Source organism: Ochotona curzoniae, unplaced genomic scaffold (assembly GCF_017591425.1).
Source record: "Ochotona curzoniae isolate NIBS_2020 unplaced genomic scaffold, NIBS_Ocur_1.0 contig_4838, whole genome shotgun sequence".
Lineage (NCBI taxonomy): Eukaryota > Metazoa > Chordata > Mammalia > Lagomorpha > Ochotonidae > Ochotona > Ochotona curzoniae.
In genome coordinates this window covers 1,406,244-1,476,456 of record NW_024466399.1, presented here as the reverse complement: position 1 = coordinate 1,476,456, position 70,213 = coordinate 1,406,244, and the positions used below count along the sequence as shown (strand labels likewise).

The following is a 70,213-nucleotide window of genomic DNA, read 5'->3' as shown; positions in this document are numbered from 1 at the left end:
CTTTACTTTTACTGGAAAAGCAGACTTGCAGAGTGAAGAAGCAGTAGAAAAGAAAGATCCTTCATTCATTGGTTCACTCCCCAAAGGATCCAAAGTAGAGCCAGGAGCCTCTTCCGGGTCTCCTACACGGGTGCAGGGTCCCAAGGCTTTGGGCCGTCCTCCACTGCTTTCCCAGGCTGCAAGCAGGGAGCTGGATGGGAAGTGAAGCAACCAGAACAGGAACCAGAGCCCATATAGTATCCCGGCACATGCAAGGATAGGACTTAACCACTGGGTTATTGTGTTGGGACCAAAACATTTCTGATTACCCATCTACCACTTAGAGATTACTCTCTTTAAAATCGCAATACTCTTCTATTCATCTCACACCCAATAATGTGACCTCTACAGAAATGGCCAGGAACTGAGGGAGCCAAAACACTTGAGCAGTCGAAACAGCCATGACCAAGTTCCAGTTCTTCTTGGTAGAGGAGGAAAAATTTCTATTAGCTCTTTATTTACATACAGTTTCCAACAGGCAGCCTATGATACTTACAACAGATTCCAAGCTGGAAATCTGGTAAGACATACCAGATTACTAAAAGTTGGACCCTAGAGAGCAGAACAACCCACAAAGCAAAATAAAACCATGCCTGGCTACCTGGCAGAGGCAAAGCAAGTGTCGAGAAGAAGGCCAAGGGAACATTCACATTCAACATTCCACCACGAGGTCATTAAAACAGGTGCCTGCTTCTCCCCCACACACTTAGTAATCCTCTGTCTGGGTGTCCCTGTAGTCGCTCAATTCTGAGAGTGACCACCCAGGGTTATAGTCAGATCCTGCTGGCCAAGGGCTCAGTTCCGCAAGACTGCTCCCCACTTTAGATTCAGATCACACAGGGTCAGTTATCACATTCCAACTGGCTATGAATCAGAGCCTTCCCCACAACTCCTTGGGTTCTGCAGATACACTCGTTTAGCTCACAGAAACACATTTAGGAGATGATGATCACATTCCTGAAGGACGCAGGTGAACAGTCAGATGGAGAGATCCAAATCCTGGGGCCAGATCTGGAGGAACCTCAAGTTCAGTAACTTGTCTCCTAGGAGCTGGAGTGTGCCACCCTTCCGGCGTGCAGGTGTGTTTGCCAGCCTGGCAGCCTAGGAATTTTTATGGCAGTTTCATTATGTTAGCATGACGGATGGCTCACCTCCACCCCTCCACTCCTTCAGGAGGATGGGGGTGGGGCTGAGAGCTATTAGTCATGGTTTGGTTTTTTTTTTCTGCTGACCAGTCCCCATTCTGGAATCCACGAAGTGTGAGGAGCCCTGGCCCAAGAACTGGGATCAAAGACCAAACAGGACAACAAAAGATTTCCCTTGGCTCCTGTCTTCAAGAATTGGGGAAGAGGCGGTGCTTAGGTGTCGTGTGTCCGTCACGTACATGTATGTATCTATATGTACATATGTCTACATAAATACACATACATATATATGTATACACATACACAAATATAATTTCACAATGACAACAGAAACATTTCTCAAAACAAACAGAAAAAGATCCGAGTTGGGGGGGGAGGGGTGGGAAGTGATTATTTCACGGGCAATTTCTGTTGAATGGGTACACTCTGGGATGACAGCACAATTTATCATCTGCTCAGGGCATGGAACCGCCTCGAAGCAAATGCAGGTAGCATGCATTCCTGTGACTCCCTAAGCCTTCCACCGTCTGCCCCTGCTTTCTCGTGGCTGCCTGGGGCGGTGGGGGGATGGCACACATTCTTCAGCAGGCAGGCCGATTGGCTGCACCTCCTCCACATTGATAACAAGCAAGCAGGCTGCAGCTCTGCAGAAGCCAAAATGTAAAGAGCAGGTACGAATACCTAAGACTGTAATCAGGTTGCTTGCATGCTGAGCTGAAGGACAACGGGTCTTAAGGCCCCTGGGAGAAGCCCGGAGCTGGTCTGGCTCTGCAGAGCAGGACCCCCAGCAACAGGCGGATGCCCTGTGTGCCCCAGGCTGGCAACCCCTCGCCACCCTGGGTGCTGGAGCTCTGCTCTTCTTCATGCTCCCAAGTTGGTTCCTCTTCCCTCAAAGCATAAACACTTAATCCTGACGCAGATTTCTCACTTCAAGGACACTGCACTCCTCTCGAGACTACTGGAAGGGAGGAGCCCTGTGGTTCAGCGTTTCCCAGTTCTGGAGCCAGATGCAGCATGAATCAAAGCCCAGGGCTTTGATCCTGGGCAGACTCTAGGCCTGGCCCTTCTGGGCTTCAGGAATCTCTTCTGGCCCTGAGTTAATGACATGGTTGTTTTGACGGCTCAGTGAGATCACATGCAGGTTTGGAGTAGCACCTGGTGTGAAGTAAGGACACAGATACAAAATATATACTCAAGCACACACGTCCGGTGGGTTCTTGAAAAGTTCACGAAAAATGAAAAACGTACCTTGTGAAAAAAAATCATCAATTTGAAATGATTTTGCAACAGAACAAGCTTACTTTCAATACAATTTTCTTATAAACTTAAATTTTTTTTTTCTTAATTTGAAAGGCGGAGTTGAGAGAGAGAGGAGAGAAAGGTCTTTCATGTGGTTCATTCTCCAAATGACCACAACAGCTGGAGCCAGGAGCTTCTTCCAGGTCTCCCATGTGGGTTCAGGGGTGTAGCACTTGGACCATCTTCTCCTGCTTTCCCAGGCCATAGGCAGGGAGCTGGATCCGAAGTGGAGCAGCCAGGACACAAACTGAACCGATATGGGATGCTGGTACTCCAGGCGACAGCTTAACCCCATGGGCCACAATGCTGGCCCCCTATAAACATCCTGAAGTGCTCTCACACCCTATGAATCAACTTTCATACAACTTGCTACTAGGATAGGTTTGGTACCCAGTCGGCCTTGAGCTACCCTCCCAGTTGGAAACATTGTATGGGTGTACTCATACAGGTGATTATTTAAGGGTCCCAACAACTTGGTGCCATCCTCTGCTGTTTTCCCTGGCCACAAGTAGAGAGCTGGACTGAAAAGTGTTACAGAGGTCCCTGCGTGACAGCCTAGTGGCTGAATCCTTGTCCTGCATCTGGGACGCCAGTTTGTGTCCCAGCTATTCCACTTCCCATCCAGCTCCCTGCTTGTGGCCTGACAGAGCAATAGAGGACGGCCCAGGTCCTTGTGGCCCTGCACCCACATGGGAGAACTGGCTCCCAGCTCCTGGCTTTGGGTCAGCTCAGTTTGGGTTGTTGCTGCAGTTGGAGGATTTGCCTGTCGAAGCACCATGCTGCCCTCCCCCGCCCCCCCACCTCCCAGGGTCAGATCACTAGGGACAAATCCCATGATTTGGCTCAATGTACTGTCTCCAAACGACAAACAAAACCAGAAGCAAGGATTGACTGCTAGCGGTAAACGGGTACGCCCAAAGTCGTCCCCCGCAGCTCCCTGCTCTGCAGGCATATGCCAATCTCCCCTACAAGCCCCTGGCTCAGAAACGGACTCGTTTCCATTCCAAATTATTGGGGGTTGGGAGGACAGGGACGAAGAGGTTAATCAGAAGTTAATCAGAAATGGGTATTCCTGGGCATAGTGGGATTAACTTCCACCTGCAGCGCAGCGTCCCACACGGGCCCAGTTTGTGTCCAGGCTGCTCCACTTATGATTCAGCAAGTGGTTGGACCACTGCACCCACCCATGGGGAAGACCCAGAAGCTCCTGGCTCCTGGCTTCAAACTGGTGGAGCTCTGGTCATTACAGTCATTTGGGGAGTGACCCAATGGTTGGAAGGTCACTTTCTCTCCTTCTCTCTTTGTAACTCTACCTTTCAAACGAAAACAAATATTTATTACACAAGCATATTAAAATGCATATTATATATTTTTACGAGAGAACACTTGATAGATTCCCAATTTTTCTTCACCAAAGCTAAATGTTTATTTCAATTTCACTTCCCAGACTTTCTGAAATATTCCTGGTCGCAAAAATGTTAAAAAAAAATATTTTTGAAAATGTTGCAAATAACATATCATATTATCAAATCCAGACAGCATGAATCAACAACTTAGAAGATATCGACAGATCTGCTTTTGGGTTCTTTAGATAAAACAAAGGAAGTGTTGTAGATAACGTTGACGTCCTCATTTTTCTCTCCTCGGAGAAATTTTTCTCCTTCCCCTCCGCAGACGACAGCTGTCCCGAGCTGCTGTGTTCGCCTGCAGTTCAGGCCTATACTTACATAACGTATGTGACTCGTGTAAGTTCCGTGGCTTTCTCTTTATTTATAAGCAGGGCATCAGAGCGTATAAATAGCTCGGCAGTTCGCCTTTCTGCAAGTTCCTCATTGGTTTTCAGTTCTATTCGCGAACATCTACCTTTCATACATAAATTGTCCAGTCCATCCATCCATCCCTAGAATAATCGTGAGTTGACAGAAGTGTGCTAAAAAGTTAGGTTGATAGTTTTGAAAGCGGAGCAGGCACAGAGCCTGAAAGCACAAGCCTACACCGAGGAGGGGGGATAAGCCACCCTCTGGCATGGGCCGCGAGGTGAGGTGATGCAGTCGCTGTGCCCGCAGAAAATGCCACGGTGAATGCCCCAGGCGGCTCGAGAGACCCACCCTGCACGCAACACGAACAGAGGCAGCAGTGCCAGACTGAGCTCCAAGCCGCAAGCTCGCGGAAGGCAGGAAGGAGCAGGGTCTGCAAAGCCACGCTGCAGGAGGCAGGCAGGGCGACCTAGGCGCCGAGGGCTGCACAGGCCGCTCAGGAGTCTCCAGACACGGGCTCGTTCCTCACTGCGCTCAGGCTGAAAAGTTACAATTCCAGGAGGAGGAAGTCGGGGTCACTTCTAAGACTGAGATCTCAGCCTCTCTCCAGGCAGAGCCCGGAGGTCGTCCCAAGCACCGTGAAGCAGCTTTCCAGAACACTGTTTGTACTCAGCATCTCTGCGCGCAGTCCCCGCGTGGGTCCTTGGCACCAAGGTCACAGCCCTCGGAAAGAAGGCTGCTGGGGAGACGCGCAAGCACGGGGCCACAAAGCCCGGGGGTCAGGCGGTCACACCCCATGGCACTGGCCGGGCTTCTGGGGACCGGATTCCAGGAGCCCAGCTGCGGTGTGCACTCAACTTTTCCCACCAAGAGACCGGAGGCTGCCACGAGAAGGAGCAAGTTTCGGCTCCGCGTACGGGACACGGCGGAGGAGGGGGCGAGGGACTGGCCAGGCCGCGGCCAGCAGGGCCGGCTAGGCAGCCAGGGCCGGGGGCAGGCAGGGCAGGGGGCAGGCAGGGCAGGGGGCAGCCAGGGCAGGGGGCAGCTAGGGCAGGGCCGGCTGGGCAGGGGGCAGCCGGGGCCCGGGGCAGGCAGGGCAGGGCAGCTAGGGCAGGACCGGGGACAGGCAGGGCCGGGCAGCCAGGGCAGGGCAGCCAGGGCAGGGCCGGCCGGGCAGCCGGGGCCGGGGCAGGTGGCGCCCGGCAGCAGGAAGCCGGGCCCGGTCGGGGCGGAGCGCGCCGGCCGCCGAGGAGCCAGGGCCGCAGGCGCCCCGCCCGGGCTGGTATGCGGCCGAGAGTGACGCGGGAGGCGGGTCACGTGACGCCCGTGGAATGCCAACAATGTAGCGAATGTCCCACTTGGGTCTGCGCGTCGGAGCCGCGGCGTGAGCGCCCCGGGAAGATGGAGCAGCCGCCGCCCGCGCCGCCGCCGCCCCCGCCGCCGCCGCCCGGGGCTCCCCGGTCCCCGCGGGGCCAGCAGCAGCTCCAGCCTCCCGCGCCGGGTCTCCTGCCGCGCGAGACCCCAGAGCGGCGGCCCAGGACGGCCCGGAGGGTGTAGACCGCGCCCCAGGAGGTGAGGGGGGTCGGGGGCGGGTGCTGCTGGGGGTGGGTGCCGGTGGTGGCGGGGGGCAGGCGCGAGCCGAGGCGGAGGAGGAACGGGGTGCGGGCGCGTCGAGTCCGGAGAAAGTTGGCGCGGGCTCCGGCGCGCCCACGTCGCGCGGCCCGCGGCTCCGGGAAGGGCGCCCGGCGGCCGCGGAAGTTGGTCGGGACGGGGACCCGTGCGCCCTGGCCTGTCCCCCGCGGGCCGCCCCCCGTCAGGCCGCCGCCCGGAGCCCGCCCGGAGCCCGGGGAGTCGCGCGCGAGGGTCGGCGGGCCGCCCCGCTTTGTTGTGCGGCCGGCTGGGCCGTGGGGCGGCGGCGGGCGCGACGCGCGGGGTCACCCCGCAGGCCGCCCCTCGAGGGGGCGCCTCCATCTCCACGGTCCCGCCGCCCCCGCCACCTCAGGCGCGGCCGGCGCTGCCCTGTCAGCCCCGGGACCACCCCGCATCCGGCCGCCCCGCGGAGCCCGGGTCGCGTCGTCCCCACCGGCCGCCCTCGCCACCGCGGAGCTGCGCCCTGTGCCCGCGCGCCCGCCGGCTCCTGGCGCCCCGTGCCCGGCGGGCTGCGCTCCGGTGGCGGCCACACGCGCGTGGTGCGCTCCGGACAGCACAGGAGTGCGCTGGGGGCCTGTCGTTCCCTTCTGATGCAGCCTCACCTGCAGCTCGAGCCTCGCCGGCGTCCGAGCGCGCGGTTCCCCAGAGGCCGGCCGCTTTTTTCTCCTCCTGCTCGGCTCGGCCGGTTGGAGAGCGCGGCCTCGGGGCCGAAGTCCGGTCGCCGGCTTGGGCAGGAGCGCCCGCCTGGAGCAAAGCGTCGGTCGCTGGAGCCGGAGCTCCCGGGCGGCGGGTGCCACGGTCCGTTCTGAGGCCCCCGCGTGCAAAGGCTGCGTGGGGGGAGAACTGTTTGGGTAGGGTTTCTTCACAGAAAAATGTGAACGGGAACTGATGCAAGTTCGCGCCTGGCTAACGTGTTAAGGCGGTGTAAGTGAGCGTGCTCGTAAAGTGGGAATTAGGGCTTTGGAAAATTGTCTGACCTCAACGGTTAAAAGCCTGCGAGTATTGGAAGATTTCTAAAGTCGTTTTAACAGCCGGAATAATTTTTCTTTGCGAAGGGCACAGCATATATATATATATATATATATTTTTTTTTAAGGAAAGTTTGGCTACATTCTAATAAGGGAGTTAAATATATTTGAGTGGGAGGTCACAAAATATGTTATGATGTTACACAGATGTTGTGTTGGAGTTTGATAGATGAGGCCCTCTCCTTTCCCGAATGGAAAAACTAACTGGTGACTGTTGGGTAGGAAATTTGAAGTAAGTGGGTCTTGTTCCGGATTTTGGCTTCCTCGGCTTGGGACCTCTGGGTGATGCGGATCATTCTTGAGTTGTTTTTTGTTTTTTTTTTTTTTAATTCAAGTGAGGAGGCTGCCTAACATTTTTTAAAAGTCCGTAGCGACATTAGAGATAAGATAGACTCTAAGAAGTCTTCTGAAAATAAGAATGCCTGAACTGTTTAGGAATACTACTTGTTTGACATTAACCGGAATTAACAAGATACTAATATTTTTTTTTAAAGATACTGTGTTCTTTTGCCCCGTGACAAGTTTTGCCTCGTTATCCAGGTGTAGGAAGCACCCGTTAATAAAAAATACCAGCATTCCTTTGAAATCCCCTAAGTTTCAGACCGTCCAAGCTAGTGAAACTTGCGTCCAGGCAGAGACGAAATTTGTCAGGATTTGTGCAGTAAGTTACCGGAATTACGGAACTCTGCCGAATTCCCTGCAGCTCGTTGGAAACCCTGCAGAGCGGAGCTTTACATATTTCTTTCCTTAGCAAATCACAGGGCTGATGGGAGGGACTTGGGTGGGAGGGGAGTGCTTCTACAATAAGACGCCTTGTTATTTTAAATGCGGTGTTGTAAATACGCAGCCCGGGCTCCCAAATCCCACCGGGGGGCTGGGCGGGGCGGCTGATAAATTCACCGCCGCCCGGGGGGAGGGCCGCGACTGCGGAGGCGGAGGGGCTTTCTGTTTTGCATTGGGAAGAACAGAGCAGCGTGAAGTATGAAAAGCTGCTTTTTATATTTTATTCCATGGTTATGGTAACGCGAAACTTGTCAACAGTATTCCTTACTGAGTTTTGTAAAAGCAGTGCGCTGGGGAAAGCGCAGGAAATAAACAGTGCGTCTGCTCCGCCTTGTCTGTAGGTGGGTTTCTGTCCGGACGTGGACTGTCCGCGGAATGGAGGGGTCGGGCTGAACTGAAGTGACTGGCAGCACGCCGCAGTATCTAGATCTCTTCTTTTTTCCCTTTTTAAGTGCCTTTTGCGTAGTAATCTTTGTGGATTACTAGGCCTCCGAGTTGCACGAGTCCAGGGCGCGGATCCCGCTGCTGCCTAGGCCTGTGCTGGTTTACCCACCCGGAGAGTTCCCTGCCGGGGCCTCCTGGGGCTTGAAAAGCAGCCCTGCCCGGGCGGTTGGGTTCAGCCAGTGTTCTGCCAGCTATTGTCTCTGGGTGTTTAAGGGCAGTGTCCTTTGATTTATAGTTTCAACGTTTTAATACAACCAGTTAGTGTTAGGAATACAGATAATTGGATATGCTGCTAAAATTAGGATGGAAATTTGGCGTTGCTTCTGGTTCGCCATTCCTGCTGTGAAGTTGCTCACCATTCAGGCCAGATCAGCTTAATTGTGACAAGTGGGTGTCTTTCTTCCTTTTTACAAGCTAATTAATAAATGCCTTCTGTGCTTGGAGGAATATTTGGCGAACGCAGGCTCTTTTTCTTCCGGAAAAGCATCACATTCTGTAGCAGTGGCTTATAGCTGTCAGGGTTGTAGTTGTTGTCCCAGGGGACAGGATCCTGTGAGATCCTAAAGCAATCCGGGCAGTAAGGATCTGGGCTCCCAACTTCTAGGCAGTTATCTTGAGCAGGCATGCCAAGAGCCACCTTGTCCTGTTACTAATGCATCGCACCCGGGGGGCCTTGTCATTAGGACCGCCCCAGACAGCACCTTCCCCCTTCTCGGCATTGTCTCACTGTTTGTCTTACTCTCCTGTTGGAGCCTTTGGGCAGGAAACTCCAGGCTCCAAGAATAGCTTCACACTTCCTGCAGCGAGTCAGAGCGCTCCAGCCTTTTCCATTTGGGTGAAACGCTCCTTTCTCGCCCCTTGAAGAGCTGTGCCCGTGCACGCAGCCCTAGGCCGTGCGTGGCAGTTCCCTGGGCACTGCCATGAAGTCTTGAGTTTGTCCCTAGCAGTGCTTCTCAGTGAGGACAGGCAGTCTGCCTCCTAGCTGGGCTATACATGAGGGTACATCTGAAGGCACACGGAAAGTGGAATCAACAGATACATTTATTTTGGTGCAAAAAAAAAAAAAAATGAAGTGGTACATATCAGGGCACTACCAAAAGTTCATGGAAGGAGCTACGCCTAGTTCTGCCATTGTTTTGCTCCAACGTATATTTCTAATTCTGTTTGCCTCCAGCTTTATGTGGTCCTGGAGGGTGTGCAAAGCTTGGATGTGGGCCTTCTGAAAGGCGGAGAGGCCGCCCGTAGTGCATGATGGTGTAGCCGACCCTGTTCACTGCAGTGCCCTCCGGTTCACCCACTGATTACTCCAGCCAAGGGGTCATACCTCGCCCTGCCCGAGCAACATCTCAGCAACGTGCCGCTCTGGGTGGGACCTGGTGTGTCCTGCTCTCCCATAGGACCCTCGTGACGAGGGGGTACCCCTGGCCTCTGGCTTCCGGGGCTGCCTGGAACACGAGCTGTGGACGCCCTGGGACGGTGTGCGCTGTGCTTTCTCGTTCTGTCACTCTGCGTCTGACTGGAGGCCTGGCCCACCTGCCTGATTTAGTTTTGGCTTTGCAAGTTACTTATAGTAGGGATATGATTTAAAGAATAACTGGAATTTCAGGCCCAATAAATCCTATTTTTAAAAATGCCCATGTGTGTCATTAGTCTGCGTCCCACAAGCTGTTGATTTGGTTGGCTCCTTGGTTGGTGCTTGATGTGTGTTTGGCAGCCAGGGAGAGTTTGAGAAGCACTGGGAGAAATTCGAATACAAAATCGGAAACATCTGATAGAGTTTCCAAGGACTGGGCCGAGGATAGGACCAAATTTAAGCAATCTCTCTTTTTAAAATTTTTTACTATTTTTGTAAAGATTTATTTATTTTATTGGAAAGGCAGATGTACAGAGAGGAGGAGAGACAGAGAGGAAGATCTTTGATCCAATGATTCACTCCCCAAGTGAGCGCAACGGCCGGTGCTGCGCCAATCCGAAGCCAGGAATTTTCCCGGGTCTCCCACAGGGGTGCAGGGTCCCAAGGCTTTGGGCCGTCCACTGCTTTCCCAGGCCAGAAACAGGGAGCTGGATGGGAAGTGGAGCTGCTGGGATTAGAACTGGTGCCCATATGGTATCCTGGTTCGTTCAAGGCGAGGACCTTAACTGTACGCTATAGCGCCGGACCCTTAAACGATCTCTTGAAGGCTTGTCTAGGTGAAGTGTCTGCACAGACCTCCTTACCATATCTGAGATTTGGTGTTACCAAGCTCCAGATCTGAGAAGAACGCCTTTTTGATTTGCATGTTGTTATGCTTGTCGACTCTCAGTGTATTGTAGCTTCTTTCTATTTTTAGTGAATCCGTCAAAATGTATTTTTCCTGAGTACCATGTAATATCTCGCTATTGGAAGCATTGTACCAAGTTCAGTGCAGAGGAAGTGTAGCTGTCAAAGTGTTATCTGTTTTGGGGGAAAACGTTGAAAATTCTCTCTTTGCACAGGGCATTGCTCTCTGCCATCATTTGCACACTCAGCATCAAAGCTTCTTTCTCCTGTACCTGCTGGCCAGTCTAAGTCCTCCACTCCCCCAGCCTCTGATAACCACCAGCTGCTCTTTTTTTTTTTTTAAAGATTTATTTATTTTTATTGGAAAGGCAGTTATACAAAGAGTAAGAGAGACACAGAGAAAAACCTTCCATCTGATGGCTCATTCCCCAAGCGGCCACAACGGCCAGAGCTATGCCAATCCAAAGCCAGGAGCCAGGAACCTCTTCAGAGTCTCCCACGCGGGTGCAGGGTCCCAAGGCGTTGGGCCGTCTTCGACTGCTTTCCCAGGCCACAAGCAGGGTGGGAAGCAGGGCTGCTGGGATTAGAACCGGCGCCCCTATGAGATCCTGATGCTGGTTCAAGGCGAGGACTTCAGCTGCTAGGTCACCACTGCTCTTAATTGTGTGTGATCAACTTTTCAAATTCACATTGGTATTGGTCTTTCTGTGCCGGGTGGCCTGGCCTCCGTGCAGCTGCCAGTGACGGGCACTTCAGCGGTTTCCAGTTGGTGATTGTACGCACCAGAGCGGGTCCAGAGCCGCAGTCAGCCAGGGCTGCAGCTGAGGGTCGTGGTGGTTTTGGTTTTCTGAGGAGCTGGCATACTGTTCTCCACAGTGACAGGGCATTGGATAATCCACTCTGCTGACCTGCATTTCCATCCAGATGTAGGGCTTTCTCTCCAGCCCCTGTCAGCTAGAATAGCCATTCCAACTGGTGATTTACACTCCCTAGCTTCCGGTGAGGCTGAGGGTTTTCTCAGATGTCCTTGGCCATTTGCGTGTCTCCTCTTGAAACATGTCCATTCGGATCTCTTACTGATTTTAATTGGATCTTTTGGTCAGGTCCTGTAGAAATTAGTTGCTTTTATATTCTGGTTAGCCAGAATACCTAACCTCCTTGTATAGTTTGCAAATAGTTATGGTTTCTTTGAAAGTTACTGCTAGTCACTTGGTCACCTTTCCACAGTTAGGATTACTTGCCTGACATCTCTGTTGGCTAAAAGTCTGCATGCATGAGGGCCATGTTTATGAGCCTCGTAATGAGATGAGTTCCCACATTTCCTGTCGTGTTGAAGTGCTAGCGAAGTGTCAGAGTTGCTGGTCCCAGCCGCAGTCCTCATTTGGCGAGTATTCACGTGAAAACTTGCATAAGAAATTCAACATTGGGCCATGAAATCAGCTGTGTTCCAGCCAGAGCTTCAAGTACAAGCTCTCCAGCTGGAACGGAAGGAAAGCTTTGTTGTGGTTTAGGGTTGGGTTTGATATTTGTTTCCTAGGTTCTTGTCTTAAAAAGCATTTTCAGCATGGGCTCTAACGTGGCTGAAGAAAATGGCAAGTCTTATTCAGAGGGTGAGGAATACGGACATACCTGGCCATGTTCAGGGAGAGAACGGGTGAAGGAACAAAGACCCTCTTTCAGCAGCGATGTGGAAAGGGCGTGGCTACGCAACGCTGCCCAGGTAGCATCCTCTGACCGGCAGGTGGAAGGTTTCCATAGGTCAGGGAAGTGTGGCAGCCAGGTGTGACCCAGCCTCCTGCCTGAGGCCATAGCAGTGTCATCCTTTCAAATCACAGACTTGAGTTTCAGGTGCTGCTCACCTTATTATTATTATTATTATTATTAACTTTTTGTTTTCAAGATTTATTTTTATTTTTTATTGCAAAGTCAAATATACAGAGAGGAAAAGAGACAGAGAGGAAGATCATTCCCCAGGTGACTGCAATGGCTGGAGCTGTGCCAAACTGAAGCCAGGAGCCAGGAGCCTCCTCCAGGTCTCCCACGCGGGTGCAGGAACCCAAGGCTTTGGACTGTCCTTGACTGCTTTCCCAGGCCACAAGCAGGGAGCTGGATGGGAAGCGGGGCTGCTGGGATTAGAACTGGCGTCCATGTGGGATCCCAGCACATTCAAGGCGAGGACTTTAGCCGCTAGGCCACTGCGCCGGGCCCAGGTGCTGTTCACCGCTGAATGCTCCTAGGACCAGCGCTACCTGGGAGGAATCAGAACACGGCTGCCCTCCGCCTCGATCCACACCGAAGGAAACCACCTGGACGGTCTCATTGCTGTCCCTGAACAACCTGTCAGCCTTCTTGTGTGCTTGCAATTTGTCATGTAAAACAAAAAAAAATAAAGTTGGCAGAAAAAGAAAACGCAGGACTCCTGATCTGGCTTCTTTAGGCTCAGCCCCTGGGTGGCTTTTGATTGGGACGTTGATGCGGCATGGGGGACTCCAGCACTTGACCCTGGCCGCTGCTCCCTGTTGTGCCTGGTCGGAGTAGGACCGAGGGGCAGGTAGGCTGCCACTGCCCCGCCCGTGGAGTTACAGTGCCTCCTCACAGGAACTTTGCCCTCCTAACAGGTGCAGTCTCTGGGTCCCTGGGTGCCGTCCCTTCGGTTGCACAGCCGCCTTTAGAAACGGAGCCCTGAGTCAAGTAGGAAATAACCAATCCGGAATAGTCAGGTGATTTTTGGCCCATCATATAATATTGGCCATTTTAGTCATTTCCTTGTGTCCATTCTTATCCTTGCTGGTGTGATGTGACGTCTTCCTGCACTGAAGATTTCTCATCACCCCAAACCTAAACCGTATCGCTTAAGGAACTGTTCCCCTTGCTCCAGAAACCTCTCTCCTGCTTTCTGTCTTAAGTTTCCTGACCCTGGGTAGCTTGTCGGTGGAATCATACATACTGTATCGATCTTTCTCGAATTTCACCAACATAAAACCCTCGTTGACAGGATCCCCTCCCTTCTTATGGCCAAATAGCGTTTAGTAGTCCCTTAATTTCTTTCTTAAATTCTGTCTTTTGAGAGGTATGGAGAGACATGTAAAGACAGAAACAGAGAGCTTCCATCCACTGGTTCATTCTCAGAATGCCCCCAGTGGCCCCCCCCATACGCCAAGTAGAAACCAGGAGCCCAGAACTCTCCCTTCTGAGTGGCCAGGGCGCAGAACAGCCCCTGCGTCATCTCCCGGGGTGCTGGAGGGAGCCAGACCAGGGAATTAAGACCTGTCACTCCTTGATGGCATGCAGGTGTCTTAACCCAGCGTCTTTGTTACTATGCCAAATGCCTGAGTCTCTTGTGGCCTTGTTTTTATTTCTTGGAGTGGCAGAATTATGGAGAGAAAAATTTATCTTCCATGCACAGGTTTGCTGTCCAGATGGCCACAGTGGTGTATGCAGGCCAGGCTGAAGCCAGGAACCAGCAGATTGTTGCTGGTCTCCCAGATCTGTGCAGAGGCCCAGCATGGGGCCACTTGGCTGCTTTCCCCAGGTGGTTTAACAGGGAGCTGGATCAGAATTGAAGCAGCCGAGACTCAGAGCAGCACCCATGTGGGATGTTGCAGCCAGTGGCTTCCCGCGCTATGCCACACTGCCAGGCCCTGTCCTGTGGCTTCTTGCACAAAGTCTGGATGGACCCGGCTGAGTTGTGTTTCTTGAAGACACCTCCTTAGATCACGGGGGCTGCTGACTCACACCCAGCATGGAGCTGAAGACTGTTGTCCACAGGCAGGGGGTGCCCAGACATCGGGCAGCAGGTGGGGGCACACCAAGCACAGAGCGCCCTTGCTTGCAGCTTGGGTCATTCGGGGCTCCTGCCGAGCCCTTGGTTTCGGCTCGGTCCCTCTCTGCTGATGAGATTCGGCCATAGTCCTTGCGTGACAGGTCGATGGTAATGCTGACATGGACACCCAGAGCCAGGCGCTGGGTCCTTGTTTCCTCGGGGAGCCCCGGCGGTAGGCGCCGGCTGGTGCCAGGCCCCACACCTGAGCGGCTGTGCCAGGCCTCTTGCCTCTGGCTGCTGCTGTCTGGGCACTGAGATCCTGAGGAGTTTCTCCTTCCTCACACCTCGCCCTCTTCGGAGACTGCCCTGCCAGTGCTGCCTTCCAGCCAAGGAAGTGAGGTGTGAGGATGGGCTCCACCTTGCGGTCCATCCTCTGTCAGCAAGCATCAACCGCCGATGGATCTCCCCGGGGCTGCTGACCCCAACCCCTCTCCCCATCCACAGCCGCTGATCTGTTTCACTCCCCCCTCATTCTCCTGGCAAATTCTCTCATACCCTGCCCCATGCACAAGTAACCCACGTTCTTGCCTGCCTCCCCGCCTGGGACTGGTCGTTCTTCGTGTCCCCGGGACTTGGTGGTGGCCTCGTTGTGCAGGAGAGCAGTTTGTGCGCTGGTTAGGGCCTCTTTGGGGTGAGATGACACACCTTGAAACACACAGGTGCCTGCTGCCTGGAGGGTGTGTTCAGCTTGCTTGCAGAAGAGCTGGGCCATGGTGCAGAGTCGCCTGCCATGTTAAAGTCACGGCATGGAGCCCTGCACGTTTCCTGGGGTCCGCACATGACCACCCTCCAACGCTGTCATGCCAAGACCCTTCGCTCAGAGATGAGGTGCCCAGCCTCTGTTTGAGGGCTGATTTCTCCCACCACCTGGTCTACCTGTGTGTGGGGTGCCGACACGTGGAACTGGGGTGTGACTTGAGGCTGTGCTGTGCGGTACTACGGTAACAGGAGCTGAGCAGAGGAAGGAATACCTGGTTGTCATCTTCAAGACATCAGAGGTGCCAACCAGGAGCTGTGCCAGGGCTGTGCGGAAAAGGGTTTGGCTTGGTGGGTGAGCTGGTGTTGGAGCAAAGCATCACCACTCAGCTTAGGGCAGGAGCCGCAGCAGCCTCAAGTGGAATAGCCCAAGCAAGGCTTTCAGCGTCAGAAGAAATGGATAAACTGTGGTATGTGCAAGCAGTGGGTTGGTGCCCAGGAAGGAAAAATGATGACTAAAGCCACACACTATGTGTTGCCCAGAGCAGAGAAACCCGAGGACTACAGAGTGCAGTGTTGCGTAGGTGTTAGATTCAGAACCTGCGTGCACTGGGGCAGCTGATCTGAGCTACGGTGGGATGCTGTCCCAGGACGGAGTGCCTGTCTCTGACCCTGGCCCTGCCCCAAACCTGCCACGTGGGAGGCCCACCCCGGGCATTGCAGACATAGGAGGTAGTTCCTTCTGTCTTGCTTCTCTGCCTTTTACATAAATTAATTTTTTGAAAGTGAGTCTGCGGCCTGGCGCAGTAGCCTAGTGGCTAAAGTCCACGCCTTGCACACACCGGAATACTATATCAGCTGCCAGCTCATGTCCCGGCAGTCCAGCTTCCCATCCAGCTCCCTGCTTGTGGCCTGGGAAAGCAGTCGAGGGGCCTTGGGACTCTACACCCGTGTGGGAGAGCCAGAGGAGGTTCTGGCTCCTGATCTCAGATTGATGCAGCAGTGGCTGTTGCAGTCACTTGGGGAGTGAATCAATGGATGGAATATCATCCTCTGTCTTTCCTCCTCTCTGCGTATCTGACTTTGCAATAAAAATAAATGAATCTTTAAAAAAATCTGACTTTCCGATAAAAATAATTTTTTTTAGTAAGTCTGTTTTGATTCAGAGACAGTGAAAGAGAGAAACGGATCCCAAAAAGAACATCTTTCTTTTGAAAGAAATGGGCCCGGCGCTGTGGCCTAGCAGCTAAAGTCCTCACCTTGAACGCACCAGGATCCCATATGGGCACTGGTTCTAATCCTGGCAGCTCCACTTCTCATTCAGCTCCCTGCTTGTGGCCTGGGAAAGCAGTCGAAGACGGCCCAAAGTCTTGGGTTCCTGCACCCACGTGGGAGACCTGGAAGAGGCTCCTGGCTTCAGCTTGGCGTAGCTCCAACCATTGTGGCCGCTTGGGGAGTGAATCATCACTCGAAGATCTTCCTCTCTGTCTCTCTGTAAATCTGACTTTCCAGTTTAAAAAAAAATAAATAAATCTTTAAAAAAAAAAAAAAAGGTAGGAATCAGGCTAAATAGCTGTCTCAGCTTCAAATCCCGCCTGCAACAGGCCACATGGGATACATTGAGGTCACGGAAACGTTTGAGTCTGCGCAGCCAGAGAGCCACGAGCCAGCCCTGTGACGGCAGAGCCTCCCTAAAGCCTGCACTGGCCGTGGCCCAGAAGCCCCAGGCCCTGCCTGATTGCTGTAAAATGGGGCAGCTTGCAGCCACACTCACTTTCAGCAGATTTGTGGTTCGAACATCTGTTTTAAAAGGCCTCACTTTCTACAACCTCGGTTCACATTCAAGCAAAGAAAATGATGGAAGGTCCCGGAGTCCCTCCATGGGCTGCGAAGAGGCAGAGTTCACACGCCTGCCTGTTTCCAAGCTCTCGTCTCCTGGAGTTTCTTTGAAAACTAGACTACCTCCACAGCCCTCACGCCAGGGGCTTGCCAGCGAGCAGGCAGGTGCCTCCTGGGCAGAGGGCATCCCTCCCTGGCCACTGCTACACCCCGGGCACTGCTGTTTGCTTGTAGCACGTGTGAGCGGTCTGCCGGGGTTCAGGCACTGAGACAAGATGAACAGTATTCCACCTCCAGCCAGAGTACAAGGTGAGGGTGAGGAAGAGAGGCCCAAAGCGGGGGTGGGGGAGGGTGAGTGCGTGAAAAATGCGGGAGAAGAAGGCAGAAAATACATACTAGCTTGGAAACGGAGAATTGAAATCCTGGCATGGGGATGCGCAAGGGCCAGCAGGGCAAAAGGAGCAGAGAAGGCAGAAGGCTGCAGGCTCCTCACACCACCTGGACGCTGAGGCAGGAGCGAACCCTGCAGCTGCACAGGTCTCGGTGGGGAGCAGGGGGACCCCAGCTGGGAGCACGTGCACAAGTGAGCTGGCCAGGACTCCTCTGCAGGAGTTGTCTACAGGGTGGCCTGAAGGACAGTGTGACCCTGGGGAGGTGGAGGGAGAGGAAGGGTCCCAGGAGCTGGTGACGCCACGTGGGGATCTGACTGAGAGGCAGAGGTGATGATTGTGGCCTGCCTGCTCACCTTGGACCAGTGAGTGCCCCCAGCTGACCGTCCTCAGGGACAGCATGTGGTGATGCTTGCCGCTCACCACCAGGTGACGCTGGCAGGCGGGACAGGCTGCGTGTCACACACCTCGGCAACAGGTGAGAGAGTGCCACGTTGTGGTCAGGACGCAGGGCCAGCCTCCGGGCAGTCCCGTCAGCACAGGTGCAGGTCCAGGAGCTGAAGAGGCAGGCCCTGGTCAGTGGCCCTCCCTGAAATGTGCGAAGCTGGTGCCAGCAGGAAGGAGCGGTCGGGCTCCTTTTGGGGTTGGATGGGTGCCATTTATCTATGTGTATTTTAAGTGTTAACACAGGTTGTTGAAAGTGAACACGTAACTTAGAAACACAGAAAGATCAAGCCAGATGAAGAGCCTGAAACCACAGCCCCAGAAGCCCCGCCTCCCACAGACCAACGCAAGGCTCAGATTCTGGTTTGAAGTGGCAGAGCCACTTGTGTGAATGTGGTCATGGTGATGATGGAGACACCACACACAGGCTTTTGCGAGTCCCCTGCCACATTCGTTTCCATTTTGGCAAGGAAGATGTTTTTATCTTGCTGGAAACGGCTTCCAGTTGCAATGTAGGATACCTTCGATGTGACAAGCTCTCTGGCATCTTTGAGGGAGTCTGGGAGGGCTTCGTAAGGCTAAGTCTGCAGAGCATGGACAGACGCCGGCCTCACATGGGTGCAGAGGCTGGATGAGAACAGGGGCTTCATTGGTGGTAGGGACAAGCTCGAGAGCCAGGAGTGCTGGTTAGAACACTGAGCCCTAAACACTCAAGGCGTAGATTTCTTTTTTTTTTTTTTAAAAGATTTATTTTTATTATTTTTTCATTGGAAAGGCGGATATACAGAGAGGAGAGACAGAGAGGAAGATCTTCCGTCCGATGATTCACTCCCCAAGTGAGCGCAACGGGCCGATACTATGCCGATCCGAAGCCAGGAGCCTCTTCTGGGTCTCCCACGCGGGTGCAGGTTCCCAAGGCTTTGGGCCGTCCTCGACTGCTTTCCCGGGCCACAGGCAGGGAGCTGGAAGGGAAGCGGGGCTGCCGGGATTAGAACCGGCGCCCATATGGGATCCCGGGCGTGCAAGGCGAGGACCTTTAACCACTTGCGCCACCGCGCCGGGCCCGGCGTAGATTTCTAAATGAAAGCATCTCACACCATCACTGGTGGGTGCTGCTGTTCTTGTCCTTGATAGAAGTTGTCTGTGTTACAACCTACAGAGCAGTGGCAGGCCAGCCTGGGTGACCCGGGTACCGTGAGCAGACGGCAGGGGCCCCGTGGGCCTGGCTGCGACGTGTTGGCTCTTGGCTGACTGTCTGAATGGCGTGATGCCAAGGTCAGGGTCCATTTCCGAAAAGGAACCTCGACATGCTGTGACAGCCACAGATAGTCACCCTTTTCTCATCTGTTTCTTTTCCAGGGAGTCATGAAGACTCTGTGAAACTTGGCTTCTCTCTGGGAACTACAAAAATTGAAGGAAAGAAAACTTTCAGAAAGAAAGTTCTCTTGGAAAATATGTTTACAACTGACTGATACTGTTGACAGCTTTTTTTAATTATTATTATTATTATTACTACTATTTTTAAAAATAACGAAACACCTTAAGCAGATTATATTTATGGTAAAAGGAAACTGGACTAACCATGAGGCCAAAGACTTTTCCTGCCACGACGTATTCTGGAAATGGCCGGCAGCGACTGCAGGAGATCCGCGAGGGCCTGAAGCAGCCGCCCAAGCCCTGCTCTCAGGGGCTGCCCGTGGGACCAAACGGTGATGCCGCCCTGGGGGGCAAGGATGCTGCCAGGCAGCAGCAGAGAGCCACCCCCAAGTTCGGACCTTATCAGAAAGCACTGCGGGAGATCAGGTATTCTCTGTTGCCCTTTGCCAACGAGTCGGGCACCTCGGCGGCAGCGGAAGTGAACCGGCAGATGCTACAGGAGCTGGTCAACGCCGGCTGCGACCAGGTGGGTACCCTGCACGCTCTGCTCTCTGCTTTTGCTTTGCAGGCGAGATGCAGACACGTGGAACTCCCCGGGAGCCCCCATCCTGTTGTGAACGTGAGAAAGGGCATCCGCGCGTTGCTCTTTCTCCGAACTTGGGGTTATCCGAGTTGCCATGAGGAAGAGGCTGGCACGTGTGTGCTTTTTTGTTTGTTTTGTTTGATTTTGTTTGACCTAGTTGAAGTGGAAGGTTTGATTGACATGCTTTGGCTATTCTCTGGCTGTTTACTCCTATTTTCAAAAGAAAATAGTGTGTGCTGTTACAGGAAATGTTTGTTTTTTTTAAAAAAAAAAATCCTAAGAAACCACCGGAATGGTGGCAGCACAAGCTGGTTTCCCACTGCTGAGGAGTAAGGGGCACACTGGGGGTCGCACCGTTAATGCCTAAATGCACGACCGTGATTCGACCTTCGGGATGCCCTCAGCAGTTGACATCCCGGAAGGCACCAGCTAAGGCACAGAGGGTGCCAGCCCAGTAGAAATGTGATTGCGTTGTGAGATGGTTTAGAAAAAGAAAAACATCTCAAAAACTCACAGGTTGTGTGAAGTAGAAATGAGCTGAGCCTTCTGCTGCCTCACAAAGACTAGATTCTATGCTCGGAGCACGTCCTGTTGGGGTGGCACTGTGAGTTCTTTGGCAATCAGTGGGTTCTGTCACAGGCAGAGGCTAACGAGGTCATCTCTAGTTTGCCAAGGACAGCTCAGTCCTCTTTCTGCAGGTTAGCTGATGTGGCTGAGCAGGCTGCTCGGACCGCTTGCACCAGGCCGGGTTTCCTGGTATGTGCGATGGGCGCTGTTGGCTGGAGTGCAGGATCATGAAGTGGGAGCCGCAAGGGGTGTCCACTGAGGGCACACCGCTGGCCACCCCTACCCCCCAAGACACATCCCGGAGATGCCGAGGGCAGGGGCGGGGCGGGCCTAGGGGAGCCTCCCTAGGTGTGACTACAGAGGCAGCTGTAGGAAAAAGGACTGCAGATCTCCTGTAAGTCACAGCCAAGAAAGGCCCCAAACCCGTGTTCCTTGCTTTTGTTTTTGCTGTGAGAAGAAGGAACAGTCAAGCAAATAATCCCTGTTCCAGTGGATTTTAACGTGTGACAGCGCATTGAAAATAATGCAGTTCTCGACACAGCAAAGCGGAAGCCCCCATCACTGTTGCATGCGGGCTGATTGCTAGCAGACAGCTCCGGTTCCAGGTGTCGTGCTCCGGAAATGGTTCTGCCTTCCGGTGGGTGGTGTTACTGTATAACTCACAACCACAGCCCCTCACCCGAGCCCTCCAACTCGGGCTTCTGGTGTGGATGAAAGGTGCGTTTGCTGTCAACGCATCATCAGGAAAGTCATTGTGGGGATTCAGAGATTCCAATAATGTGAGGGAAAATCTGAGTGGTCCCCTGGAGTGTCTGAGAGAGCAGGTTGTCAGGTTCCCCGCCAGCAGGTGAAGAGAATCCTGTTGTTGCATCTCCCCTTTGTCCCCTTGCTTTGTCTTTCATCGAGGTGCAGTCTTGCTGTGTATTGGCAGCCTCGTTGCTGTCTAACCCCTATTTTCATCAGAATGGCAGTAAATGCCCCGCTCTTCCACATTCTTAGGTGCACGTGTTGATATGCAACAAAATTTACGCTTAAAGCATGTCGGAGAGGGTGGGTTTGGGGCGAGCAGTGAAGATGCCGGTCAGGATGCCTGCCTCCCATATCAGCGTGTCCCAGGGCGAGTCCCTGCTTTGGCTGCCACTCTGGAGACGCTGGGAGGCAGTGGTACAGCAGAACTGACTGGATCTCTGCCACCTGCACTGGGGGCGTTTTGACTAAGTTATGGCCCAACCCCAACTACTGCAGGCATGTGAGAAGCGAACCGGGAGTCAGGGGCTCTCTGTTTCTCTGATTTTATATATAGATTCATATATAAAATTTAATATATATGAATTTTATAATATTTATAAATTAAATATATAAGTGTAATATAATACAAAATTTATTCATGCTATTTTTAAAATTATATTTTTGACAGTCTTTACATAATTAATTAGGATAAGAAGGTTCAAGGACTATTGGAAAGTGGGTAAGACTATTATTTCCATATTGTTTCCTTCATGTATCTGAAGTAAAGGGGAATGTTGAGGGAGAAGCCCCACCCAGTTTCCCACCCGCCCCAGGTCCCGGATGTGGGGCATGCTCTGAGATTCTTGCTCAAGTGGTTTTGATAGTTCACCGTTTATGAATCGCTGCCAATCTCGCCACTCCACGCACGATGAGGTCATTAAAGAATCCATTGATTGACACAGTCCATCACAGAGTCTCCGTTTGCCCGGTATTTCGCTGCCAACATACAGCTGAGGTGGTTGGTTGACCTGTTCTGTCCTCGGTCTTTTCTTGGTTAGGGTTCTGAGTCCAGCATTTTGAGTGGAGAGAACTCCAAAGAAACTTTGTCTGAGGTGTTCCCAGACCAGATTCTTGTATGTACTGGCAAGTACAGGGCCCGGCTCAGTCCATCACCCCATCAGCTGATGGTTGTAATTGCTGGGTTGGTTCTGTTTTCACTCCCGACTTCCTCTGGAACCAATGGGTGTTTGTTGGGTTTTATATATAGATAAACTTATCTATATATAAAATTAAAAAAAAAATACATGATCCCCAAGCAATCAGTTCAGTGAATTTTCAACTATTAAGCGTAGCCATACAGCTAGCATATTTGAGAATTTTAAAAAAAGATTTATTTTTGCTTGAACTGCTGGTTCGTTCCCCAAATGGCCACAGTGGCTGGAGTTGGGCCGTGTCTTGCTGCTTTGCCAGGGAACTGGCTCAGACGTGGGGTAGCTGGGACTTGCTCCGGTGTCCACGTGGGCTACGGATGCCAGAGTGGAGGCTCAACACGCACCAGTCCCCGAGGAATATGTTTAATTAAAATATTTTAAGTGGAAATTTCTGGTGAAAGTGAGACCTTAAGAGAAGTAATGTAAATGTCAAATTGCTGAAGACATAGAACATGATCCTATATTCAAAAAAGAAGCTGGCCAGGAACTTAGTATTTCATAAGCAAAGAACTGTTCTTTATAGCTAGGCCTTAAGGAGTTGGAAAAATAAGAAGCTTTTCGTTCTCAACATGTTTTGGGGCATTAGATGCTTACTGACATAGTAACCATTTAAAATTAGCTTTTATAAAAAGTTTAGCTCCATATTTACTTTAGTCTTTTGGTTGCAGACTAGAATTTGCCTTGGGGCTGCTATGTGGGATCCCCTTGTTGAGATGTGGTGGGCTGGCAGGTGGAGCACCGCCGTGCAGACCTAGGGCTGCTGGGGAGAGCGGAGCGCTGAGTCCTACTGTGTGCGTCCTCGGGTGAGGGGCTTCTGGCAGGTGTGATCCGAGCTCTGCATCCAGGCCGTGCGTGGATGCTGGCACCACAAGAGGAAGGTCGCGGAGGAGTGGCTTCCTGCTGGATGCACCGTGACGGCAGGGCACAGCACAGGAGCTGCCCTCTGTCCGGGTTAGGAGCGCCCTGTTCTATCCTCTGGAGGCATAAGGAGTGGCACCTGGGGTGGGGTTGATTAGGAAACTCATCGCGAACGCAGCTTAGGTCAGGACCTGAGCCCACTCATTTCCTTGTCCTTTATTGGAAATGTCAGAAGTGTCATGGTGTTTTAATAATGATAGTGTAATTAGCTAAAGGACGTCCTAGGGACACAGTGGACAGCTTTGTTGGTTATTCTTGGTCCAGTGTGCTATTTTTTTCTTTAAAGATGTATTTTTTATCTTTTATTTGAAAGTCAGATATACAGAGAGGGGAGAGACAGAGGAAGATCTTCTGTTGATTCACTCTCCAAGTGACCGCAACGGCTGGAGCTGAGCCAATCCGAAGCCAGGAGCCTGGAGCCCCTTCTGGGTCTCCCAAGCAGGTGCAAGGTCCCGAGGCTTTGGGCTGTCCTCGACTGCTTTGCCAGGCCACAAGCAGGGAGCTGGAAGGGAAGCGGGGCTGCCAGGATTAGAACTGGTGCCCATCTGGGATCCTGGCGTGTGTAAGGCGAGGACTTTAACAGCTAGGCTGCTGTGCCGGGCCCAATCCAGTGTGACTTTGCAGACGGTGTACTTTTCCGCGGCTTGGGGAGTGTTTGGTGCAGACAGGGAGACCCCAGTTCCTCCTGGCTGGCCTAACCACTGGCAGGCATTGCCACTGCTCTGAGCAACTGGCGAATGCTTGTCCTCTCCGCGGGCAGCCTGTGTCCTGACCTTGATTGGGGTTGCCCTCTGATCTGCTGGGGGCCCAGCGACATTTCCCTCCCCTGACCTCCAGTTCCTGTGTCAGCTATAGTTTTCCTAATGCAGCCCTTCCTACTTTCTTGCATTGCATGGGAGTTAAACCTTTAATGGAACCGGAGAAGGAAAACATGCAAACAGATTCATCTTGTTTGATCAAATTCAGCACGAGAACGGTCCAGAGTCGGGCTGTCACTCAGGCTTCCTGAGAACACGTGGTCACAGCAGCAGATCAGTCCAGGGAGTCCTGGCTGAAGAGAGGGAGTGTATTCTTCGCTTGCTCAAGCCTCAGCAAGTACTAGTTTGTCCACCCATCAAACCTGTGGCTTGTGTAGGACTGCTAAGGAGGCGTGCTTGGGTCTGCCCTGGGAGTGCGGGCCAGTGTTGACAACATCTGGGCCTGTGGCGCATTCAGTCTTCTCAAAACCATCCCGAAGGATTCCAGCAACCACCGCACTGTTTCAGAGGAGATGGCAGCCTGGGGGAGGGAGGGTCCAGCAAGCCACCCCGCCTGCACCTGCCTGAGGGGCTGACAGGGTGTTTGAGTAGCAGGGCTGGGAAAGGGTTCTGGGGTGCCCTGACAGGGGTCCCCAGGAGTCCCGGCTTGGCTCCTCTCAGTGCAGGACTGCCTGCCTGCGTCTTTCAGATTCTGCTCCCGTCCTTGCCAGTTCCTTGGTGATTTCCTGCAGTTGCCGTTGTGCGCATCTGGACACGGGTTTGACTCCAGCCGCTTTCCCTGGACCCAGAGCCAGCCCTCCCAGCTCCCACATTCCCTCCACGCAGCTCTGCCTTCCAGCTCCTGCTTGGTGCTTGGCCGGGGAATGAGTCCTGCTGGTCATTGAGTCTCCCCCTGCCCTAAAACTAGTGCGCAGCACGGCCTCCCACTTAGTCACTTAGGGGCAGGCTCAACCTGGTCTTGTTGGTAGATAATACTGCCTCCTCTTCCTCTGGATTCTAGCGGCCATCACAGTTGCGCTCAAGTGGGATGCACACGCGCGTCTCCTGGGGCTGTGGAGGCAGAGGCTGTGTGGTGCGGCTGGAGGCTGGCTCCCGGGAGCAGCACAGCAGTTGATGTTTGCTCAGGTACCCCCAGCCTGGGCAGACGACTTTGCCTCATCAGCAGACCTTGGAACGGTCGCCCAACAGGAAGGCAGCTTTTCCTTGCGCCATTTGTTTTTTTTTTTTTTCAAAAAAAGATGTATTTTATTTTTATTGCAAAGTCAGATAGACACAGAGGAAGATCTGTCTGCTGATTCACTTCCCAAATGGCTGCAATGGCTGGAGCTGAGCCCGATCTCCCACACGCAGTTGCAGGGTCCCAAGGTTTTGGGCCATCCTCGACTGCTTTCCCAGGACACAAGCAGGGAGCTGGATGGGAAGTGGGGTCTCTGGGATTAGAGTTGGCACCCATATGGGATCCCGGGGAATGTGCAAGGTGAGGACTTCAGCCTCTAGGCTACTGCGGGGAGGGTGGGGAGGGGTCTGTGCCATATGTTTAGTTCATCCTGAAGGACAGGCAAAGGCCTGGAGCAGTGCTCGCATGGCCCACCTGCTGCTGCACGGCCGGGCGACAGGATCCCACCTTGGAATCCCTCCCTTAGCATAAGCTGCTTTTGCCAGTGAAGGTCCATTTCTCCCTCGCCTGGGAGGAAGCACTCTCGGTGGTGCTCAGCCAGGCTGGGAAGGAAGAAAGAAGCACTTGAGTGCAGGAATGTCAGCAATGTCACAGGAAGTGCTTACACAATGGCCTTGGGTGTAGCAGTTCCTTGCCTTTTCCCTCCTCTTTTTTTTTTTTTTAAATGTGTTCAGATTAAATTTTGGCCCTGCTAAGAGGTAAGCTATACACCTTTTAAAAGAGTATCCTTAAAATTAGTTGTTTTTTTCCTGATGATTTGTTTATTTCTTGTATTGGAAAGTTAGGTTTATGAAGAGAAAGAGAAACAGAAAGATCTTCCTTTCATTGGCTCACTCCCCAAATGGCTGCGACAGTCAGAGCTGAGCTGATTTGAAGCAAGAGCCAGGAGCCTCTTCCAGGTCTCCTACACGGGTGCAGGGTCCATGGCTTTGGGCCGGCCTCGGCTGCTTTCCCAGGCCACAGGCAGGTAGCTGGATGGGAAGCAGGGCTGCCGGGATTAGAACCGGTGCCCATATGGGATCCTGGGCGTGCAAGGCAAGGACCTTAACCACTACACCATCGCGCCGGGCCCAAGGGCTAACTCTTTTTTAGTTTTAAAAATATATATTCTGGGGCCCCGGCGTGGCCTAGCAGCTAAAGTCCTCACCTTGAACACGCCAGGATCCCACATGAGCACCAGTTCTAATCCCAGCAGCTCCACTTCCCATCCAGCTCCCTGCCTGTGGCCTGGGAAAGCAGCTGAGGACGGCCCAAAGCCTTGGGATCCTGCACCTGCATGGAGACCCGGAAGAGGCTCCTGGCTTTGGATCGGTGCAGAACCGGCCGTTGCGCTCACTTGGGGAGTGAATCATCAGATGGAAGAGCTTCCTCTCTGTCTCTCCTCCTCTCTGTATATCTGACTTTTTGATAAAAATAAAAATGAATCTTTTAAAAAATGTATATTTATATATATATTCTGTTTGCGTAATTATTGATCATTTGACTGTTAATCCGGGCTCTGTGGCATTTACTACCATTTTGTGTTGATAGCACAGTGTGCACAACTGTTTTTTGTGGCCGATTCGAAGCTTAGCGCACACACTGCCCGTGTCCAGCTCTCCCGCACGTCACACACGGCCACCCTGCCCGTGTCCAGGTCACACACGTCACACACGGCCACCCTGATTTCTCAGTTCTCTCCGGAAGCGCCTGTGCCTCACTTCTGCCTCTCCCTTCCCTAGGCTGCTGCAGGGTCTGCCGTCCACCCGCCCCTCCCAGCTCCTCCCTTCTCCTCAGCCTTTCCTGCACAATCAAAGGGAAGGTACTGTCATTTCCCCTCTAGAAAGCCCTCCCGTTGCTCTGGGGTGGGAGGTCGGGCTTGGCCAGCGCCTCCACGGACTTCCCTGCACCCGCCTCAGTGCTGCCCGACGCCCACTCCTGGAAGTCTCGGTGCCCAGTTGCAGGAGGCGCCTTCTCCACTCCCCAGCCTCAGTCCAAGCGCTGCGCTCTGATGCCCCCGATTCTTCCTCCTGGCCTTAATCAGAGCTAGTTGCCAAGTGCTGTTGTCTATCTAGTTTTGTTTTTGTTTTGTTTCTTAAGATTTATTCTATTTTTATTGGAAAGTCAGATATACAAAGAAGAGAGACAGAAAGGAAGATTTTCTGTCCGTTGGTTCACTCCCTAGTGCCTGCAGCGGCCAGAGCTGAGCTAGTCCAAAACCAGAAGCCAGGAGCCTTTTTTGGGTCTCCCACGTGGATGCAGGATCCCAAGGCTTTGGACCATCCTCAACCACTTTCCCATGGAGCTGGATGGGCTGCCAGGATTAGAACCGGCATCAGTATGGGATTCCGGCACATACAAGACGAGGACCTTAGCCACTAGGCTCCAGTGCTGGACCTGAGTTAAAGCCCTCTGAATCCCTGTGGGTCCAGAATGGTACAATCTCTGGAAAACATCTGATGAATGACGAATGAACGCACGTTTCATCATAAACACTCTAATGCCATTAAGTTCTTTTTAAAAAGCATGATTTTTTTTTAAAGATTTATTTTATTTTTATTGAAAAGTCAGATATACAGAGAGGATAAGAGACAGAGAGGAAGATCTTCCGTCCGATGATTCACTCCACAAGTGAGCGCAACGGCCGGTGCTATGCCGATCCGAAGCCAGGAGCCAGGAACTTCTTCCAGGTCTCCCACGTGGGTGCAGGGTACCAAGGCTTTGGGCCGTCCTCAGCTGCTTTCTCAGGCCACAGGCAGGGAGCTGGATAGGAAGTGGAGCTGCCTGGATTAGAACCGGTAGCCATATGGGATTGCGGTGTGTTCATGGTGAGACTTTAGCCACTAGGCCACCACACTGGGCCCAAAAAGCATGATTTTTAATACCTGCATCATATTCCATCGTTGAAGTAGATGTTCTGTAAATATTATGAAGAATTAATAATAAGGTGTTGTGGTACAACAAGTTAAGCCACTGCCCGCAGTGCCAGCAGCCTGTGTGATCACCACTGGAGGCACTGTGGCTCCACTTGCGATGCCGTTCCTTGTCGGTAGCCCAGGAAAGCAGTGGCAGGTGGACCTAGTCCTCGGGAATGCCAGCTCCTGGACACTGGCTGTTTGGGAATTGCACTTTCTTCCTCTCCCTCTCTAATACTGCCTTTCAGCTAAATCTGTAAGTTTAAAAACTGGATTAAAAATGAGCATCTTAAATAAATCTTGGTAGATATTTGCGATTTCCTTAAAATAAAATTTAAAAGTAGGTAGAGTTAGCAGCGTGAACAATACCTGTATTTGCCTTGTCAAGTTGCTTTTTTAAAGCAGATGTGTTTAGTTCCAGGGCGGGGTTAGAAGGAGAAAAGAGAAAGAGATCTTCCAGTCACTGGTTCACTTCCCCCTGATGGCCGTAACGGCCGAGGCTGGCCCCTCAGAGCCAGGAGTTTCTTCTGGGACCCGCTGGGGGGCAGGATTCCAGGCCCTTGGGACACCTTCCATTGCTGTTGTCCAGTGCATTATCAGGGAACTGGATTGGAAGTGGAGAGGTTGGGAAGTGGCACCCACGTGGGCTGCCGGTGTGTTCAGGAACAGGCAGCCCAGGGCAGCAGGTAGAGTCGGGAGCCAGATGGAGGTGTTAGCACGGGACTGCATGGAGGTGTTAGCACGGGACTCCGTGGAAGTGTTAGCACGTGGAAGTGTTAGCACGGGACTGCGTGGAAGTGTTAGCACGGGACTGCGTGGAGGTGTTAGCACGGGACTGCGTGGAGGTGTTAGCAGGGGACTGCGTGGAGGTGTTAGCACGGGACTGCACTGCGTGGAGGTGTTAGCACAGGACTCGGGCATCTGAATGCCTGGTTGTCACTGATTGCTACATTGTAGATCACAGCAGGGGAACAGCGCCTGCCACTCTTACTAAACTGTGGAATACACCCCCAAACCGACAAAAGCTGTTTTGTTTCTTTCGTATTCTTACTCAGAGCAGCAGGTGCGGTGATGGGGTGGGAGCTAATGAAGTGCCAGAGAAGGGTAATGTATGTAGTGGAACTGGCTTTTGGGGAGTGTTGTTTGTAGTCCTTGCCTGAACTTTACGGCATCGTGGTCTTTTTTGTTTGTTGAATTCTTTAATTGGAGGAGTAATTCTGCCTTTTGAAAGATTGAAAGTATGTTATCACGGAAATCACAAGAGGAAGGAAGGTGGGAGGTGGCATTAACTGCTTAGAATTGTATATTGAATACAGGAAATCTGTGCTTATATAAATTTAAAAAAACGGATAAAGAAACGTATTGCATACAGAATGATTCAAAGTCTCCAAGTGGTAGAAATTTCTAGAAAGTACACAGCAGGAAGATAAAGCAAGAGAACGCAGAAGACCTTCTGCCCCTGTGTCAGACGCGAGTGGCCAGTTACCTGACTTGCCAGTGTCCACATGGCCTGCTTTCACCTTCTCCAAATCCAGCGTGGGCTGTTTGACACCTTGTTGTGTTGAGCGTTATGTGCGTGAGAACATCTGTATCATTGAAAGTTGTTGTCGCTGGTCCACTCTCGTTAGTACAGTACTGCGCAGCGACAATGTGTGTGGCCAGCTGCCCTGGGGGGTCCAGTTTGGACGTGTTGGGGTGCGCTGCTGTGGGAAGAAGGAAGTGGGGGTGGCCGTGCAGGTTCCTGAGAGTCAGCAACCGGACCCACTCTCCTGACAGTGACCTCTGAGAGGCGTGTGCTGTCTCCTCGGCCACCGACGCTGGCGGATTTACAAGAGAGCTGGCAGCCTCAGACCCACGAGCAGGGCAGCGGGCCCAGCGTGGGCGGGAGGAGCCGGTGTGCAGGAAGCTGGGGTCAGCAGCAAGAGGCGTTGGGCCTGAACCCGCAGAGAGCACGGGGCTCGGTCCGCACAGGGCTCCGGCCGCCACGTCACCATCCTCATCACTTTATCCTGGAGGGCAGCGCGGTGGTGCCATGATGTGGGAGGCCAGCACCGCTCACCTAGAGGCCGCAGGGAGCAGTCCACAGGGTGGCGAGCAGGCCCCAGCTTTACTTGGCAGAGAGGGGCCTGGGAGTATGCCCCGAGTTCCAGGGCTTGTGTTTGTTTCCTGTTCAAATGTTGTCATGTTTGCCAAACCGCTCTTGGATGTAAAGAGCAGGCAAGAAAAGAGAAAACAAACAAAAACCCCGCAAGGAAATTGAATTTTTCAAATGTCATGCAACAGTCATCTCCTTCAGAACTACTTTAAAAATAGAGCTCTTACGAGTTTCAGACGCATCACAAATTTTTACAAAGCCACATCCATTATCCATTATCCTAGTCACAGCCCAGCGTCTCTCTAGGTTACTATTAAAATTCAGTTACCTGGCCCGGCGTAGTAACCTAGCCGCTAACATCCTCCCCTTGAATGCACCGGGATCCCATCTGGGTGCCAGTTCTAATCCCAGCAGCCCTGCTTCCCATCCAGCTCCCTGTTTGTGGCCTGGGAAAGCAGTCAAGGACAGCCCAAAGCCTTGGGACCCTGTACCCATGTGGGAGACCTGGAAGAGGCTCCTGGCTCCTGGCTTCGGATTAGCTCACTTCCAGCCGTTGCAGCTGATTGCCGAGTAAATCAATGGAAAGAAGATCTTCCTCTCTGTCTCTCCTACTCTCTGTATATCTGACTTTCCAATAAAAATAAATAACTCTTTTAAAAAATGAGTTACTGAAAGTTCATAGTTCTCAAGTGTAAAGCAAATACATTTACCAGGAAATTTTTATATATTAGGGTTGTCAACTATGTATATACATATATATACATTAGGGTTGTCTATTATATATATTCTTATTTTCCCGCTGGTATATTTGAAGAGCAAATATACTTCATAAGTATTCTTTCCCAGTTTGTAACTTTTTATAATTGATTTATCTGTTAGTGGAACAATTTGAATTTTAAAGAGATACTCTTTTTACAATATTTTTTAATTTTCATTTGATTTGAAAGGAAGTAGTAGAGAACCAGGGACCTTTTCCATCCCTTTGTTTGCTCCCCCAAATACCCATGACAGAGACAGGTCTCCTGCACAGACGCCAGGGATCCAGGGTCTTCCCCTGCTCTCTTCCCATTAGCACGTGGCTGGATTAGAAGCGGAGGATCCAGGACCCCAGCCAGGCTCACCCTTACGGGATTCAGGCATACTGAGGGACAGCCATGCCGCCAGTGTGGGAATGCCAGGGGGCGCCACGCTACCTGAGGGTTTGAGCCTCTGCATGTGGCAAGGGGTCCTGGGATAGTGAGGGTTGGCTGCCCTGCCCTCACTGAGAAGCAGGGCCCCATGCCCAGAGGCTCACGGTCACAGGGCTGCAGGACGTGGCTGGCAGGGTGGTCCCGTGGTGTCACCTTCTGCTCTGCCATCCTGGGCGAGTGGCTTCCAAGCTCACATAAACCAGGCAGCTGTCGCAGGTGAGAAACGGGGAGGCAACACAAATGGCTGCCTAAGTCCTGGGCTCTCGGTGAGGGACGCCCGTGTCCCTCGGTGGTTGGTCCCGGTCCCCCAGTCCCAGCCTTGCACGTAGGTCCTTTAGCCAGGTGGATGGGGCTCTACTGGGGAGGAACAAGGAACAGCTGGGCCTGATTAGGAAAGCACAACAGAGCCAGGTACCATCCTGGCTGTGTCACCAGGGGCAAAGGACGGACCCACTGAGGCTCCAGGTACCTCACCTGATGCTTGGAACAACTACTCCTGTTCCGCAGACCAGAGAGAACCTGCCGAGTGACCAGTACGTGTAAAGTGGCCAGAGAGCCAGGATCAGGACACGCTGGCATAGGATGCTGTTACGACCGTCGTCTTACCAGGCCTGGTGCCCCTGGTGCACTCCCCACGGAGCCCGCAGGGAGATGTGCTGACGCTCGTCGGATCCGTGTGCCTTGTGGTTCATACATATATGGCGAGTAGTGGTGTTAGAAGAATCGTTGGTGGAATTATGTGATACAAAGAAAGGTGATTTTATACACAGGTAAAAGCCGTTAGAAATTCCCCAGCCAGCAAGTCAACGGGCAGTGCAGTTTTCGTTTGGTTTAGAACAACTGTTGCTCACCACAAAGCCACTGTAAAGGCGGTGGCATTTGGCATGTAGGTGGCCCAAGCATGCGCCCAGCAGAGTGGAACAGATCGGACTCTGTGCCAGCCGTCCACCTCCAGGTGACAGAGACGAGGCTCGAGGAGCCTGCCTGCGTCTGTCACCTTCCTTTCCTGCCTCTGTGCCAAATGGTGTCCTCTGCTCTGGTGTTTCAGGTTGGAGCTGAGAGAGAGAAGCCCCAGTCTGCCACCAAGCCAACGACTTATGCCCTCACTAGTTTGTCATGCCCTCACCCCGCCTCGCATGTGCTCCCACGGCCGGTTATGGTTCACTCACGACAGCCCCGCGCTCCCTGTGTCCCCCTGTGGCCACCTTGAGCCCTTCATGTAATTGTTTCCTTTGAATTAATTTTGTCTGAAAGGTAAACAGCCTAAGGTCACACTGTAGCAAGTAGCTACAGAAAAATAAACTCAAGATATATTTTCTTTCTTTTTTTTTTAAGATTTATTTATTTTTATGGGAAAGGCAGATCAGATTTATGGAGAGAAAGAGAGAGAGAGAGAGGTTTTCCGTTCGTTGGTTCACTCCCGAAATGGCTGCAACAGCCAGTGCTGACCTGAAACCAGGAGCCTCCTCCAGTTCTCCCACATGGGTGCAGGGTCCCAAGGCTTTGGGCCATCCTCTCCTGCTTTCCCAGGCCACAAGCAGGGAGCTGGATGGGAAGTGCAGCAGCCGGGACATAACCTGGTGCCCATACGGCATGCTGGTGCGTGATGGGAGGGTTAACCCTTGCAGTCCTCACTCCAGGAGCCAGATGAAGCCCAGAGTTCAGGGTGTAGGTGTTTATCACACACTCCATAGTCAGAGTGCCTGCTTTGAGTCCCAGCTCCACTCCCGTCAAGTTCACGGGTATTCCGGAAGGCTGCAGCGGTGGTGCAGATACTTGGGTCCATACAGGATTGAGTGTATTGACTGATTCGGCCTGACCCCGCCCTGGTTGTTGCAACATTTGGCAAGTGAAGCGCTGGAGTTTGGCACGATGGGTAATGCTCACTAAGACACCCACATGCCGCATGAGAATGCCTCGGTGGTGTCCCACCTCTGCTGCTGCTTCCTGCTGGGATGCAGTCAGGGAAGCAGGGAGAGTGACACACGTGTTTTGGTCCTTGCCCCCCAATGGAGGACCACACTGTAGTTCCTCAGGCTGCAGGCATCCATTTTAGCAAAGAAACCTTTAAAATCGGTGATCTCCACTCCTCCCATGGGAAACTGGAAAAATAAAACTGGTTAATTTAAACCCAAAGTGAATCAGAGAAGGGAGTTAATAAAGAAAACAGATAAACACTGGCAGGACCGGCAATGGAGAAAGTTCAAATATTTTTTTTTTTTTGAAAGAAAAAATGTATGGGGCAGGTGTGATGGTCTAACAGGCTAATCCTCCCCTTGCAACCATTTAGATCCCATATGGGCGCCGGTTCTAATCCTGGCAGCTCCACTTCCCATCCAGCTCCCTGCTTGTGGCCTGGGAAAGCAGTCGAGGACGGCCCAAAGCCTTGGGACCCTGCACCTGCGTGGGAGACCCGGAAGCTCCTGGCTTTGGATCAGGTCAGCTCCAGCCATCCAGCCATTTGGAAAGTGACCCCAGCAGATGGAAGATCTTTCTCTCTGTCTCCTTCTCTTTGTAAATCTGTCTGTCCAATAAAAATAAATACATCTTTTTAAAAAGGATAAAATTATAAGCCTCCGAATAAACTTTACAAAATAGATGGACAAAAGAAAGGAGACATATGGGAACATCACAGAGACACACATGATGAATTTCAGGAGTAAATGAAGGGAAAGCATTTGAGCCCTGATCATTGTAAGAGAACATATTAACCATAAATGTGTTATCCAGTATAACCACTTAAAGAAAGTGGATAGATTTGTTGAAAGACAAAAGTAGCAAAATCAACGCGGGGAGAAATAAAGAAAACTTAGAAAGCCCACTCTATTTAATAAATGAAATCAGTGATTAAAATTCTCCTACAAAGAACAGGACAGGCTCAGAAGGCTTCCTCGGTGAGTCCTTTCAAATAATTAAGGAGACAATGACAATAGCCCTTGCAGGCTCTGGCAGAAACTGTTGGAGACTCATTCCGTGAGTGGCAACGTCATGAGGGGAAGAGAAAAACCGCGGGCCGATGTTTCAAGCTTTTGCAAAGGCAGGCATTGTTATCAAAATATTAACGAAGACGGTGCATTAGCACCAGATAGGATTTATCCAGAGTTACAGAATTGGATTAACGGTAGGAAATCCACATCACCCAGCGGGTCACAGGCTCCAACGGCCGCACACACCAGTACTCACCTGAGTAGGAATAAAGGATGGCTTGTTCGGGCTGCTGACGGACTTCCGGAAAAATTCACAGCTTGCCTCAACTACTAGTGTGAAACTGGTAATTTTCCCTGTTGATGGAACACAGCCCGCAGGACACAAGGTAAAGATGCAGAAGTCAGTAGTTTTTCTGCAAACCAGCAAGGAATGCTTTGATCTGAATTTTTTTTTAATGTGGTATCAGCTATAAAAGCATTCAGGAATACGACGTACTTAGGGATACGTTTCATAAAGTATGTCCAAGATCTGTATTGTGAAAACTGCAAAGGCGTTGCTGAACAAATCAGAGATGTGAAATAAATGGAGAAGTGTTACGTGCGTGGGTTAGATGTCACCCAACTTAACAATCCCAGTGAAACGGACAAGGTGTTTCCAAATTCATAGAGCTCTGCCAAAGCCCTGAGGTGAACTGCTTGCGAAAAGAGAGGTTATTGTGGCCCACAGGCCTTAGAGGCTCATGGGTGATGGAGCTTCCGGTGGCACGCCTGCTGGCAGAGGGGCCACCTGGCAGGGGACCCGGAAGGCACGTGTCTGATGAGGCTGCAGAGGCAGACTGTGGCATGGATGAGATCACCAGGTGGCTGGTCTGTGAGAACACCCAACCACAGACGGGGACGGCCCCCACCACGTGTCCCACTGCATCACACCAGCTGCCACTCAAGTGCCAACCACCGGCAAGGGCCCGGCTAATGGTTTGTCAGCGCTGTGATGCTTCGGATTGCTTAGACAGCTGGGAGAGAGGCACATGGCAACGGAGTTCTCTGGAGCATGTCGACTGGGGGTTGAATGAGGGTTCCTGCATTCGGACTGTGGTGCTGTATTTACTCTGATGGCAGAGAGCAGGTGCGTGGCCGTGGGCCCTGCCCGCTGTTCTCTCCTCTAGAAGCAGTAGCTTACATGCTGTGCCACAATTCCTGTTGAGGAAGTCGACGTGTTCCGCTTGTTCAGTGAGCTGACAAGGGTATGTACTGCCGTCTGTCAGCGGGTGTTAGCTCTGCTTCGTGACGTGCGGATGTTTCTGACCGTGCGTCTTGGAAATCGTGCCGCCAGCGAGTCAGGTGTGAGATCCCCGTGACAGTACCGTGTCTGCTCGTGTCCCTGACACGGGGGCTTCTTCCAGGGTGGGATCATGGCAGAAACGGCACAGCCTGTCTCAGTGCCCACCGGAGTGGGCGGGAGCCTTGCAGAGCCAGGGTGAAAGATTGCACGGTTGTACCCAGAACACCGTGTTTTTGCAACCGAGAGGAGGCCTTCCTCAGGGTTAGATAGCAGTCAGTTCTGCATGCCCCCGGTGCTAGTCCCTGCAGGGGGCCCTGTGACGGGAAGTGCCCTGGACCCGATCCACCCTCTTGAGGCTTGCAGTCAGGGCTGAGGCACCAGCCATCAGTATGTTGTCCCCACCCATTTCCCAAATTAACTCGCTGTCATCACTGACAGGCTCTGAGAATAGTCCGGACCGTCACAGCTGGAGGAAAGAATGGCATGTGTTATTTGTGAATTTCTGAGAAAGGAATTTTCATTTGAGTGACTCTGCAAACTTACCGCTCAACATTTTTTTTTTTTTTAAGGTATCGTATTCCTTCTTTCCTCAGCCCCGTGATGTTTATTTTTATTGCTGGAATCAGCCTTTAAGGCCAGTGGCGGCAGGGCTGGCTGCAGAAGCAGGTGGTGCCAGGCTGCAGTGCCGCAGTGCCAGGGTCCCGTGTCGCCCGGATCCCTTGGCCTTTTCACACCGTCCCAAGATGTCAGTCACCCTGAAGTCCCCCGGGTGGGAGACTCGCTAAATGATCAGGTATTATCAACTCGTGCAAAAACACCTCATTCAGAGCAGTTTCTCAGCAGAGGGTAGGCTGTGCTACCCTGCTGAGCTAAGCCAAGTTGTGATGGCACTGCTTTCTTTGGGTGATGTGGTTTAGCGCTGGAACCTGGTTCCAAGAGTGCCTTCGGCCTGCTGGAATAACCACCCTGAATTACTCCTCGTCTGTGGGAGAACAATGAGGAAGGCCACTTGATGTTGGGGTGCCCCTCCTTCCTAGCCTGTGGGTGACCCATTTGGAAGATAGAGACACAAAGAAAAATAGAAATCTTCCGTCCGCTGGTTCACCGCGTAGCCACTGGGCCTGGTCTGGCCTGGTCTAGGCAGAAGCTGGGAGCCTGGGACGTCGTCCGGGTCTCCCACATAGGTGGCAGAGGCTCAGCTGCCTCAACCACCACCTGCTGCCTCTGGGTGCGCGTCAGCCAGCAGCTGGCCGTTTGGTTTTGTTTTTAGTTCTCTGAAAGACTTTATTGATTTATTTGAAAGGCAGAGTGAAAGATACCTTCCATCAACAAGTTTACTCACCAGGTGGCCACAATAGCCAGAGATGTGCCAGGCCAAAGCCAGGGGTCAGGAGTTTGTTTAGGGTCTCCCATATGGGTGCAAGGATCCAAGCACTTGGATCATCTCCCACTGCCTTCCCAGGCTCATTAGCAGGGGGCTGGATTGCAAGTGGAGCAGCCAGGCCTTGAACTGGTGCTCATATGGGATGCTGGTACTGCACGTGGCAGCTTTATACACTGTGCCACAGTACCAGCCCGCACCTGTTTTTCTTTTCTTAGAATAATTTTTCTTTTGTTGGTTTTCTTACATTATTCGGCACTTTAACCTCACCTGTCTTGCTTCATTTTTAAATGATCTATACAAGGTTTTTTTTTTTTTTAAGATTTAATTATTTGTTTTTAGTGGAAAATCAGATTTGCACAATGAAGGAGGAACAGAGAGAAAGATCTTCCATCCACTGGTTCACTCCCCAGGTAGCCACAATAGGCAGAGCTTAGGCAGATCCAAAACCAGGAGCCAGGAGCCTCCTCTGGGTCTTCCATGCAGGCACAGGGTCCCAAGGCTTTGGACCATCCTCAGCTGCTTTTTCGGATCATAAGCAGGGAGCTGGAAGGGAAGTGGAGCTGCTGGGATAAGAACCAGTACCCATGTGGGATCCCAGGCATGCAAGGCGAGGACTTTAGCCGCTAGGCTACCACGAAGTCAGTAAAATGGAACTCCGTTAGGGCCTTTAAGCTGGCAGGACTGGCAACCACATACAGCCATTTAGGGTGTGGCCTTCCAACTGCCATCACCTCAGCTGTTCCTCTTGGATCTTGTCTAGAGAAAACTAAAGTTTCCGTGGGCTTTGAAATTAGCAAACACTACGTTTTATAAAATATGGTAATTAGTATTCCCGAAAGTACGTGCGTCACAGTTGAAGAAATGGAAAGACTAGGCAGGGCCCAGGAATGCTGTGCTAGCTCACACTCCCTTACTCCTGTGAGGTCTTGGGGCACCCTGGAAAGCAGCTAGCTCCATGTCACTCCCGCTCTAGCTGATGGTCCTGACCAGGCCTGCAGGGCCACACCGTGAGCATGAAGGGTGCAGAGCACACTGGGCTCTTAGCATTCGCTGTTGGAGCTGGGAATCTGGGAGCTGCTGCCCTCTGGTACTTTGTAACGTGTGAGTGCTGTGAACTGGTCGCCTCACTGTGCTTTGGGACACAACATCTCTCTCCTCCTGCCTAACTGGATCTTAGTCCCCGTGATCCCATGATGTGTTCCCTGCCCCCTCTTCTTCCCAGCCTCTAGGGACCTCTAGTCCACCCCACATTCGAGAGAGAGCATGTGACATGAGCCTTGCTGTGCCTGGTGGAATTCATCCGATGTAACGCCTCCATTCCCGTTGCTGCTGCCGTGGGTGACAGGATTGCACTGGTTTTGTAGTTGAATAATGTTTCGGTGTTTCTGTGCACCACATTTTCTTTTATATATTCACTCATAAATTATGACTCCCTGTCTTCATTATTGTGCATTAAACGTGGAGTATCGATCACTCCTTAGTATTACTGAGTTCCTGTGCTTTGAATAGCCAGTAGTGAAACTGTGGCATCATACAGCAGTTCTATGTTTAGGGTCTTAAGAAAATGTTGATGTCAGAAGCTGAAAGAGAGTGTGTGCACGCACTCCCATGCACTGATTCACGCCTGGAATGTTCACAATGCCTGTGGCTGGAACTGTCCTGAAGCTAGGAGCTGGGGACTCAGTCCTGGTCCCCCACGGCGGTGGCAAGGAGTCTACGTTAGCAGGAAGTGGGAGCCGGGAGCTAGGCGTTGAGTCCGGTCACTGCGCTGCAGGATGAGGGCATCTGAACCCCCTAGCCATCTGTTTGCAGCTTTGGGGGACCCACCACGCTGCCCTCCACGGGGCCACACTACGTTGCATGCCCACCCAGTGTTTGCACGTCACCATTTCGGCACAGCCATTGAAGAATGAAGGTTTTCTCACACATTTGTTGGCATTTTGTGTGTGCATTGAGGAATATCTATTCAGACCATTGGGAATGAAGTCTCTGCTTGAACTAATGGCTTGAAGCATTTTCTTCTGATGGTTTCAGCTCTCATCCGCAGACATTCAGATTCCGTTTTGAGTTGCTGCTTTTTCCTATCATGAGAGCTAGGGGCTCTAGTTTGTTTTTCTCTGCATGTGGATATGCCTTTTAGCTAGCACCATTTATTCAAGGGATTCTTCTTTTACCAATATGTATTTTTGGTATACCTTAAATTAAAAAAGAAGAAGAAAGAAGGAGCCAGCCAGTGACATAGCACACTGTAAGAGCCAGGATCCCTTATGGTGCTGGTGCCTGTCCCAGCTGCTCCCCTTCCCAGCCAGCCTCCCTGCTTGTACCCTGGGAAAGCATAGGATGACTCAAAGTCTTGGGTCCCTGCACCCACTCTGCAGACCCGGAGAAAGCACCCGGCTTGAAACTGACTCAGCTCTGGCTGTTCTGCGGCCATCTGGGGAGTGAACCAGTGAACGGAAGACCTCTCCCTATCTCTACCCTCCAAACAAAAATAAATCTTAAGAAACAAATTTGGAGGTGGGGAAGCTAGATGTGCCAGGACCGTGCCAAGCCTGTGCTGTTGGTGACCGCAGTTCTGTGGCAGGATTTGCAGTCAGGTAATGTCACAGTTTCAGCCTTTTTTGTTTTGTTGATGTTTGGTTTGACTGTTCATGGTGTTTTGTGGTTCCATTTGAATGTCAGGATTGCTTTTTCTATCTCTGGATGGTGCCACTGATTTTTATTGTAACTGAATCTGTAAGTCATTGGGGGGCAGAGGGGGAATATGGACATTTTAACAATGTTAATTTTTCCAATCTATGAACCTAGGATTCGTTTTTTCCTTTTTTTGTTGTTTCGTTTTTCTTTTTTTCTTTTTTTAATTTGTTTCTTAATTTTGTTAATGTTTTGTAATATTTTTTTTTGGTAGATGTTTTTCACTTCTTAGATTTATTCTCAGATTTGTCTTTTCCTTTGATAGCTGTTTTATTTGTTTGTTTTTCATCTACTTGAAATGCGGAGAGGGCAAGAGACCCATCTCCCATTCTCCGGGTCACTCCCCAGTGCCCACCGTGGGCATGAGCGGTTCAAGAGGCAGGAGCGTCTCCCTCGTGGGTGGCACTCGTGTCATCGTCTGCTGCCTGCCTTCTGGGATGCCTTAGCTGCTAACTGGCACTCCTGGGGCATGGGGGCATCCCACGAGGTGGTGTGACCTGCCCCATCTTCTGACAGCTGTCATGACTGGGTCACTTCCTTCATTTTTCCATCAGTTTCATCGCTTGTTTTTGTGGTTGCTTTCCATATTTTTTTTTAAAGATTTATTTATTTTTATTGCAAAGTCAGATATATAGAGAGAAGAGACAGAGAGGAAGATCTTCCATCCAATGGTTCACTCCCCAAGCGGCCGCAATGGCTGGAACTGAGCCAGTCCAAAGCCAGCAGTCAGGAACCTCTTCTAGGTCTCCCACTTGAGTGCAGAGTCCCAAGGCTTTGAGCCGTCCTCTCCTGCTTTCCCAGGCCACAAGCAGAGAGCTGGATGGAAAGAGGGGCTGCCAGGATTAGAACCAGTACATTCAAGGCAAGGACTTTAACTGCTACGCTATCTCGCTGGGCCCTGCTTTCCATATTTGTTCTCTCCCTGATGCCGACAATAGCCGGGACTGGGCTAAAGCCATGAATGAGGAACTCAATTCATCCTGCCTTGTGAAGTTCTGGAGCCATCACCTGCTGCTTCCTGGGTGGTGCACTAACAGGAAATGGGTGTCAGGTGCCGAACCAGGACTTGAACCTGCACGCGCCAGCATGGGCTGCGGGATCCCAAGTGGTGCCCTAACCACTGCACCTTACGCCCACTTCTGCCCACTTTTCGTGTTCTGCAACGTTTCACTGGGTGTGTTCGTCAACTCTGACGGGTTTGGCTGTGGCACAGGAGTGGGGAAAGCCCAGCCCACAAGCTCTTGAGATCGTCTGGTCATGCCCTGCCGGGGCTACCTCAGGGGGACTCAGAATTCAGTGGATCTACTAAGTTGATAATAAATATCTAAATGGCCACTGGCAGAAAAAAAGGTTCCCCAGCCCTGGTGTGCAGGAACATACTGTGCCGCTGGAATCCCCGGAGTTGGGGATCGTGCCAGGTTCCTGCTGAGTTGCCAGTACCCACAACAGCCGCACACTGTTGGCCTGTTAGCTCACGGTTCTGAATGAGTGAAGTATTAGGGCTGAGACCAGAAAGTCGTTGACTTGGGAAGTTAGGGTAATGAACAACCTGGGCTAGTTGTGTTGTAATAAAAACATTGAGCTTCTCCTCCCATCCCCTGGCATCCTACCCGTGGTGTTTTTGAAGTGAGGCTAAGTCGCACATCCATTTTAGCCTCAGCTTGCCCAGTTTTGAAGTGTGGCTACATGGTGATACCCATTCCCCACGGTGATGGTGGGTGGCCAGGATGACGATTAAGTAATCTCACCAAGACCTGGCTCTTCATTGGGCATTCCATCATCCTGTCTTTCTGCCAGTTTCCTTAAAAAGAGAGAAAAAAAAAAACTATCAAAAACTTATACTGAATTTATTGATAACCAGTTGAGCCATAGAGACCATTTTCTTTCTTTTTTTTCTGAAAAGGCAGATGTACAGAGAGAAAGATCTTTCATCTGCTGCTTCACTCTCGAAATGGCTGCAAAGGCCAGAGCTGCGCCGATCCAAAGCCAGGAGCCAAGAGCTCCTTCCGGGTCTCCCACGCAGGTGCAGGGTCCAAGGCTTTGGGCCGTCCTCTACCGCTTTTCTAGGCCACAAGCAGGGAGCTGGAAGGGAAGCGGGACGCCAGGACACAAACCGTGCCCATATGGAATCCCGACGGATACAAGGCAAGCATTTAGCACTAGGCTATCACGCTAGGCCCCATAAGAAGCATTTTCTAAGAAAAATCATTATAGGATAGGATCAACAGTAGATAGGAAATTTTGACAAGAAAACTTCTTAACCGAAGAATGATACCCTTGACTACGATACGTGCCTTATTCTCACCCTTTTGGAACTCTGCCAGCCCCCTAACTCCCAGCATCAAGAAGGAGACCCAATGTATTTTTGGAATCCCAGCGCCAAGGCGAAGTGTTCTAGTGGTAGCATGCAATGAGAATATTAATTCTTAGAGAATGTGCGGCTAGACCTGAGGAGCTGCAAAATATGTTTTTTTGGTCTTTACTCTGCCACTTGTGGGTACAGAGGCCAGCTTAAAACAAAAAACTACGGGGGTCCAGTGCTGTCACTTAGTGCGTTAAACTACTTCCTGCAGTGCCAGCATCCCATACAGGCACCAGTTTGAGTCTTGGCTGCTTCCACTTCCAGTCCAGCTCCTGCTGCCCACATGGGAGGCCAGAAGAAGCTCCTGGCTTCTGCCGGATCCAGCCCCAGCCGTGGCGGCCACTTGGGAAATGAAGCAGCAGATAGAAGATCACTCCTCTGTCTCCTCTCTCTCTCTCTCTCTCTCTCTCTCTCTCTCTCTCTCTCTCTCTCTCTCTCTCTCGTTCTGCAGTACGCCTCTAATCAGATCATCTGTGCCAGGGGTCACAGAGATGACCCAGAGATAGGTAGAGGGGATACACCCCGAGGTTGTCGTTTCAACCAGAAGCTGGCATACCCTCACCAGTTCCGGTTGGTACTCACAGTCCAGGAGTGTTTCAACAGCTGGGAGACGGTTCTGCATGCCCGCAGGGAGAGCCCTGCCCCTCCGTGCCCCGTGGCTCCCAGGCACGCTTGGTCTCATCCTCCGCGGTGTGGAGGCAGTCTCGGTGCTGAAAGTTCTTTATTGCGAGTGTTTCGTCATGAGCACCGTGATGGGACATCAGGCAGAGCAGCCAGGGAGCGACTGCGCCTGCGTAACAGGAGGCCCTTGTAGGTCTCAGTGACCAACCTGGGTGCTGGTATGCTTTATGATCTTGCGGTTTTGTTTTTTTATCTACAAAACAGTGCGTAATAAACATTTCCACATGTCATTAAGTTTTATTCTTTAACAAATCTTTTAAAACCTCACGTTGTATTTTTCTGCATACATCTCAGACCTTGGTTTATTTGAGGACACTCATGTCTGTAGCTTTTCACCTAGAGGCCCCATTTGGTATTTCACTAACTGCTACAGTTTGCCGCTGGAATAAGCATTACTTCCTAAACATGACTTGCTGGGCCAAAAGAGTTGGCGCCATTTGGGCCCAGGTGTCCAACGGAGGATTGGAGCCAGTTTGTGAGAGCCATTTCTGCCTGGCTTCTTGGGGGCGGGGAAAGGGGCAGGTGCAAGTTTTTGAATCACACGTGCCTGCAAAGAGCGGAGCTTGTGGGAGGGCAGCCGTGTGTGCAGGCGCTGCGTTCACGCGTTCGTCCCCTCCCAGCTGTGACTGAGCAGCTACTTCCTGCTTGCCAGGCACAGTGATGCAAACTCCGCTTCCGCCCAGAATGGCCCACAGGACACGGGGTGGGGGCGCTGGACAAGCGGCCTGGACCTTTGTTTTACTATCGGGTACATTCGGTGACGAGTAATAGCTCAGGCAGCCACAGAAGCAGGGAATCACGCAGGATTTTCCCACGCTGGTTTCTGAGGCGTGCAGAAGAAACGGCTCTGCGACAACATCACGGAGCCCCTGCTCTCCCGCAGCCTCCCTGCCGCCTGAGGTTCCTCCCTCATTTTACAGCAGGGGCAGCCTGAAGTCCTCACCGGGGTCTCTGAGAGGGAGAGGGCGGCAGGATGTCACAGCAGCATTGGCTGCAAGGGAAGACTTCCCACACACGTGGCCGGCTTTGTTTCAGGAGCCGGGGCTGGTTTGCAGCCCACAGAGGAGGAATCTGTTCTCCCAGAGCCACACTCGAGCTGTTCGTGCTCCCTCCCCGATGAAGTTTATTTTTCATGCTTGGCCACACCACCAGGCAACCCCTTCCGCACTCAGTGTCATTGCAGCATGGAACTTGTGTGACACAACGCTTCTTCTCTGGGCACGAGCTTGGTGCAGTAGTTAAGGTGCTGCTGGGGACCAGTTCTGACTCGACTGCTGGTTCTAACTTCCTGCCAGTGCACACCCTGGGATGGCTCGGGTACGTGGGTCCCTGCCATCCACATGGGAGTCCGGGATGGAGTTCCTGGCTCCCGCTTTCAGCCCGGTCCGGTCCAGCCCAGCTGTTACAGGCATTGAACAAGTGAAACAGAGAGAAGATCCATCTCAGTGTTGCTCCCTCTTCTTCCTTTTTCTCTTAAATTTGAGACTTGGACAGAACACGCCAACTCACTGCTTCGTTTTCCGGATGCCTGCAGTGGGCTCAAGCAGAAGCCAGCATCTGGAACTTGATCCGGGTCGCCCACTGGGGTGACAAGGACCCAGCCACTGGAGCCATTGCTGCTTCCTCCAGGGTCTGCGCTGGCCGGAAGCTGGAGTCAGGAACAGCGCTGGGTATTGAACCAGGCCCTTGGCATGGGATGTGCGCATCTTCAGCAAGAGGTTAGCCACCTGCCTCCGGCCCTTCTCTCGGCCCCTGGCCCGATTGTGCCTGGGGAGGGGCCAACCTAGCCAGCACAGGGTGCCAGGAGGCGGGCTCTGGCTCTGAGCATTTGCCCAGGGCAGAGAACAGTGCGCCCGGGTCTGGTGGCCCCCTTCCCTGGCCTTCTCAGGTGCGGGTTCTCCCTGCCTGCCAGTTTGTGGTGCCGCTGCCTGGTTTCCTCCCAGCCCCATTGTCCGTAAGGTTTCCTTTAGGGTTAGGAAGTGAGGACCTCTACCCACTGATGATACCAAATCCTCCTGGCTGGCGGTTTCCAGAATTCTCTAACACTCCATCATTGTGGGACCAGTGTCGTTCCTGCTCACGCTCCCTGCCGAAGGCTTCGCATCTGCTCTGGGGAGCAGTGGCCACAGCCTTGTCAGATCAGGGTGTGTGTGCGTGCATGTGTGTATAAATTGTGCAAGCCACATTTTACAGGGCCCGTTGTTTTCCTTAAAAACAGGAGTGTCTTGAGTGGGGGGAGGTTTAGAAGGAGAGCGAAGATCCTGTGTCTGGAAGTTCTTGTGCAACCTCAGGCAGGCTTGGCTCTCAGACCCCTGGGATCAGGGCCACCGCTGGCCAGCCCCCCGTGCTGTGAAAGCAGAGTGCTTCCTGCCAGAGCAGAGGGCCTTGCCAGGCCAGGGTGTCCACCACAGGGCTGCTGCCCTTGTCCGAAACAGCAGACGCCTGGGTTCACATGCAAGTTGGTGCTTGCATGCACTAGTGCTGGTTGGTGCCAGTAGTATTTCTTTAACAAAACACCGGAATGGGGGAGCTGTTAAGACCAGCCTTCCCTGAAGCATTTGAAAAGTGTTTTGAATACCATATTGTATTGGATTCTGATATTTTTTTTAAGACGTAGAGTGTGTTTTGCTCCAAAAGATATCTGAGAGTTTAGCGTGCATTTGAAAACAAAGCCTTTGCAGGCCAGCACTGTGGCACGAGGGGCTAAGCCCCCACGTGCAACCCTGGCATCTCCTATTGCAGCGCATTGCAGGTCTTGGCTTCCCCTGCTCCGATATCCAGCTTGCCTCTAATACGCCTGGGAAAGCATCTGAAGAGGCCCCTGTCACCCACTCAGAGACCTGTGGGAGGTCAGGCTGCCCAGGACAGCCTTCAACCACTTGACTGTACTATTGAAAAACAGAGCCAAAACATGTCAATATTCGGTGTCAAATAGACTGTGAAAAAAGGCACTGTTGAATTGCTGCCAATGCAGCCAAATTATCATAAATAAATATGCAAAGTAGGTATTTTATTATTGGGATTGTAATAGGAAAACTGGGAGACCCAATAATTTAAAAAAAAAAGGTCATTTTGATGAGATCATCTCTTCCTCCATCTTATTAAGAAAGCATTCTGAACTATTTGAATTTTAAGATAAATAGGTTTTCCAGATTATATTCAGAAGAGCAAGAAGTAGGGTCAGTAATCAATTATCTATTACTGTATAACATACCATCTCAGAAATTTTAGTAGATTAAAAACAACATCACAGGCCTGGCACAGTAGCCTGGTGGCTTAACTCCTCGCCTTGAACGTGCAGGATCCCTTATGGGCGCCGGTTCTAATCCCGGCAGCTCCACTTCCCATCCAGCTCCCTGCCTGTGGCCTGGGAAAGCAGTCGAGGACGGCCCAAAGCCTTGGGACCCTGCACCCGCGTGGGAGACCTGGAGGAAGTTCCTGGCTCACTTGGGGAATGAGTCAGTGCATGGAAGATCTTCCTCTCTGTATATCTGACTTTCCAATAAAAATAAATAAATCTTTAAAAGGGGGGGGGGGGGGCGCAGGATAGCATCATGTCTGCTTCATCCTGTGCTCCAAGTAGGCCACCTGCTAAGAACAGCGAGGCCTGTGCAGACAGCAAGCAGTGCAACCATGGGCACCACTGGGGACATGTTAATAAAAGCAGAGGATCCAGGACCCCAGAAACTGTGTGTGTGAATTCCGAGAGAATTGGGGGCGTGTTAAGTTTGCATGGAAGTGCTAGTACGCTCTGTTCGCCTGTCTGAGGGCAGCGGAAGGTCGAGCTGCTTGGCCTGTTCGCTGCTGCTCACTCAACGCTAGGACAGCAGCAGATGCTCAGCAGGACCTCGCCGGGCAGAACAGCTATGCCTGTAGGCACGCGCGGGCGCCAGTCCGCATCACGCTGGGAGCGCTTGGCTTCGTGTCCCAACTCCCAATTCTGGCTTCCTGGGAGGTAGCTGGTGGCAGCTCAAGTCATCGGGTCCCTGCCACCCCATAGGAACCCAGATTGAGTTCCAGGCTCCCAGCTTTGGCCTGGCTTTGGCCTGACTACTGTGGGTATTTCTGTAGTGAACGGTGGGGTGGGGTGGGCGGTCTTTCTTTCTGTGTCTCTCTCCCTTTTAAATAAAAATAAAATGAATGTAAACTGTGTTTAAAGTGCATAAAAATAACATTAAAAAATATTTTGGGGTCTGGCGCAGTAGCCTAGTGGCTAAAGGCCTTAACCTTCCATGAGCCAGAATCCTATGTGGGCACTGGTTCACATCCCGGCAGCTCCACTTCCCATCCAGCTCCCTGCTTGTGGCCTAGAAAAGCGGTCGAGGACGGCCCAAAGCCTTGGGACCCTGCACCCACGTGGGAGACCTGGAAGTAGCTCCTGGCTCCTGGCTTCAGGTTGGCTCAGCTCCAGCCATCATGGCCACTTGGAGTGAGTCAGCGGATGGAAGATCTTCTTCTCCGTCTCTTTCTCTCCCTCTGTAAATCTGACTTCCTAATATAAATAATTAATTAAAAAGCAGTAAAGATATTTTAAAGGAACTGTGGTTATAGAAGGTATTTTAGGGCTACATCGAGTGTATTTTCAGGAAACTGCCCAGTATAATTGATCTGTTATTTTTAGATTACTTGAGCCATTTCGGAATCACACCCCAGCCTCTTCTATTTGGAAAAGTGGCGTAACATTTTTTCTCTGGTGACAGCATCATGGAAATTAACTTTAAACATGAAATTCTTGTAAACCTGCAGGGTTTAAGTCAGGGTAAAGAGAAATGGGATAACTCTGGGTGTTTACCAAGCTCACATGAAAGGAATTTCATGGTTTGTACTGCTACCAAAAACGTGTGCCTGTGGAGCATTTCCTCAGCCTGCTTAGCTTTACAGTTACTCATTGTATTTGGTGCTAGCAGTGGTAATGAAACGCTGTTTTATCTCTGCCAGTCACGTTGGTTTAATCTGAGGCCCTGCTTCCTGGGGTTGCACCTGCCAGCTGCCCGGCTGTGGCCACTTCACCGCCTTCGTGTGAGATCTGCTCTCTCTTTCTCTGCCCTTGCCAACTGGTAAAATTCAAAGGCCACTTCCATTTTCTCCTCTTTTTTTTTTTTTAATTTTGCAAAGATTTATTTATTTACTGAAATGCAGAGTTAGAGCGAAAGAGATCTCCCATCCATGGGTTTACCAGCTGACTGCACCAGCCAGGGACTGGGCCAAGCCAAAGCCAGGAACCTACAATTCTATCTGGGTCTCCCACGTGGCTCCGGGGGCCCTTTAACCAGCTTCTGCTTTCCCAGGCACTTTAGCTGAGGGGCAGCTGGGACTCAGGCTGGTGCCCCTATGGAATGCCAGTGCTGCAGGTGGCGGCTTAACCAGCTGGACCACAGCAACCAGCCCCTCTTGGCTTTGTTATCCCGGCCATGGTTAGAGCACAGGCACAGGCACCAGCTTGTGAGAGGCCGCTTGGCACTCCCAGGTCTCCTGGGGGAGCAGCAGGTGCCTTGGGCTCACCCCTCTGGGTGGCCCAGGCTGTGTTCCTGAGGTCCCCGGGACAGCTGCTGCCCAGCCTGTGGAGCAGCACCCAGTGTGCATGGTGAAGACTTCATCTGAGGAGGAAGCCGTCAGCATGGGAGCTGCCTGGGTCATCCTGAGAAGCAGGCATGGCACCAGGCGAGGGCCCTGGACCCGGCAAGGCCGGAGCTCCACATTCCTAGGGTTTCAGCTACACTTCACAGTTGGAATGTGAAAATGTTATTAATATCTGAAAAATGCTTTCTTACCAGCAAGGGGTGGGGGCAGGATTTCCATAGGAAATGCCTTCCTTCATAACTAATAATTTGTCACTGAATTTAAATTGCTCTCAGTCACGTGGTAGTACCATGAAGTTGTTCCTTGTGCTGCACAGGAACTGGGAGCAGTCCCGGCTCCTTCCTAAGGAGCCATGTGCTAGGGGCAGGAGCCAATTCCTGTCCCACAGCCACCCCCACGCACTTTGTACATGGCAGAGCCACCTGGCAGGCCTGGGCCAGGCCACGGGGGCTGAACTGAGAGACATGGCTGTGCCAGCAGCCAGAGATTCCACACGGAGCTTTGCAACTGGAGTGGGAACAGCCATGAGGAGTCCCCACAGCTCGCCTTCCTGCGTGCCTGTGGGTTGATGCCCTTTGCTAAGTTCCCATATCACACAGCCTTTGTATGGGCAGACCCCATGTTTTCCAGAATTCACTGTAGCTAGTCCCAGTTTGAAGTCATCCCCCATGTTTTTCTAAAACTACAAGGGGACATGTCTTGAGAGAAACTCAATATACAGAAGTTGAAAACTACTCCATTCAGAGCTAATCCACAAGCCTAAGATAGAGTTTTCCAGGAGCTGTTGATATGGCAGAAACCTTTGAAGTGTAACACCCAGGTGTGTCTGTTCTCAAATCCCTCTCTGTGCCAGGAGCCAGGATCCTCCAGGGCTCCCACGTGGGGGCAGAACCCCGAGGACTTGGGCCATCCTCTGTTGCTTTCCCCAGCCACAAGCAGGGAGCTGGAAGGGGAGAGGGAACTGGTACCCATATGGGATCCTGGCACGTGGAAGGCAAGGATTTAGCCACTGGGCTATCACACAGGGCCCCGGAGCCGTGCCTTCCAGGGACCTGAGGAGGGACCGTGTTGTGGGTTAGTCTAGTGACCCCGCCCGTGACACCAGCATCTCTCATGAGCACCTGTTTCCATTCTGGCTAGTTCACTCCTGATCCAGCTCCCTGCAGTTTCTGGCTTCACCCTTGCCTCGTCCATTCTCACGTGCGTAGATCTTGGTAACATTTAGGTAGCAGCCTGAAGTCAATTGAAATAAGTCGAAGATGCCTACTGGGGCTTGGTGAGAACTTGTATTTCTTCATACAATTGTGGTAAGAAGGATGAAAGATTAAAACATTTGTGATGTTAAGTGTTTAGCCTACATAAAATCTGCAGGTGTAACCCTTCTCACATTTCCCCCCGGAGACTCTTGAGCTGCTTGGGGCGGGGGGACCAGTTACTGCTAGCCCTCAAATAGTGCTGAGACGGGCGTTGCCCCCCAGCAGGGGTGGAGGTCATTCAGCCAAGAGCCCCAGACACACATAGGCTGGCCCTGCCAAGGCAGCCTCAGGAAGTACTGGGAATTCAAACACTCTGTTGCTGGCTCACGTTTAAGTAGATCCTTTTGTGTGGCCCGTGAAGGATGTTCCAATTCGCCCTCGGTCCTTGGCAGAAGGAGGGTTCCCCCAGCCCGCTCCCAAGGTCGCCCTGCCAGCCTGCTTCACTGGTGAGGGGATCGACCACGGATGCAAGTACAGACTCGCCCGGCTGCTCGATGGCCCCGGGAGACAAGAGCCAGGCACTTGGCTCCTGATCCCAGACCTGCCTCTGCCTTGGCGAGGAGCCACGCAGCACTCTAGGCCGGCACTCTGAATGGTTGTTTCTGTCTCGAGAATACAGAGCAGTGGCCCATGCTTTCCGCTGCTCGGTCTCCCCTGTGTGGTCTTTGTGCCTGAGCCTGAGCTTCCTGCCCTGCCCAAGGCCCAGGATCCTGAGGTGCTTAGAAATGTACCCCGTTTCTCAGGGCTCTCAGGGGACAGCTGTAAGAATATGTGCGGAAGCCGCTTCTGAGAGGCCGAATTACCGCATGCAGGCTGACGGACAGATGCGGGGCAGCCCTTGACCAACGTGGGTCATTGGAAGGCTTTGTGTTTAAGCAAGTTGGCTCATGAGCGCATCTCAGTTCTGTGGCTTGGAACACGCCAGAGAAGGTGGAGCTGCCCTTGTGGTCTCCTGTTGGTTTCTCTCCCAAACGTGACTGGATTTGGAGCACAGTAAACGCACACAGCTTGAAGCAGCCCGTGCTCACTCAGCAGGGAGAGCCCCCTGGGACATCACCCACCCTGTTGGCAGGCGCCGAGCTGATGCGCACAGCCCGTGACTCACCCAGGGGGAGACGGGTCCGGGACCACATTGCCGACAAAGCAACTGGTTCATTAGTGCTGATGGAGAGGCTTGTGGTCAGGGTCGACTCCGACCAGCGCCTTTCTTAGGGGCTGGAAGCTCCAGGGAAAACCTGTTACAATGTGGTCTTCTATCATGTCTCTTCGAAGCTGTTAAGAGCCTTCGCAGACGTGACCTCATCGCATAGCAAGGCCATGAAGCAGTGAGGTGTGATGGGTTATCTCCTGCCTCCAGGTGCTGAGGGCGGGGCCTCGCCGCTGAGCCCCCGCTGCCTTCTGCACTCCTCCAGATTCTGCACAATCTTGCCCCAAAGCTGCCACCCGTGCTCCCACTCTCAGGTGACAAAACTTGTAGGATATTTTTTTGACCCTGAGTATGGCAGCAACCTCAATTCTTGTCTCGCAGGAAAGAAGAATTTTCGTGCGGACGCAGTTTAGTTTTAAAGCAAGATTTATTAGAAAAGTTGACAAGAGAGGCTCCCGTCCTAGTGACAGGAGGGGGCTCTGAGATGGAAAGGACCCTTACCCCCTGCCATATTGGCAGGAGGAAAAGAAGAACCCATATTAATGCTGGGGAAAGCATCTTTTAAAGGTTCCCCTCAAAGATGTTTCTCCATAAACAAAGAAAATTCCCGGTTTCCATGGTACCTGGCCTTGGGACAAAAGGCCAGAAAGGTGTCACTGGCCAACTCCCTTGTTCCCTTTCTAATGATAAAGAGGCCAGTCTGAAGCCCTCCCCCTTGGCAATGGCCTGAGACAGAATGGGGCTGATAATTCAGGTAGGAAATTGATATGCTAATGTCACCCTTGTCCCTTGGAAGAAACGTGCTCTGGTGAATCTAAGACATGGTAGGGAAAATACCCAGAATGCCCTAACTGCCTACTGTCCAGCCTAACTCCTCTCCAGAACCACCTCCCCAGGCCGGCCCCAGGCCCTGCTCCTTCCCCGCTGGTGCAGGATCCCACACCTGCTGCCTCAAAGGCGCAGTTGATAGCCAAGCAAAGTCAGGGTGTTTTGCCCTGCCACTTGGCCACCATACAGCCAGGGATAATATTGGGCAGGCATACAGATTGTAAGCAAATAGTTTGTTCTGGTGCGTGGGTATAGCTGGGAACAGCATGGAGTTCCAGGCCCTGCCCGGTACTGTCCTGGGGGAGAACAGTGCAGGGGCTGTGGGGAGTGTGCCCTCCCTGCACTGTGGGGCCCTCTGCCCCCACTGAGGATGGCATGCTCTGGGCCAGTGCTGGCACCTCCCACAACGTGTGCACTGTGCCACGGCCCTCGCTTGGCAGCCCCACCCCTCCTCTTCCAAGTGGCGCTCCCTCTCCCAGATTGTCAGTCTCTTTCTCGGCCTGCCCCTCTCCTGTGAACAGCCTCTGCCTTCTGTTTCGGCACCTGTGCTCACGGCCTGCCTTCCAAGGAGCAGAGCCTGTCGCAGCTGTGCCCAGCAGTAGGACATTGTCGGCCGCAAGCAGTCAGCAAGCATTTTTTTTTTTTTTAAAGATTTATTTTTATTATTATTTTTTTTTTATTGGAAAGGCAGATATACAGAGAGGAGAGACAGAGAGGAAGATCTTCCGTCCGATGATTCACTCCCCAAGTGAGCGCAACGGGCCGATACTATGCCGATCCGAAGCCAGGAGCCTCTTCCGGGTCTCCCACGCGGGTGCAGGTTCCCAAAGCCTTGGGCCGTCCTCGACTGCTTTCCCAGGCCACAGGCAGGGAGCTGGAAGGGAAGCGGGGCTGCCGGGATTAGAACCGGCGCCCATATGGGATCCCGGGCGTACAAGGCGAGGACCTTTAACCACTTGCGCCACCACGCCGGGCCCCAAGCATTTTTTTTTTAAGATTTATTTTTATTATTATTATTTTTTTTTACTGGAAAGGCGGATATACAGAGAGGAGAGACAGAGAGGAAGATCTTCCGTCCGATGATTCACTCCCCAAGTGAGCGCAACGGCCGATACTATGATCTGACCTCTTCCGGGTCTCCCACGCGGGTGCAGGGTCCCAAAGCTTTGGGCCGTCCTCGACTGCTTTCCCAGGACACAGGCAGGGAGCTGGAAGGGAAGCGGGGCTGCCGGGATTAGAACCGGCGCCCATATGGGATCCCGGGCGTGCAAGGCGAGGACCTTAACCACTGCGCCACCACGCCGAGCCCAGCAAGCATTTTATAAGCCACACCCTCCTTCCAGGCCTGGACTCCTGGTCCCAGAGGCAGCCTGGAACTGAGCTGGGATTAAACCCAGGTTCCCATGGTTCCTGCACTTGTTCTTCCTGCTCAACTTTGTTCCTTTTAGGTTCATCCTGGACTTTCCAGTCCAGCCACACAGAGTTCGCTAAGGAGATGCTGACCCACCCTGATAACTCCTCTGTGTTCTTTTCCTGGGATCACTAGGCCATGGAGTGGTGTATGCTGGGTTTGTAAGGCACCTGCAGCTGCAGGGCCTGTGGGTCCAGCCTTGCCCTGAGGGGCATGGTGTCACCGTGCATCGGCGGGGACCAGGGCAGGAGCCACTGACGTCTCGGTGCTTCCCTCCCAGGAGATGGCGGGCAGAGCGCTCAAGCAGACAGGCAGCAGGAGCATAGAGGCCGCGTTGGAGTACATCAGTAAGATGGGCTACCTGGATCCGAGGAACGAGCAGATCGTGCGGGTCATCAAGCAGACCTCCCCAGGTGAGCCCAGGCCTCGGTGTGGTGGGTGGAGATGTTCCACAGGTCGCAGGAGGAAGGTCCAGCTGCGCCCTGGTCAGGTGCGTCCGTTGACACAGGCCTGCTTCCTGCAGCAGGTGCACTGAACCAGGCCTGCTCTTCCGGAGTCCATAAATCCCGGTGCTCGCTCCACCCCACCTCCTCTAAAGCAGCCTACAGCATTTCTTCCCTAGGCATTCTTTACTTTTTTTTTTTTTTTTTACATTTATTTATTTTTATTGGAAAGTCAGATATACAGAGAGGAAGTTCTTCCCTCCGATGAGTTACTTCGCAATAACTAGAGCTGAGCTGATCCGAAGCCAGGAGCCAGGAACCTCTTCTGGGTCTCCCACGCGGGTGCAGGGTCCCAAGGCTTTGGGCCGTCCCTGACTGCTTTCCCAGGCCACAGGCAGGGAGCTGGATGGGAAGTGGAGCTGCCAGGATTAGAACCGGCGCCCATATGGGATCCTGGTGCGTACAAGGTGAGGACTTTAACCACTACTCTATCGTGCCGGGTCCTCCCTAGGGATTCTTTTCTCTGAAAGATCGAGAAGTCCACAAACTAATAAGTATGCTCTTTTACTTTCTTGTGGGCTGTGGAAGAGTCTGGGAGAGGGGAGGAGAGTGACTGGCCAAAGCAGAGAGCATCCGTCCTTCCTTCCCAGCGCCGCTTCAATAAAAGAGAGGCCTTGGGCCCGGCACCCTGGCCTAGCGGCTAAAGTCCTCGCCCTGCACGCCCCAGGATCCCATATGGGCGCCGGTTCTAATCCCAGCAGCTCCACTTCCCATCCAGCTCCCTGCTTGTGGCCTGGGAAAGCAGTCGAGAACGGCCCAAAGCTTGGGGACCTGCACCCGTGTGGGATACTTGGAAGAAGTTCCTGGCTCCTGGCTTTGGATCGGCATAGCATCGGCCGTTGTGCTCACTTGGGGAATGAATCATCAGATGAAAGATCTTCCTCTCTGTCTCTCCTCCTCTCTGTATATCTGACTTTCCAATAAATAAATAAATCTTAAAAAAAAAAAGAAGAGAGGCCTTCACAGTGCGGGGGCGGGGTCAAGGAGGCCGCAGCTAAAACCGATCTGATTAGTTATGGAGATGTTCATGGCTTCTGCAGTGTTGCTGTAGATCAGCTGTTTTAATAAAGGGACTTGGGGAATGTCCAAAACATCTTGAACTTCTAAAATAGGGAACAGTGGGCGCTTGGACCGTGGCCATGATTCTGCCCCTTCATGATTCACACTTCTTCCAGGGAAGTGTGACCGTGGTGAGCCCAGCCCCAGCATCCGCAGCTTGGAGGAAAGAAGGCTGCAGGTCCATGCACCCCCACAGTGACAGACTTGGGCTCCTTCTCATTTAAGACACCCCCGGACAGGAGCACTTCCCTCTTCATTGCCCTTGGCCCTCCCCGTGGCTTTGGATTCCAGCCCCACCCTCTACCAGGGTGCCACCTTAGGGCAGCTGGTCGGCCCACAGGGCAGAAAGGAGCTGCAAACACAGCCTGTCCCTCCCCGGAAGGCCCCGAGAGCCACCTGGTCCCTAGGATGTTGCTCGTAGGGACAGAGAGCTGCTCGCACCGACTGCTTCCATTTGCCTGACTAACTCTCCCTTTCTGCTGCAGGAAAGGGCCTGGTGCCACCCCCGGGGACAGTCACGCGAAGGCCCAGCTTCGAGGGCGCAGGCGACGGATTTCCACCTTACCACCCGCTGGGCAGTGCGGCCTACGAGGGACCCGCAGCGCTGGAGGAGGTGCCACGGCCCTATGTGGACTTCCTCTTCCCTGGGGCGGCACCCCACAGCATGCCCGGGCCCCCACACCCGGCCAAGGGCTATGCAGGTGTGGAGCCAGCCGGGCCACACTTCTCTGGCGCGGCAGGTCCTGCGCTGCCACTGCCTGCCTCACACTACAGCCGCGCGCACCTGCTGGTTCCCGGAGAGCCGCTTGCGTACGGCGGCGTGAAGCGCAGCCCATCTTTCCAGAACAAGGCACCACCCGAGGCTGGGGGCTACCCAAGCCTGACTGCCAAAGGCCAGGGGGCCCCGCAAGGTGCCGGCCTCACCTTCCCGGGCCCCGGCGCCACGCTGTATACCCCACATCCACACCACAAGCAGACCAGCCCCACCAGCCACCAGCTGCACGTGATGGGCGCCCGGGGCCAGATGTTCCCGGGTGACAGCCCCCCGCAGAGTCTGCTAGCCCCCTCGAGAAACAGCCTCAACTCAGAGCTGTATGAGCTAGGCGGCACCCCTGTGCAGGCATGGCCGGCCACGTCCCTGGCCCGCCGTGACTCCCTGCAGAATCCTGGCCTGGACGCACCGCGCCCGCACACGAGCTTCCGGCCGGACGGCCCCACGCCCAGCAGGACCAACTCCTTCAACAGCCAGCAGCCACGGGCCGGCCCAACAGTCCAGGCTGAGCCTTCCCTGCCCGCACCCAACACTGTCACTGCCGTCACAGCCGCACACATCCTGCACCCGGTGAAGAGCGTGCGGGTGCTGAGGCCCGAGCCTCAGACGGCCGTGGGGCCTTCCCACCCTGCCTGGGTGCCTGGGCCCACCCCGGCTGCAGAGAGCCTGGACACCAAGGACGAGCACGCCCTGACCCTGGGCAGCACCTACCCGCTGGACCTGGAGCTGGGCGGCGCCGACCGCAGGTGTCTGCCCCCTCCCTACCCGAAGCACCTGCTGCTGTCCGGCAAGTCTGAGCAGTATGACCTGGACGGCCTGTGCGCCGGCATGGAGCAGAGCCTCCGAGGGAGCCCGGCGGCCGAGCCGGCAGACAGGGCCAGCAAGAGCCACAAGGGCGTCAAGGGCGACAAAGCGGGCAAGGACAAAAAGCAGATCCAGACGTCACCCGTGCCCGTGCGCAAGAGCAGCCGAGACGATTCCGAGAAGCGCGAGTCGCGCATCAAAAGCTACTCGCCCTACGCCTTCAAGTTCTTCATGGAGCAGCACGTGGAGAACGTCATAAAAACCTACCAGCAGAAGGTGAACCGGAGGATGCAGCTAGAGCAAGAGATGGCCAAAGTGAGCCCCTTCCTCCCCCGCTGCCCCTGGGTGCCCCTCGGGTGCTGGGGGGGGGGGCGCTGCAGGACCACCTTCCTGTCCCCAGGTCACACAGGACTTGGTCTGGTGACAGGGCCAGCCACCCCAGAGGTCACAAACGTTGCTACCTCCCTCTCCCCATCCCCTTTCCCCTGGTTCTTTAAAAACTCATCGAGGTGTGCGTACCAACACAGTACTTAAAAAAAAAAAAAAGATTTTTTTTTTATTATTATTTTTAGTTCAAAGGCAGATATACGGGAGGAGGAGAAACAGAGAGGAAGAGTTTCCATCCGATGATTCACTCCCCAAGTGAGCACAACAACTGGTGCTGCACCGGGATTAGAACTGGCGCCCATATGGGATCCCGGTGTGTTCAGGGCGAGGACTTTGGCCACTAGGCCACGCTGCTGGGCCCAACACACTAGTTTCAAAGAGCAGAAGCAAGATGTTAGTTTTGATCAATTGAAATTCTGGGATTTTGTGGGGGTTTTTTGTTTGTTTGTTTAAGATAAAATGTAGTAGTGGTAATCCACATATCCTTTAAGTAGTCAGTAATGTTTAGCCCTAGGAGCTAATTATCAGTGAGTAATTCGAGTTTAAATGTTGTTCACAAAGCCAGTGATTCTGGAAACCAAGCGTGTGCTCTCACTTCCTATTGTAGCTCCTTCAGAGAGCAGAGACGGGAAGCAAGGTCTTCCTTGTGCTGGCTCACTCCCAGGTGGCCGCAACGGCCAGAGCCCAGACGATCCAGGATCCAGGACCTTCTGCGTCTCCTACATGGGTGCAGGGGCCCAAGATCTTGAGCCAGCCCTCCGCTGCTTTTCCAGGCCACAAGCAGGGAGCTGGAAAGGAAGTGTGGCAGCCGGGACACAAACTGGTGCCTGTATAGGATGCTAGCACTGCAAGGTGGAGGGTGAGCTTGTTGAGCCACCGCACCAACCCCCAATGCTCTCTCTCTCTTTCCTTCTTTCTCATTTCTCCCTGAGCAATGAGGCGACTCATGCAGTTTCAGGAATGTTGTGGTCCTGTCCCAGTGGAGGCATCCCTTATTTTTAGAGCTTAAACTCATCCAGAGGCCTGGTATTTCTTTGACCTTGGATTCCAGGCTTGTGTTTGTGTACGTGTGTAAAGAAGGCCACGTGGGATCTTGCTCGCAGCGAGTGAGGCCCATTCCCCTGCATGCTCCTTTCTGGACAGTGAGGGCGCGCCCTCCAGGTCCTGGGGCCTGTCCCCTGCCACAGGCCCCGGCTGTCCCTGGACCGTCTAACTGGATTCCCCATCCCCGCTCCCTCCTCGCAGGCCGGCCTGTGCGAAGCCGAGCAGGAGCAGATGCGGAAGATCCTCTACCAGAAGGAGTCCAACTACAACAGACTGAAGAGGGCCAAGATGGACAAGTCCATGTTCGTGAAAATCAAAACCCTGGGGGTCGGTGCCTTTGGCGAGGTGTGTCTGGCCTGCAAGGTGGACACGCACGCCCTGTACGCCATGAAGACCCTGAGGAAGAAGGACGTCCTGGACCGCAATCAGGTGGCCCACGTCAAGGCCGAGCGGGACATCTTGGCCGAGGCCGACAACGAGTGGGTAGTCAAACTCTACTACTCCTTCCAAGACAAGGACAGCCTGTACTTCGTGATGGACTACATCCCCGGCGGGGACATGATGAGCCTGCTGATCCGCATGGAGGTCTTCCCCGAGCACCTGGCCCGCTTCTACATCGCCGAGCTGACCCTGGCCATCGAGAGCGTCCACAAGATGGGTTTCATCCACCGTGACATCAAACCCGACAACATTCTGATAGACCTGGACGGCCACATCAAACTGACCGACTTTGGCCTCTGCACTGGGTTCAGGTGGACTCACAACTCCAAATACTACCAGAAAGGTACTGTCTTGGACGGGCTGCCTCCCGGCCCACCCCAAGACCCATCACAGCCATCAGAGGTCACTCCTTCCCAACGGGGCGGCCCGTGGGCATTCTGAGGTTGTCCGTGCCTGCATTATTTTGTGGTTTACAGGGACAGACCCTTCTCCTTGAAGGAGTAGTGTGACACGCGTGAGATGCCTTGTTTCGACAGTGGGTTTAATTGTTAATTAGTGTAAACACCAGTGGAATGTCGCAGGCCCTGTGTGCAGAGCCACCACCGTGCCCTGGTGAAACGTCTGGACACACAGACTCTTCCCCCACTCCGCCCCCACGAAGTGGTCCTCTGAGACCAGCCTGAGTCCATCTAGCGTATATTCCAGTGCTTTTCAGATAATCCTGCTATTTGAAACGTTTGCAAAGCCAGCTGGTTGTTCTTTAGCTGGGATTCTTCAGGTAGTTATTGTAATACCCTAACTGGAGAAGTTTTAACAAACTTCAGACTCTCCTTCTCGTTGCCATTTTCTGGTGCTGGGACCATTTTTTGTGTTTTTGTAAAGCCCGCTCAGATTTCTGAAGCTCCTCTCTTGGCACATTAGACAGGGCACCAGGCCCGAGGAGTGCAGGGAAGGAAGTCTCCGTGCCCATCCTGCACGCCCTGCTGCCCCGGGGGAGTCCTGGCCCTCTCTTGGCACAGGTGCGTGGCTGCCTGCCTGGGCCTCGGTGCCAGCCAGGCATGGCAGCTGCATGTGTGGTGCCTCCAGGAAGGAGTCTGGCCCTGCCTGACGGCTGCAGGGCTGCTCTGGGCTGTGAGTGCGTCGCATCGCCAAGTGCTGACAATTCACTCTGCTCTTCTTTCTCCTTCCTCTGTCTCTTCCCGGATGAAGGGAACCATGCCAGGCAGGACAGCATGGAGCCCAGCGACCTCTGGGACGATGTGTCCAACTGTCGGTGCGGGGACAGGCTCAAGACCCTGGAGCAGCGGGCACGCAAGCAGCACCAAAGGTGTCTGGCGCACTCGCTAGTCGGCACGCCCAACTACATCGCGCCGGAGGTGCTGCTCCGCAAAGGTACAGCCATGCTGCTGCACCGGGCCCCAAGGCTGGGCCCCTGACCTCGGCTGGTGTCTTGGGGAGGCTCACACACACTGTGTCCTTCCCAGAGCTGTGCTCTCTGCCTGATACCTGGGCCTCCGGCAGGGCTCCCCTCAGCTGGGGGAGGGAATACTGCTTTCTGGTCCCGAATCCACCTGCCCTCGCTCAGGCCAGCAGTGGGTTGGGGATCCCCTGAACTGGTTTTTTCAGAGTCTGAGGTGGCGGCAACTCCAAGGGCAGCAGGAGCACCACTCAGCCTGCCCCAGCTGACCGTCTCGGGCACCTGCTCGCCAGGTGCCTTGTGGGCAGGGTGCTGAGTAGAGCTCCTCTAAAGAGCATTACACTCCAGGTCTCCTGCCAGACCATGCCCAGGAGTGAAGTTGCTGCAGCACTGCAGAGCCCATCTTCCGGGTAAACAGTCCCTTTGATCAAATTGACCTGGCAGGCCAGAGCTAGGGTGGTGCTGTAGCAGCTGTACCTGGCCCCTCCGGACAGTGGCTTGGGGCTCTGGCTCCACGTAACAGACTCGTAGCTTCTTGTTTCACACATGTGTCCGGTGAGGGACTAGGAGCCAGCCAGGGGAGGCTGGAGTCCCAGTTTTCTATGAGTCCCCGAGCCTTTCAGCCCCGTGTGGACAGGTGGAGCAGGATCTGCCATGAAAAGCTGCAGACACTAGCCCTGGCGCTGGGAAAGCTCTCGTCACTGCCGCTCCCTCCCCTGTGCAGCTGCCAGAGCAGCCAAGACCTGCCACCCTTCACAGCCTCCAAGGGCAAGGGGCAAAAGGGGCCCCACGCTGGCCACTGCTGCTGCCTGTTGCCACCCCCTCGCCCCTTGAGACTAACCTGTGCCTTGTCTGTACTTAGAAAGGGCTCAGTTAGATCAGGCTGAGACAGGGAGCCCTGAGGAAAACCCAAGATGAATGGGCCCTGCAGCCTTCCGGTCCTGATTGTCCTCAGCTGGGCTCCCCCAGAGGTCTAACCTGGGACCACGTCCTGGCTCAGGGAGCGGGGAAGGGCTTCTGTTGCACCTGCCCAGGGCAGCTTCAGTGCTTCCGTCCTCCTCCACCAGCAGGAAATCCGTGTGTCCGGGGCCCTTGAAGCCTGCACCTGCCCCAGGACCCAGGCTGAGCCGACTCTGTCTTGCAGGGTACACACAGCTGTGCGACTGGTGGAGCGTCGGCGTGATTCTCTTCGAGATGCTCGTGGGGCAGCCACCCTTCCTGGCGCCCACGCCCACAGAAACGCAGCTGAAGGTGAGCCGTGGGCAGTGGCCTGAGTGCCCAGTCTGCATTAGGCCTCGCCCTGTGAAGACGGCCAGAATGCCATTGTAGACCGGACAAGCTGAGACGGCGATATCGCCATGACTTGTTTGTGTTGAGTTTTGTTCGACTAAGTCACCGGCCCCCACCCTGAAAAGGACTGCCAGAACCTGTGAGCTCTGACTGTGGCAATGGCTGTGTGCTTGGAGCGGATCAGCTGTGTAGGGAGGTTGGTTTTAGGACTACAGCCATTGGCTGCCCAGAACAAGTGAGCCATTTGAGCATCTGCGGTCTGCAGTGGCTTGAACAACTGACAGGGAAGTCTAGAAGTTTCCCTGTCCCTGGAGTCTGTGGTGGAGCCTCAGCTTAAAAACCATTTAATTAGACCCCAATTAAGGCTTAGCTTCACTCCAGGAACAATAAAATGGCAGTTAGACACTATGTCCATCCTAATGGAATTTCTGCACCACTGACTGAATTATTCGCATGATAATAACTCAGATCTCTTTTACTGTGGCAAAATAAGCTTATCATAAATTACCATTGTAGCCATTTTGAAGGGTGTGCAACTCCATGGTGTTCACCAAGGGGTGCCATGGTCACTATTTCTACACAGCGTCATCACCCCAGACAGGGACTGTGTAGCCATTAGTTACTGCCTGTTCCCCCTGCCCCAGTCTCATTGGCCCTCCATCCTGCTCTGTCTCTGCACCTGACTATTAGGTACACCACAGAAGTGGAATCAGGCAGGACTTGTCCTTTGGTGACTGGCTCATTTCCCTTACAGAATGTCTTCAAGTTGCAGCCCCGTCAAACTGCCTCAAGGAGCTGAATATATAGAACATACTTGTTCATGCATTCACCCATTATGAGATGTCTGGTTGATTTCCACCTGCTGGCCACTGTGTTAGTGGGTGTCCAAGTGCCCGTTTTGAGTCTTTCTGCTGGGGAGGGTCGAGGCGTGGGGAAAGGCGGGCAGGACAAAAGCTTCCAGTTTTCCCTTTCTTCCCTTTTCTGTGTCTGAGGAAGGAGTGGGAGAAGGCTGTTGCCAGCTGCCAAACCACATAGGTGCCTGGGATGGGGTTGTCCGCTTGATGTCCTCCTAGAGACCCCTACGTGGAGAGGAATGTTCCGAGGGGATTGCTTGAGTGGTTTTCATAGTTCCAAGATGCTGATTGAGGAAATCCTTCCAACGTCTACTGGCCGACAGAGTCCACCCCAGTGCACACGCCCAGCCAGACACTGCTGCAAAGCTCAGCCAGAGCTGCTCTCTCAACCTGCTCTGCTCTCCATCTTCGGACATGTCACTCAGTGTCCTCTGCAGGCCTAAATGAGCTGGCCATCGTGTCCCCCTTGTGCACCTGGGCATGCTGCCCACTGCACAGGCATCAGCAATCGAGGAGGCCCAGCCCTGGAACATGCATTCCAAGGTTGGACCACAAATCTTACGAGTTGAGCCCAGTGGTCCCAAGCAAACTCCCAGACCTGGATATAGAAGGCACAGGATTCTTTAGCCAAGCGGTATGACTATCCTTTTGTCTCTGTTTGGAGGCCTGCATGTCCCTCACTGCTGGCTGGGAAGGACCCACTCAGTAAAATCACACTGGGGCCAGGTGTTGTGGCCAAGGGGTCACACCCACATGCCGAATGGAGTCCCTGGTCTGCACCCAGGTCCTCTGCTCTGACCCAGCTCCCTACTGGTGCTGAGCAACAGCTGGTCTCTGCCGGCCATATGGGAGACGTGGATGGAGTTCCTTGCTGACCCCAGCTTGTACCTGGCCCTGCCTCAGCTGCTGCAGGCGTTGGGGAGCGTGAGTGAGAAGACGGAGGATCTCTGTCACTCTGTCTGTCAAATACATTAAAAAAAAAAAAAAGATCTGTGCTCACGTGTTGTGTCCGCTCTCCAGGTGATCAACTGGGAGAACACGCTCCACATTCCAGCGCAGGTCAAGCTGAGCCCCGAGGCCCGGGACCTCATCACCAAGCTGTGCTGCGCCGCCGACTGCCGCCTGGGGAGGGACGGAGCCGACGACCTGAAGGCCCACCCCTTCTTCAGCACCATCGACTTCTCCAGCGACATCCGGAAGCAGCCGGCCCCCTACGTGCCCACCATCAGCCACCCCATGGACACCTCCAACTTTGATCCCGTCGATGAAGAAAGTCCCTGGAACGAGGCTAGTGAAGGGAGTGCCAAGGCCTGGGACACGCTCACCGCACCCAATAACAAGCACCCGGAGCACGCCTTCTACGAGTTCACCTTCCGGAGGTTCTTCGACGACAACGGCTACCCCTTCCGATGCCCAAAGCCTCCGGGGGCTGAAGCTTCCCGGTCTGAGAGCCCAGATGCAGAACACTCGGAGCTGGGGGATCAGACCGAGGGCTGCCAGCCCGTCTACGTGTAGCCCGTGCGGCCCTGCCACCAGCCCCTGGCGGGCACCGGTCAGTCCCCTCGTTACGCCATGTGTTGCTTCTCGGTCTGTTCTTGGCCATGGAAACCCAAGACAGACACTTAGGACTCGGGTCCAGCCCGCTGCGTGGCTGGACACTGGTGGATGCGCAGAGGGGAAGGGTCGACATGGTTTGGAGTTGGCGTTCGAGGACCTTCACTGCATTAAAATGATACTTTTAAACATTTAGTACAGTTTAGAAAGAGCACTTATTTTGTTTATCTCCATTTTTTTTTTCTTACTAAATTATAGGGATTAACTTGGACAAATCATGCTGCTGTTTTCTACATTTGTATTTTAGCCGTAGCACTTAACTCGCATTTAGGAAGGAACGTAAGAACTGAAGAGCATATGAGAGAGATGTCCGTGCAATAATGTAAAAAGTTGAAAAAGACACCACTCCGCTCAGACGTCGTGGAAACCATGGTGGCAACGGTTTGGGTTTTTGTATCTTTTCCCACATTTCAGAATTGTGATATAATGTTAAGCTGCTTTTTTTTTTTTTTTTTTTTTTGCTTTTGCATATTCTAGAACAATAGGAAGTGTGACTAAGGCGATGGTGTGGGTGTGGAGAGGATACGCGAGCAGGGTGTTCTATTATAAAATTACCATATCTTGCCTTTTCACAGCAGGCCCTGTGAATGCATTTTTACCGAGTGTTTTTAAATGAGGTATTCTAAGACAGTGTGCTGATAAAACGTGTCGTGTGGGTGACTTCTTCGCTGTGGTCGCATCCCTTGTTTTGTGGAAGAAATGCAGATGCAGAGCTGAGAAGCGATCTTTGTGTGCGCGTGTGTGTGTCTCAGGCATGACTGATTGGATTCCTTGGGGGGGGTCAAGCTCAACATCTGTCATATACTAAGCTTACAGACAACAAAAGGGATCGACATAGCTGTGCCAGCCGCCGGAAGCTCCTGCTGGGCCCCTGTCCTCCTTCCCTGGCAGTGTGGGCATAGCTGGCTGTGGGACTCGGCGACGCTGGCCCTGCTTCAGCACATCAGCCCGCACAGCCTGCCGGCAGCAAAGGACTCAGCGCCCACTGCCCCTCTGGCTCTGTGCACAGCTGGGGCGTCAGCGTGAGCCTGAGTCCTCCTAGGGCTCCCTCTCATGGTGTTTGAGTGTGCCTTCAAGTGTTGAATCTTAAACCATACATTTTTCTAATCTTTGTAAACAGGCCAAGATCCTCAGTGACAGTGGAATGGAGAGTAAGCCATACATATTTCTTAGACCTATAGATGTATATATATAACTGCATAGAGAAACACACAAACTATTCCTTATTTCAAATTAGTATGGTTCCTATTTAAAGTGATTTATATTTGAGTAAAATTTAAATTTTTTGCTTTTTTTAAGAAAATATGACGCATTGTATTTTTCATTATGTTACTCCACATATTTTTTCCTTGAAGTTCTTAGCAATAATGTATCCATTATTTAGTGTGTATGTAGGAAGCAACACTTTATCAATGTTTAAACTAAAAAAAAGAAACTCTTGTGTACTGGTTTACATGTGTATGAATGGCAGATCCCGACCTCTGCTGCGCCTGCGTCGTCACTGTCAGTATTTCTATTTTACAGTGATGCCAAGCTGTTACTTACAGCGCTCCGACATGCTTTTATGTGGTAGGTTCTTTCTCAGGAACTCAATTTAACTATTATTTATTGATATATCATTGCCTTTGAAAAGCTTCTACTGGCACAATTTATTATTAAAATTTTTCAATCCAAATCCGTTGGTTGGTGTCATGTTTGACTGAGATTTGGCAGGTCTTACCAACAGGCTGTAGTGACGCCCCCCCGCCGACATGTTCCTGCATTACAATTACTGGGGAGCCGTGTTGGTCACGGGATGGGAGGCAGCACAGCTTCCCAAACAGGGTTCTCTCTTGGGAAGGGTTTGGAGGAGGGACACAAAAGCCTCACATCACGTTGTCAAAAGTGACCGACTTCTATGCCGTAAGCCGAACATGAAGAACACCTCCACAAGGGGTACCACATACAGCCAGTGAGAGCGTGAATGAGCTAGGGCGATCTGCTTGGTTAGGCTCCTGGCCAGGTAGCAGAGCACTGAGAACAATCATCAGAATTGCTCCTAGATTTCCTTGGAACAGATTGTATAAGAGCAACAAAGAAACAGCTAGACCTGGCTGCAACATAGCTGTGGCATTGTTGGGTGTGGTTGGAGTCTGTTGAGGGAAGAAATGGCTTATTAAATGCCTTCTAAATTTCCTTCACATTTGTATTGTCAAGACACAACAATGTCAAGAGACAACTTGATAAATCTAAATGCAGATCAAGAAGAAAAAGCTGTAGCCAGCTTGGAGAGCCCCCTCTGAATCCGCTCTGGACTTAATCGTTTCCACCTGTAATTTCTGAGATGAAGTTTATCAAATTCATCCTGTTTCCTCCAGCTAAGCCTTGCAAACTAAGTGTAAAGGCTTGGGAACTACTTTTTTGTTTTTTCACTGACTGCATAGTTATCATTGTGCAATGTAATATTTTGAAGTTTATGTATACATTCCGGGATGACCAAATCTAACATTTGTACAGAGACTAATATTTTGCTTGCACTGTCAAGATTTAACACAGTCAAAATGATCTTTGCTGGTAAGTCAACAATGGTAACCAGCAGTATGTAATACGTAATCCTATTGTCTCTCTCAGTCCTTTTGTTTAGCAAGAGAACTTCGCATTTCCCGAAGTGGAAGCTTAAATTTAATGGATGCGTTTATTTGGTGTAGAGAGGAAGGGAAGTGCTCTGTAGGATGAATACGAGTGATCCACTACTAAGGAGAGAGTGCCACTTGACCCTGAATGACAACGTAATTCTCATCTCGCATCCTTTTGTTTTGATATTTATTGTAAAGGTGCGGGGTGGTGCAGAGCCACGTGGGCCTCGGATGGGATGGAGAGGGTCTCTGCTTGTCCTCAGGGGAGGGGCCGCCTGCTGTCCGGCTGCATCAGTGCCAGTGGACAGTCAGCCATGTGCTGTTGCCTTGGAGACCCTGGTGAAGGGAAGGAGTGATCTCAGTTTTCAGCTTCTTGGCACCAGAGGTGAGACGTTCTAAGGCCTGTTCGCCTGTCCGGGTCTACCTCAGTGTGTGCAGACACAGGTGCTTGCTTTACATAACGCCTATCCTTGGAAGCAGTGCCTCAAGTCCTCCGTCGCCTTAAATGACCCAGCCGTCTCGTCTTTCCTGTTCTTCTGAGTATGCTGTTTAGGCTTGCACAGAAGTCGGCAACTGAGATGACCCCGTCTTGCAACCTGGGCTCGGGTTGGACTGTGTGATTCACCCTGAAGTTGGGGCATGAGTACAGCAAACTAGTTGGGGTGACCCCTAAGAAGCCTCCCATGGGAGGTCCTCAGACCTGGCTCTCGAGTGCGCCAGCTGGTGCAGGGCCTACCTGGCCCACCGCTGCACCATTCCCCCTAGGTACTGCATGGTGTATCATCCCCAGCCTGGAATAGGCATTAACCAGGCCCAGAATCCCAGCCAACAATTGGCTGCTGTTGTGCCAGGTGTGTAATACTTGTCTAGTTACAAGGCAACCTACATAGTTGCCTTGGGGTGGAACTTTTCTTTCAACCATCAAGATTGCTATACAGGGCCTGGCGCAATGGCCTGGCAACTAAAGTCCTCGCCTTGTACGTGCCAGCATCCCATATGGGCGCCGGTTCACTTCCTGGCTGCTCCACTTTCCATCCAGCTCCCTGCTTGTGGCCTGGGAAAGCAGTTGAGGACGGCCCAAAGCCTTGGGACACATGACAGACAGGGAGGAGGCTCCTGGCTTCAGATCGGCGCAGCAGCCCCGCTTCCCTTCCAGCTCCCTGCCTGTGGCCTGGGAAAGCAGTCAAGGACAGCCCAAAGCTTTGGGAACCTGCACCTGCGTGGGAGACCCGGAAGAGGCTCCTGGCTTCGGATCGGCATAGTATCGGCCCGTTGCGCTCACTTGGGGAGTGAATCATCGGACGGAAGATCTTCCTCTCTGTCTCTCCTCTCTGTGTATCTGACTTTGCAATAAAAATAAATAATTCTTTAAAAAATAAAAAGACTGCCCGGCGCGATAGCCTAGCGGCTAAAGTCCTCGCCTTGCACACCTGGGTTTCCATATGATCGCCCGTTCTAATCCTGGCAGCCCCGCTTTCCATCCAGCTCCCCACTTGGGAACCTGCACTTGCGTGGGAGACCTGGAAGAGGCTCCTGGCTCCTGGCTTCGGATCGGCACAGCTCCAGCCATTGCAGCTGCTTGGAGAGTGAACCAGCAGAAGATCTTCCTCTCTGTCTCTCCTCCTCTCTGTATATCTGCCTTTCCAATAAAAATAAGTAATTTTTTTTTTTTAAAAAAAAGATTGCTTTAGAAAACAAGGGATGTGTGTATACAGGTGTTTGCTGATTCTGTTCTTCCTGATGTTCTAAGGTTCTGTGTGCAGGGCATGTTCTTTTTAGAAACGTCTTTTAGGGCCCCAGCACGATAGCATAGTGGTTAAAGTCCTAGCCTTGCCCGTGCTGGGATACCATATGATCGCCAGTTCTAATCTGGCGGCTCCCCTTCCATCCAGCTCCCTGCTTGTGGCCTGGGAAAGCAGTCAAAGGACTGGGACCCTTGGGACCCTGTACCCATGTGAGAGACCTGAAAGAGGCTCCAGGATCCTGGCTTCGGATTAGCTCACCTCTGGCCATGGTGGTCACTTTGGGAGTGAACCAACAGATGGAAGATCTTTTTCTGTCTCTCCTCCCTGTGTATCTGATTTTCCAATTAAAAAAAAGATAAATACGTCTTAAAGAAAAAAAACTTGCATGTTGTCTTGCTGGTGTTTGGGGGATTGTCTTGTTGGTGGCTTACTTGGTTCTTGGATCTGGAGGTCATTTCATCCTCTAGATTTGGGAAACTCGAGCGGTTTTTCACTCAGTGCTTTTCCGTCTTCCCGTTCCTTCTTACACTGTTTCCAAGATTTTAACAGTCTGAATACTGGCCATTCAGTTACAACCCTCGGGCTTGGCTTCTGTCTGTTGTTAACACGGACTGGTGTGTGTGGCTCTGTCTTCCAGCTCACTGCTTCTCTGTTCTGGCCTTTTCGCCTTTTCATTCATTCATTCATTCATTTTGAGCCCATCCGCTATGCGTTTTCTTTTGGGGATAATATTTTGTCCTAAATTTTTAATGTGGAATCTTTATGTTTGTTGAGGATTTCTTGTTTCAGATGGATGGTTCAGGAGCGTTTCTGGTTGTTCACTGGAGCCTTTTTATTGTAACTGATTTGAAAATATTAGACAGCTTTGGGCCCGGCGCGGTGGCGCAAGTGGTTAAAGGTCCTCACCTTGCACGCCCGGGATCCCATATGGGCACCGGTTCTAATCCCGGCAGCCCTGCTTCCCTTCCAGCTCCCTGCCTGTGGCCTGGGAAAGCAGTCGAGGACAGCCCAAGGCTTTGGGAACCTTGCACCCGCGTGGGAGACCCGGAAGAGGCTCCTGGCTTCGGATCGGCATAGTATCGGCCCGTTGCGCTCACTTGGGGAGTGAATCATCGGACGGAAGATCTTCCTCTCTGTCTCTCCTCTCTGTATATCCGCCTTTCCAATAAAAAAATAATAAAAATAAATCTTTAAAAAAAAAAGAAAATATCAGATAGCTTTAACATCTGCCATCTTGGTGTGTCCACCTAGCGACTCTCTGTCACTCAGCTCTGAGATCTCCATTCTGGGTGTCACGAGTGACGCTTGGCCACTCGGATATGTCTGAATTGGGTCTGAGACTCTGATTCTGCTTTGGCTGGCTTGTCTTGACATTGCCATGACAACACCAGGGAAAACTGCTTGCTTCTGCTGGCCTGGGGTGGTCTCATTATCCCCTGGGAAAATGCCTGCCTCTCCTCGAGGACACACACACACACACACACACACACACACACACACACACACACCTGGGAGGGAGCAACGGGATGCCTCGTGATTGGCAGGTGTATATCCAAGTCCAGGTTCCACCTGCGCCACCACAGGGCCAGGCCTGCTGAGCCAAAGGGACTGGCAGTGTTCCCAGGGCCCATCACAGCCTTGCAATGGTGGAATTCTGAGCTCCCCATTCGGCCTTTAGACTTGACGGAGACGAACAGTTGTCATCTAAAAGTGCCCATGCTAACCTAGCCCTTTTCCTGTCCTTCAAGAGACAGGACAGAGAAAGTTTGTGTTTGGACCCTTTTTGTCAGCAGTCACTGGCAATTAGAGGCTTTTCGATTCTTCGGCTTCAAGTACGAAATACTGAATCAAAAGAAAACACATCACATTGCATTGCTTTAAGGCACCGAGCTGCTGCGTGGCTGCTCCGCCTTCCCTCCAACTTGCAGTGTCCTCTCAGGATTTTGCACATCGTGTCCTGGCATTCTGGCTGCTCTTGACGGAAGAAGGAAGGAGAACTCCTTCCAGTCCTTTTCCTGGAAGTTAAAGTGAGTCTCAATTTCAGCTTTGACTAAACAAATTTGATTCGTCAGTCATACCGGCTACATTTCACTTGTGTCAAATAACCATGGTATGGGATAGTATCGTTTGAGAGGAAGTTCTCTTATTTTGCATTAATCCATGCTGAATGTTGGGTGTCCACCCCCATGTGTCTCTTAGAACTGGGCCACGGGGAGACCACAGTGGTCCTCAGGGGGCAGGAGCGTCCAGTGCCGCCTTGGGCTCAGCTCAGCTCTGCTTCCCTCCTGTCTTGCTGCTGCGAGGATGCGCCTCCTCCTGAAAGGACCATTTTCTTCCTTGTTTCCCGTTGGTGATGAATGATTCCGTAAGGACTGGATCAATCTGTCATGTGCTGTTTAACCAAAAATAACGCAGGCTGGGTCCTTGGCAGTGCAGAGTGATCTCAGAAGGCCCAGATCAAGGCCCTGCATTGGGTGGGAAGCTTCCCTGGCCTCATCACACGGAGGAAGGCAGAAGGGCCGACGGGAGTCAAGCTCACTCTTCTATAATGGCGTCACTCCCAGAAGGAGGGAGCTGGCATGATCTCGTCACCCTGCAGGGTCCCAGCTCTCTCTTCTTCCTTTTCAAAAGTGAGGTAGCAAATTGCAATGGCAAGAGATGCACTTGGCAGATCATGCAGGCATCTTAGGAAAGGGCTGGATACCTTTTCTATATTCTAACTGGCGGTTTTTACAGTTACTGTTTTATGATGTATTTGGAAGAGTTAGAGATGCAGAGGCACATAGAGACCTTCCATCCATTGGTTCGTTCTTTAACCGGACACAACAGCCAGGGCTGGGCTGGGCTGCAGCCAGGATCTTGGCACTCCATCCTGACCTCCATGTGGGTGCAGTGGTCCAAGAGCTAGAGCCATTCTCCACTGCTCTCCCAGGCACATTGGCAGGGAGCTGGATTAGAAGTGGAGTTGCCAGGACCCAAACCGGCTTGTATCAGAACACACCCAGACTAGATTTATTATGG

General features: G+C 52.6%; 1 protein-coding gene across 1 annotated transcript; it reads left to right on the top strand.

Moving 5' to 3' along the window:
• The first annotated feature begins 19,038 nt into the window (after positions 1–19,038).
• On the top strand, positions 19,039–64,497 carry LATS2 (large tumor suppressor kinase 2). Its single transcript, XM_040988366.1, has 7 exons — positions 19,039–19,499; positions 52,928–53,060; positions 54,695–56,100; positions 57,418–58,000; positions 58,867–59,049; positions 60,219–60,325; positions 62,239–64,497. The coding sequence occupies exons 1-7, from the start codon at positions 19,179–19,181 to the stop codon at positions 62,731–62,733; spliced, it is 3,228 nt and encodes a 1,075-aa protein (XP_040844300.1). The 5' UTR covers positions 19,039–19,178; the 3' UTR covers positions 62,734–64,497.
• Positions 64,498–70,213: the final 5,716 nt, after the last annotated feature.

Excerpts from the sequence above, each read along its gene's own strand:
- LATS2 (XM_040988366.1), top strand. The coding sequence starts at position 19,179 with ATGAGGCCAAAGACTTTTCCTGCCACGACGTATTCTGGAAATGGCCGG. Across the intron at positions 19,500-52,927 it reads TCAACGCCGGCTGCGACCAG|GAGATGGCGGGCAGAGCGCT; the intron begins GTGGGTACCCTG and ends CTTCCCTCCCAG. Across the intron at positions 58,001-58,866 it reads CTCCAAATACTACCAGAAAG|GGAACCATGCCAGGCAGGAC; the intron begins GTACTGTCTTGG and ends TCCCGGATGAAG.